Genomic DNA, 71,377 nt, shown 5'->3' with positions numbered 1-71,377 from the left:
ACAAAGCAAATATATGATTCAATTGATTTGTCAAAATTCAGTTCTTATATCAAACCTATGTAACCAATATCCCTATGAACCTGATAGGTAGGGAGTGCGTTAAGTCAAATGGGATGTGTGCTTAGTACAGGAGACAATTTTGTGGTGCGGCCATTGACGGGCGACCATGCCTAAAACTAAAGGGAAAACAGAGGAACCGATTTGGGTAGATCAGTGGCCGCTGACTGAATCTAAGGTCGCCATCCTGAAACAATTAGTACAGGAACAATTGAAACAGGAGCACTTGGTGAATACCACGAGCCCTTGGAATACACCAGTTTTTGTCATTCCAAAAAAATCTGGGAAATGGAGACTGTTACATGATTTAAGAAAAATAAATGAAGTAATGGAAAATATGGGAGCCCTTCAATTAGGGTTACCCACACCCACTATGATTCCACAAGGATGGAACATTTTGATTATTGATTTAAAGGACTGTTTTTTACAATATATCTAGACCCAAAAGATGCAGAAAAATTTGCCTTTTCTATCCCCACCATAAACAAACAGGAACCCATGGAACGTTATCATTGGGTAGTTCTGCCACAAGGAATGAAAAATTCTCCAACCATATGCCAATCCTATGTATCCCAAGCTCTAAAAGAGTTAGACAACAAAATCCAGACTTGATTATTTATCACTATATGGATGATATCTTGATTGCAGGGAAAAGAGAGCTATCTGAAAAGCTCAAAGAATTGACTACACAATTGTCTGATTTTGGTTTAAAAATAGCACCAGAAAAGGTACAAAAAATGCAACCATGGAAATATTTAGGCTGGAAGATTTTAGAAAAAACGATAGTTCCACAAAAACTGCAAATTACAGACAAGATTGAAACATTGAATGATGTGCAAAAATTACTGGGGACAATCAATTGGGTTCGAACGCTGTTGGGAATAGATAATGAGCTTTTGACCCCTTTATTTGAAATGTTACGGGGCGACACTACCTTAATGGCACCTCGACAATTGACCCCTCAAGGTAAACAAGCATTACAACAGATAGCAGATATAATATCCCAGAGTCAGGCTTTTAGGATTAAGAAAATCTTGACATTAATCTTAGCATTTTAAACCGAGAAAAACAACCCCTTGGGATCATATATCAATGGGAGGGGAGTCACAAAGACTTGTTAATAATAGAATGGATCTTTTTTAGCTCATCAGGCCCGAAAAAACCATATTTTCTCGAATTGAAATGATTTCAGAATTAATTATAAAGGGAGACATCGGATTATTGAGATTTGTGGACAAGAACCACACACGATTGTTGTTCCTTTGACTCAAGGATATTTACAATGGTGTCTACAGAATAGTCTAACTTTACAAATTGCTTTTGCAGATTTCAAAGGAAAGATAGATATTCATCTTCCTGCACACAAAATGTTTACCTTGCTACAAAATATACAACTAGAAGAAAAAGAATTGTGTGCAGAGTTACCTACTGATGGTCCTACGGTATTTACGGATGGCAGTGGAAAAACAGGAAAGGCAGTAGTAGTTTGGAAAGAAGGTCAGGTATGGAAAAATCACATTGTCACATGTGAAGGCTCCCCTCAAGTGGTGGAACTTCAAGCTGTAATAGAAGTATTTAAAAAGTGGCAGGATGTTGAGGTCAATATTATTGCTGATTCTTTATATGTGATAGGTGTAGTAAAACGCTTGAGACGGGCTTATTTGAAAGAAATTGATAACATTACATTGTTTGAAAAATTTAAGATGTTGCTATTTCTGTTAAACCAACGGACAAAGTGTTATTATATAATGCATGTGCGAAGTCACACCAGTTTGCCTGGATGGATCACAGAAGGGAATAAACGAGCTGATTTACTAGCTAATCCTGTATGGACTGGGCCACCCCCCAATAAACTTTTACAGCACGTGGAGCTCATAGTTTTTTCCACCAACCATCAAAAGTATTAGCCAAACAGTTTCAAATTTCTATAGCAGATGCCAAGCCATCATTCAATCCTGTGCTGAGTGCCAGAAATTATCTGGACACGGAGATGGCGCTGTAAATCCTAGGGGTCTGCAATCCTTGCAATTATGGCAGACTGATGTGACTCATGTACCAGCTTTTGGAAAATTGCATTTTGTTCATGTCTCTGTTGATACATATTCCTTGATGATATGGGCCACAGCACTTGCGGGGTGAAACAAGTCGACATTTACAAACACACTTACGACAAGCATTTGCAGTAATGGGTGTCCCGGCCCAAATAAAAACAGATAATGGACCATGTTTTATAACACAACGGACTCAGGAATTTTTTCAGCAATGGGGAGTTACTCATATTACCGGCATTCCTCATTCTCCCACAGGTCAAGCTATAATTGAACGTACTCATAAAGTATTAAAAGATTTTTGGAAAAACAAAAAACAGGGGAATTAGGGGAACCTCCTTCAAATAGACTCATGAAAGCAGTATATGTGATGAATTTTTTGACCTTATGTGGAGAATCAGTTGTTCCCCCTGTAGTTCGGCATTTTCAAACAATGAATAGTGGGATTCAAAATATTGATAATGGGTGGAAAGTCTGGGTTAAAAATATTGAGCGCCAGCAATGTGAAGGACCTTTTAAAGTAATAACGTGGGGCCGAGGTTATGCTTGTGTCATTACAGAAAATGGGCCAAAGTGGATTCCAACTAAATGGACGAAACCTTATGCTGAGATTGATATGGAACACACTGACTGTAGTAAGCAGCATGACAGTGACACCGGTGTCTGATCCACATCGTTTAATGCCGTGGGACAGTAAGAATGTTTGGGTGACAGTGGCTAAAGCTATTAATCAAACCTCTTTTTGTGTATCTTTTATTCTTGTGTATTTTATTAGGTATAATGTTGCTTTTACTGTGTTTAATTATTATAACCGCATCGCAAAGCCCATGAACCAATTAGACAGGATGCCTATGACTCGTACAGCACGCCTGGCCAGCGAGTGTATGCGTCATAGGCTGCCCATGTTCAACCGAGGCGAATTTTGGCACCCGCTGGCCACGTGTGCTGAAATCCGTTCCTCTGCAAATGTACAAATACCGGGATTTTCCGAAGAGCATCGGGTTGGTGTACGGCAAGGCCATCGTTGCCTCTGTGGGGACGCCCACATAAAGCTGGCACCTACCGACTGCTGGGCTGAGTTCGCGGAACAAGACAGATTGGTGTAGTCTTAAATCATAGGTTAAGATAGTTCTGATTTATCTCGTAGTGGGTTTTTTGTATTTTAATTTGTGTGCCTTGTGTGTTGCAATGTGTTTAGGAATTAATTGATGGATCAAGTAAGGCTGTGTTGATTAACAAAAAACAAAAAAGGGGGAATTGTGGACACATGTTTAGCTAACATCGGCTGCAAGAGCATTCCAGAGGCCTTTAGAAGACCTTGAACAGAATAAACAAGAAGACTAAAAAAGAAAGATGCCAATTAGAAGAACACAGGTGCACATTCCACGATAAAGGGAACTTGGCACAAAGAACCTCAATTCGGCAGTTTATCTTGACCAATTAGACTGAGACAAGTTTCGCGTTGTTTTAATTGGTATAACCAATTATGTCCTATGTTTATGCGCGTGTACAGAGTTAGTATAACCAATTATATCTTATGTTTATGCGCGTGTACAGTGTTGATATAACCAATCATATTTTATGCTTGTGCGCGTGTACAGTGACTTTGCAGAATTTGTGACTATAAGTATGTGTGTGTTTTAGCAATAAAGTGTCGTCTGTTGTCTGCTCTCAAGATTACAGGCGTCCGTCTACTTCAATCTCCTCAATTTGGCGCTATTAGTCTGGTCACGTTCAACTTGTTGAGCTCTCACGATTATGGATTCACTAATAGCGCACTGCACTTTCCGCTTAGTCGCGCTCCATGGACTCACACGGCCAGACTGAGGAGAGTTGGCGGGGGCCCAGTGAGAAACTTTTTTGGCTAGCTTAATGAATAGTGCAGGTTATTAAAGCAACAGATTTACAGGTTCTTGTGGATTGCCGGTGATAAATGCACTGTCTGCAAAAGGACGTGCAAACATTAAAGACAGTGCATGAAATCAAAAAGAAAAGCGATTCTAGAGAGAGAGAGAGATTACTAAGTAATCCGTATCTCACCCAAAGGCATCCCTATGGGGGGAAGGGAAGCTCAGCCCATCGACTGATCCCAGGAGTCAGAGGTAGTCCGCGATGGTATCTTCCCTGACTTGTCTTTTGATGTTGCCTTCCCTAACATTCCCCCTTCCTTAGGCCATTCTTATACAATTTTTACTTCAAGGTGGAGCTTGAGTGACTCTTGTCATGCATACCTTTATTGTGATTGGTATAAAATTCTCTCACTTCACTTTTAAAGGTATTCAAGATTAACAAAAATTCAGAGCGCAGGCTCAGGGATGAGGTAGTTGCACCTTGGATGCGGGTAGCCTTTGGGATGGAGGTGTGTTTTGGTATTGTAATGACATTAGAATGAGCAAAGTTCGCACAAAGGACAGCATCCTGTCAAAACATGACAGACTGTTGGCCCAGGGTGGCAAATATGCAGTTTATCAGTACCATAGTACTATGAAATTCCCATTTCTGCGGTGATTCACAGAGCCTGTCCACGGAGTCTTCACCCCATTCCACCCTCCATGTCAGTTTGCAGGTAATGTTGTCTAGGGAACCACTGTGGAATGGATTCCTTGCATGCCAGTTGCATTCCACCCTGAAAGCTTCTTTGATGTTATATCTTTCCTTAATGTGTGAACAATGCCGTACCTTTAATACAGGTTTAGTTTCTAAGTCACCTCCAGTAGTTATTCCACACATAGGAAGAGCTCAGCCTTTCTCCTTCTCTTCTCCATCAGCTGTTTTTACTAGGCTTCCACTGAGAATAATGGCATTTACCTCAGGTACATCCCTCCATTGCCTAACCTGATTCAGGGCAGCTGCTCAATACCATGGCCAAATCCAGGCCTATAGTAGTACATGAGATGGCAGGGCTCTCCAGCACAACCGCATTTGTCTGGCAGGGACAGCACAGGACCAACGGGAAAGGCATCGCCACTCAGAGCAGGTGTGTGACAGACATCACCCAGGGCATCTCAGACACACTCAGTTTCTGTGGGCCAGTGACTGGTTGCCACCACTGCGTTGGGACAAGGTCTGTCCCATCTCCATCCATTAGATACAGGCAGAGCATGAATATGAAGCACGTTCCACCAGGGTCTGCAGTTGTGTGTCTCTGCTCCTGAACTCGGCTGGTTCTTCCTCTCTCCTGTCCTTTACACATCCCATTGATGGTACATCAAGGAACAGGCCAATGGTTAGCACAGTGGTGCTGGATCACAGGATGTCCATACCCAAGGACCTTTTCAGGAAGAACAGGAGGGGGATGCCCTCTCTGTGAAGGATCTGCTCAAGTGCATGGAGCTCCTCACTGGGACAGGCAACAGGTTGGATGAGCTCTTGTGAGCGAAGGCCACAGGAGAGGCCAGTGACGGAGACATCATGGTGGGAGATAAAGAACCTGCAATCAGGGTGAGGAAGTGGACAGAGTCTTACTTACGCAGCCCAAGCATGTCTTTGAATTAATGACCTCAGGTCTTACCAGTGACTGACTTTCACCAATAATATGCACCACATTGAGGAGAGTAGATACCCCATCAGAGGGAGCACTGCCATCCCAAGGGGCCAAGAAGGCCAAACCTAAAATCATGCCCTGGGGTGGACGAAGCCCCTGCAGTGACAGAAGGGACTGCCTGGCGGGGTGCCAGCTCTTCAGAAAAGGCTCTGCTCTGCCATCTTAGCTGAAACAAAAGAGCTGACACCCTCCATAGTTGTCACCTTGCATGGAGTTTTGAGGGGACTGCTTTTTTCCTCATTATTAATTTTTTTGCTATAGACCAATGCCTTTTGAATGAGAAGTGTGAGATCTCCATACGTGTGTGTGCACGTGTAGTGTGGACAGTGTGTTGGGACTTGCAGGAGTGGGGGTGTGCGTGTTCGCACCGTGGTTGTATATGCGTGGACTTCATTCCTTCTGCCCCCATGAGCAATTCTGGGATCGCACATGGGGTTTGTATAATCCCTGCAGACAGATCCATCACCAGGAAAAGGTCAGTCTGGCTGGAAACAGCCCCAGTGCTCTTGAGGTTGTGTTTCGAGGTGGACTTTGGCTGCTAGGATCCTCTCAGCCCTTTGCTAACAGCTCCACTGCTACAGCCGCTGCTCCCAGCACCTTCCCTTCTCATGCGGTACCAGCACCAAGTGCTAGGGAGTAAAAAGAAAAGTATCTGATGGTATGGGCAAGGAGGAGGCAGAGAAATCCTGCAGGCTTAGCTGAGGCCACCTGTGATGGGATCTGCTTGTGATGAAGCTTCAAGGTATCTGTGAAGTGAGAGGCTTCTTGTGCCCAACAAAGTATTCAGTTTTATGAGATCAACAAATCAACTGTACAGGGCTCTCCTGTACAGTGTCTGCAGGGAGCAGTAACGGAGGAGCACATGCTAGTGGCACCCTGACTCTGGAAAGCCCGCATGGCTTCTCTACATACACAGGCAGGCATGAACAGCAGACAAAAAACGGATGTCTTCTTCCTTAGGAAGCCAGCTTCCTAGAGCTAGTTTCCCCTCTACAGATTAGGTCACAGCTTAAAGATGTGACAAAATTGTGCTGACCAGCCTCGGAGAGAGCTAGGGAGTTCATCTGTGGTCACAGTGTCCCCACACAGGGGAAACCTCCAAGGAACACTCCCTTCTCCCATCATTAGAGGGGCAGCATCTTGGTGGAAGAAAGGCTGTGGGCTGATTTTCAAGAGAGATACCCAAAATAACAGAATGAACTGAAAGCAGGCTAAAACTAATCAACAGTGTCATGCTCCTCAGCTAAATGAGGAGCTAAAAAGGAGCTAAATGACCCACTGGACCTGCTAATTACCATTTGAATCTCCTTATGGAGTAGTTTCTGTTAGCTGGCAATCAGAAATTTCACTTTTCTCTCTCAGCACTAAATACCCAGGAAGCTTAGCGCGCTCCTCTTCAGAAGCAGATTTAGCCGCATCAGAGAAAAATGTCTCTCACGGCCCATCTCAGATTTAGTTCATTGCCCTTTGTCCATGTTCTTGAAGACCTTCTTCACTTTATTCCGTAGAACAGAGTTCAAGCTCTCAGGGCCACCTCCGCCTTGAGGATAACATGGGACCCGGGGAGGTGGAGGTACAGAGAGGCCTTTTCTGTTGCTGCACAGTGAAGTTAAGCACAGGTTGAATAGGCTTCTTTTCTGCTTGCCTTTTTTGTTTGGTTTGGTTTTCCTTCCACAAGTTTGGCACTTGTCCTTTGAGCAGCTAAACCTCATGCCTCAGTTTTTCTACTGTTTAAAGACCTATAGTTATGCTGGAAGTTGCTAGTCAGGCTAACGCCCATGCTTCTGACAGTCTTTCTCAAATCATTCATGGTGCCATGGGCATCCAGGGAGGAGCAGTGGCAGCACCAGCATCTCCACCTTCTCTCCTGAGGCTGCTTACTAACTGTCTTATAACCAGGTGAGAGTGACAGAGAGGTGTCCGGAGAACCATACCCAGGTGGTTTCCAGGGGAAAGAAGGAGCGAAAAAAGGTAAGCACTGCCTCCTGCAGCATCATGGACTGAGGAGCGTGTTCCTGCCTCTTGGCTCCTGACAACAGTAAGTCCCTTTTGGCATGCCCTGGAATACGGAGATAGTGTGGCAGCACAGACACTACCAGAAGCAGCTGAAGCATCTATCCAGCTTGGCTGAGCTCACTGGAACGAGCTTCCTTCAGCTTTGAGAAATGCTGCCCGTGAGATAGTCACCATGTAAGAAGTACTCTGGCATTTTCCCGTGAGCAAAGCTAGCCTGAACTGTGCTCTACCTGTGATCTTGGGAAGCACTGACACATCCCAGAGTTAAAAAGAATAGGGTGTATGCTTGAGAACATTTTGAAACAAGCAGGAAATGCTGGTATGTGGATAATCTGCATGTAAGTAGTAGCTTTGAGTTAAAGCATTAATTTAAAATAAATGTGGGTAAGTCACAGGGTTTTTTTCAGAAAATAAAAGTATTTCATTTTTCTGTACATGTATATGAATAAGTAGGTAGATTAGGAAACAATCATGGTGACTTTTGCCTCACGCAAACCCTGATGTAAATGTTGAATTGCACCCTTAGGAGATGGATAAAACTCACAGGAAAAAGGCAGGAATACCTTGGGAAAAAAACCAAACTATTAGGACCATGTGTTTTTGTTGAATTCCAATATTTCTTGTGAGAAAACTGCCCTGCAATTTTCACTTGGCTAATCTGAATGCTTTTATCACATGTTTTCTGACCCATTGTTCTCATCATTAATGCATCCGAGTTTAAGAAGACTTCTCAAAGGGTGTTATTGATAGCTGGAGAGACACAGCCAGCATCCTCAGTCCTCTGCTGGGAAGAGGATATTGCTTCCCCATGTCAGACTGAGATTCTTAAACGTCTTTCAGCTGAGTCACTTCTTCCTAAGAAGTGACCCCCCTAGTGCAGTGCTGCTTGCTTGTGGCTCACATCCTTCAGGTGTGTCCAGCAAGAAGTCTTTATGCTCTGAGAAGGTGAGAAACGCAAAGGGAAGGCTCAGTTCCCCAGGCAGCAAGAGCATTGCTCTGCCTCTACGAGGGCTTGCAGGGGACTGGGAAGCATTGCAGGCTTGGGATCAGAGCGAACGGGCCCTCAGCTGGATTTGTAAGCTCTTCAGAAACCCAAGTGACAGAGCAGCAAGTTTAAGAATGCGGAATTATTCAGGACTCATTCAGAAGTTATAAAAGCCTGACCTGTTCAGGAAAATGGGGTACCGTGGGGCCGTCACCCACTTTTGATCACTTTCTTCTCTATATGACTGAAAACTACATGAAGCTATTTGATTGCTTGCATAAAAATGTCTTTTAGCACCCTGAAAACTTGTGATTTATGCAAAAACTGCTGCTGCTCTGTCTTGTTAAAATGTCCCATGCATGCCTCAGGGTCACTGGATTCACTGGCAGATAGCAGCTTGTTTTACTTCTGATGGGATTCACCCTTCACCATGTAAAATTAATGCTTCGGATCTAAGATAGTCTCCCAGATCTTTGTGCGTGGACACAGCATCAGGGGCTGAGCTCTTACATGTGAGAGAGGAGAGCTGGGACTGATCTCTCTCACTAAGGTCTAAGAATCAAGTCATGCCTTGCCTTGCTCTGCCTTCCCCTTTTTCCTCCCTTTCCTCCTTTGCACCCTATTTCTTCTTAATTGTCTTACACTAAAAGCAGCTCTTACAAGATCCGAACAAGGAATGTAAGCAAGACTGTTGCTGAAGTGGCTAGTATTTATCCCTTTTCTGCCTTTTTTCTCAACTGTCACCAGGTATTCTATTCTCTAAAAAAGAAAGTCAAGTTTCTTTTCTGCAGATGACAAACCCCAGTCATTCAGGGTCAAGGATTCTGTTCTCTCCTCGCTTTACAAACCTCCCTGCAGCAAGCAACCCATGTTAGGTTTGCAAACATTCATGCCGATCTTGGTCAAGCTCGCCTAACCCTGCAATCACATGTATGTGGATGTTTGTAGTCTTTCTCTAGGCTTGAAGTGTGTGTGGTGGTGGACAGGCCATCAGCATCCTCTAAGAGCCTGTTGTTTGGATTGCTCTGTATAGGGAAAATGTCCCAAAGAAAAGGCTTGGAGAATCACACTGTCGGATCTGGATTCATTCTTCTGGGATTTTCTGACGACTCCAGCTTGCAGGTCCTGTGCTTCGCAGTATTCCTGGTCATCTACCTTGTGGTCCTCACAGGCAACAGCCTGATTGCTCTCATCACAGTGGTGGACTCAAGCCTGCACAGTCCCATGTATTTCTTCCTGAGGAACTTGTCCTTCCTGGAGGTCTGCTACACGTCAGTCACTCTGCCAAAAATGCTGGTGGGTTTCCTGATGGAAGATGGCCGGATCTCCTTCCTTGGCTGTGCTGCCCAGCTGTATTTCCTGGTTTGTTGGGCAGCATCGAATGCCTTCTCCTGGCTGCCATGGCCTACGACCGCTACACAGCCATATGTCACCGCCTGCACTATACCCTCATCATGAGCAGGGGTCTCTGCATCAGACTGGTGGTGGGGTCGTGGATAGCTGTCGTTCCAGTGCAAGTCGGACAGACCTACCAGGTGTTCACTTTGCCCTTCTGTGCGTCCCATGACCTTCACCACTTTTTCTGTGATGTTCCCCCTCTGCTGGAACTGGCCTGTGCCGACACTTTCTGGCACCAAGTGATGCTGTACGCCATCATCCTGGTATTTGCAATCCTTCCCTTCTCCTTAATAGTGATTTCTTACATTCAAATTATCAGGGCAATTCTGAAAATACCTTCAGCTCTGGGCAGGCACAAAACCTTTTCCACCTGCTCTTCGCACCTCGGGGTGGTGACGCTCTTCTACGGCTCAGCCACAGTCACCTACTTAAAGCGACGGTCAAGGGATTCTGTAGATGCTGACAAATACCTTGCCCTGCTTTACACAGTTGTGACCCCCACGTTTAACCCTGTCATTTATAGCCTGAGGAATAAGGAAGTGAGAATTGCCTTGAAGAGACTCCTACGGACAAAGTGATACTACAGAGTATGTGAAATAGCCCCAAATAGTACCAAATGTCCCACTGGGGTACGTGGTTGCCTGAGCAAAGGCATCCCATATTTGCTCAAACAAAACTACACTGTCCAGCCTGGCTTTCATCCTCCTCAAGAAGGGGAAAGGTGTCCTGAGGCATTCCTGTTAGGTCCTGCCCCACCATGATATCTTTGTACTCTAGAGCATCTTCAGTGCCCCTAAGTATTTTAATGCAAATAGCTACTTCAAGCTGTGTCTGACCTATATAATATTAAAGGGAAATAGTCAAAGCATGGTCTGTAGTCAATGAAGCCCAGAAGGCGACACAACCGAGGAAGAGATGACTACCTTCAGGTTTGAGAAATCACTTGCTAGACCCCATGGACTATCTACAGTGTCCCTGCGTGCAATCAGCTAAAGAAAGTTAAAAGACATGAAGGTCATCTTCCCCTGCTACGATGTCTTGCACTGAGTTGTGTAATGCTTGACTATCTTGACATAAAGAATAATAATAAAAAATCACCAGGGGGACAGTCCAGCACTGGAATCGGGTCCCAGAGAGCTGTGGAGTATCTGTTTGTCATGGTTTAACACCGACAAGCAACTAAGCACTACAGAGTTACTCACTCAGTCCCCAGCGGTGAGGTGGGGGAGAGAATTGGAAGAGGAAAAGTAAGAAAACTGGTGGGTTGAGTTAAAGGCAGTTAAACAGGTAAAGCAAAAGCTGGGCACACAATCAAAGCAAAAGGAGGAATTCATTCACTCTTTCCTATCGGCAGGCAGGTGGTCACCCATCTCCAGGAAAGCAGGGCTTCATCATGCGTAACAGTTACTTGGGAAGACAAACGCCATCACTCCAACACCGCCCACTCCTTACTTCTTCTGCCAGCTTTTATTGCTGAGCACGATGTCATATGGTCTGGGATATCCCTTTAGTCAGTTGGGGTCAGCTGTCCCAGCTGTGTCCCCTCCCAACTTCTTGTGCACCCCCAGCCTACTCGCTGGCAGGGCAGCGTGAGAAGCAGAAAAGGCCTTGACATTGTGCAAGCACTGCTCAGCAGTAACTAAAACATCCCTGTGTTATCAACACTGTTTTCCGCACAAATCCAAAACATAGTCCCACACAAGCCTCTATGGAGAAAATGAACTGTCTCCCAGCCAAAACCAGCACAAGCATTTATGTACGGAATCGGCTTTGCCACTCTGAAACTGTCTCTCTGAAAAACTAGCCTGGTGGGGGGTTTTAGCCCAAATGCCTATGCAGCACTGAAGTGTGTTTCCACATATGGGGCAGCTTTACACAATGTCTGCTCCAAGAGGGGAAATACCTCAGCCTGCAATTGGAAATGGCTGATGCTGGTGGGGGGGTGAATGTGTTTCCTGAGACAATATTTGATACGCAGACAATACAAAAAGACTGCGAAGACGAATGGGTATGACAGAAACAGGAAAACTGCCCACCCAATGGAGCTTTGCAGAAGGAGGAAGGAGCGCTACACAGCATGAGGTGACACCAGTGGGATTAGAACGTAGGAAAGACTTTTGAAGGGAAGGCTTTGCAAGGGCATACCCTGACTTCACCCAGCTGCAAAATAGAGACTGGGCAGTGTATTCAAGTGATGGTGAGAAGTGTCCTGGGGTAAAAGAGTGTGGGTGAGAAAAGGTTGGAGAGATTTGGGCTGCAGAGATTTGAGGTAGTCCTCGGATGTTCTGAGTAGGCTGAGCTTTGGAAATGAGAAAAATAAAGCAGCTCTCAAGGATGTTGTGGAATTAGTAGTACTATCACTAAGAACAGTAACAGCACAGTGCTGTAAGGGAATTCCTTCTTATTCTTCATTATGATTAATTAAAGCACTTTCATTTCATTCCCAACATTCATTTTCATCATGACAAAAGAGCCATAAGTTCTCAGTAGTTAGCCTCTGGCACGAGTTCTTAAAGCAGTGGTTTTTCTCTCACGGCTAGCTCTTTGTTATCATTTACATGTTACACTTCTTAGAGAGCATTGCCCTTTAAATTATCCCTGCTTCATATCTTTTCTCCCTGTTTTGTGGAGGAGAGGGAGATGGAAGAGGGGAGATGTTTCTTTTTTAGCCAAAGGCGGCAGAGGGACGAATCCCAGATTAGTGCAAAGGCACAAAGGAAGCCAACATTGCCCTGTGGTGTACGCTAACACAACACTGTTACCCACATTTCCAGTCTCTGAAGTACGAATTGTGCAGCAGAGACCCTGGAAGCTCTGAGCTCCTTTCATCTGTCCTGCATTTCAACATGTAAATGAAACTAACCTCGTCAAAAAGATTCTTTGGATTCTCTTCACAGCCTGAAGCACCGCATTTGCCAGGAGACTGCCCAGGACACCAAAAGAGGACTCACAATCCTCTGCACATAAAGCTTAGGTGTTCCCAGGAATCTCAGGAGGCACGGCATACCGATTCCTGGGTTCAAGGAGCTGGTCAAATGCCTTGTCTCCATTTCCGTAATGGTGGCTTCGATGCCTGGCCCATGTGCAGACTCTGTACAGGGATGCTGACGTTCATGGAGCAATCTGCTCGGACCTGAGAGCTGGCTGGCCCTGCTTGGAATCAAAGGTAGAACTGGAGACCTCCTGAGTACAGGACCATTCCACCCTGAGTTGTCCTATGACCCTCTGCTGTAGAGAGCCCCCCCCCTCCAGCTGAATCCTTTCTCCTGGGGCACACTGAAAGGCACAGGCTTATGGAAGGGTTGTTGGGAAAGGGAGTGCTGGGATCTCTGGTCCAGCCTCCCAGCAAAGGGTGGGGTATCGCCAATTCCAGGGTCAGGTTGGCTGAAACATCATGGGTTTTATTCCGCTCCCAGTGCAGACCTTGCCCCCTTCCCCTTGAAAAACTTCAGGAGGTTTCTATTGGCCAAAGCCACAAGGGTGTCAAAGTGCCTCTGGACAGAAACTCCAATGTGTCAACTTTTAAGTTTTGTGGGCCAATGCCTCTGGCAAGATAGCAATATGGGGAACTGCAGGACCCTACAGGTAAAGAAAGAGAATAACGTGGTTAACTGAGTGACACCCATGGTCATAAACATTACAGCAACCATCTCAGAAGTACTATAAGAGAGTACAAAACAAGAGGTGCAGGGCCAATGGGAAAGGATTAACATGGCAGGCTATTCTTTTGGAGGGTAGCAGAGAACAGCTTGGGCAGAGGGAAATGAAAAGGGAAGCAAAGGATGTGGTCAGGGCTGTTTGGGGACACCTGTGAAGCAGCCCTGCACCTGATGTGAAGTACTTCTGTGGTCAGGGAGAACCTGAGAGCTTTCTCTCATTTGAAGACATGAAGGGGAAGGAAGGACAGCATCATTCAGGCTGGAAAGGACCTTGGGAGGTTTCTCGACCAACCTCCTGCCCAAGACAGCGTCAGACCAGATTCCTCAGGGCTTCATCCAAACACGGCTTGGTCACTTTCTGGGATAGAGCTGGCACACGTCCTCTGGGTAATGCCTTCCAGCACTTGACTATTGTCATGTTGGAAAGGTTTCTTCCTGTATGTACCCTGACCTTCTCTTGTTTCAGCCCATTGCTTCTTGTCCTTGTGTCTTGTACCATGGACATGAGCCTGACTCAGTCTTCCTGGGAACAGTGCCATGCTGCTGCATGTTCCCCCAAGATCTTCTTTTCTCCCGGCCAAACAAGCCCAGCTCTTTTAGCTTCTTTTCACATTCCAAGTGCTCCTGCCCTGACCACTGTGGTGTCCCTCCACTGAACTGGCTCCAGTTTACCAATGTCTCTCAGGTATTGTGGGGTCAAAACCTTGTCAAGTATTCTGGATCTGTTCTAAAATGTGCTGAGCAGAGAGGGATAATCACTTCCACTGTCTGTGCTCCTTCTCATACACCCAGGGTGCCGTTGGCCACCTTCGCTGATGGCTCATCTTTTGCCTAATGAAACCCAAGAACCACCAGAGCCTTTCCCACAGAGCTGCTACCCAGGCATGCAGCCCCTGGCCTCTGTCATTGCAGGGGCTTAGTTCACCTTGGGGGATGGCCTTTGGATTTGTCTTTATTGGATATCATGAAGTTCCTTTTGGCCCATCCCTCCAGCCTGTCTATGTCCTTTTGGGATGGCAGCCCTGCCCTCCAGTGTAGTGTCTGCTCTCCTCAGTGTGATGGTGTCCTGGTTTTGGCTGGGGTAGAGTTAATTTTCTTTCTAGTAGCCGGTATACTGTTATGTTTTGAATTTAGTATGAGAAGAATGTTGATAACACTGATGTTTTCAGTTGTTGCTAAGTAGCGTTTAGGCTAAAGTCAAGGATTTTTCAGTTTCTAAAGCCCAGCCAGCGAGAAAGCAGGAGGGGCACAAAAAGTTGGCACAGGACACAGCCAGGGCAGCTGACCCTAAGTGGCCAACGGGGTATTCCATACCATGTGATGTCACATCTAGTATATAAACTGGGGGAAGTGGGGGCGGGGGGAATCGCCACTCGGGGACTAACTGGGTGTCGATCGGCGGGTGGTGAGCAATTGCACTGCTGCATCATTTGTACATTCCAATCCTTTTATTATTACTGTTGTCATTTTATTAGGGGTATCATTATCATTATTGGTTTCTTCCTTTTCTGTTCTATTAAACCATTCTTATCTCAACCCACGAGTTTTACTTCTTTTCCCGATTTTCTTCCCCACCACACTGGGTTTGGGGGAGTGAGTGAGCGGCTGCGTGGTGCTTAGTTGCTGGCTGGGCCTAAACCACGACATCATCCCAACCCCAAGAGGAGGATGGGGGATGGTGAAGAGGGGTTAACAGTCACTAAAGAACAACTCTGCCGCTCCTTCCTCCTCACACTTCTCCCCTGCTCCAGCTTGGATCTTCTCCATGGGATCCCACCATATTTGCAGTCAAGGCTATGTGTTGTTAATTCCTTTCTGTCTTACCTTTCTCCTTTATACTCAGAGAATCACAGACATGTTGAGATTGGAAGGGACCTCTGGAGATCATCTAGTTCAACCCTCTCAGCTGAGGAAGGGTCAGCTGGAGTATGTTGCTCAGCACCTTATCTAGGTGGGTATGGAGTACCTCCATGGATGGGGATTCCACAACCTCTCCGGGAAGCCTGTTCCAGTGTTTAACCACCCACACAGTCAAACACAGTTTTCTGGGGTTCAGATGGAATTTTACACACATTAATGAGATCCCCCTCAGCCTTTTCTTCTCCAGGCTGAACAGTCCCACATCTCTCAGCCTTTCCTCCTAGGAAAGATGCTCCAGTCCCTTAAACCAGCTTTGTGGCCCTTTGCTGCACTTGCTTGAGTAGGTCAACAAGTATGATGCACTGGGCAGCGCAGCACTTGACACAGCACTCTGGCTGTGGCCTCAGCAGTGCTGAGTAGAGGGGAAGGATCACCTCCCTCCATCTGCCAGCAAGGCTTCTCCTCATGCAGCCCAGGAGGCTGTTGGCCTTTGCCATGAGGGGGCATTGCTCGCTCATGCTCAGCTGCTTGGGACCTCAAGGTCCTTCTCTGTGGAGCTGCTATCTAGCTGGTTGATCCCCAGCATGATGTCCACAGTGTAGCTGGATCACAGGCTGTCCTCCCCAGGGACTTGTCCTTCTTGAAGATGAGCTTCACCTCTGGCACAGGTCCCACAGTGCTGCAGAGTCACCTGGGACAGCAAAGCCCTCTCCTGCCAGGGCTGCACAGCCCAGGCCTCTTTCTCTCTGGCCTTGGGGACTGCAGCTTTTGTTCTTTGTGGAACCTCATTCATCATGATGTTGCCACCTGCCATCTACTCTGGCATGCCTCTACTGAGAAGCAAAGCCTTTCTAGACAAGGGCTTCCCATCACTTGGCAGAAGGTTTCCTTGTTACATGTCTGCCCTTGGCCCTGGTGCCACATCTGAGGTGCTGCAGTCCTAATGGGACATCAATGCCCACCACCTGGGGCGTGGACAGCGGGAGCCCTGTGTGCCATGAGAGAGCTGTGATATGAGTGGAATAAGAGCTGAGGTGAGGAAGGACAGCTGCCATGGGTTATTTGGTGATTGGAGACACAACATGCTTAGGAGAGACAGACATGGAAGATGAGAAGCGGGAGATGCCTTGTGTGATGTCAGGGCAGCTCAGATATATATGGACGCTCTCTATGGGACAGGCAACTGATTAGGTAGGGAGCTTCTGTGCGAGTCAGCTTCTAAATAGGCGATCCAGTCTGATGCTCACCTGGACCTGGAACTCCCAGAAGAGGAAGAGCTGCTCAGGGATGTGAAGGACCAGTGTCAGCCTTGGCCACAAGTGACCATGAAATTGTGGTCTCCCAGATCCCCAGGGATGGGAAGAAGGAGAGTAGCAGAGAGCAGACCCTGCACATCAGGGAATGAGAATTTGGCCTATTGAGGGCACTGGCAGGTGGGGTCTAAGATGGCAGTGTCAGGGCCCTGGGCAGCATCACCTGCGGCCTCCACCCACACCTCTGTCCATGGGCCCAGGAGATGATTGAAGCCTAGGCCTGAGTTTCAGCCCCAGCTTGATCTCTGCTGTAGGGCTACTGGTCTCCAGACACAGCCATAGACACAGCCTTGCCTGTCCATGGACCTTGTTGATTCGGACTTGCAGGCTCACTTCCCAGCTTGATTCTTTATGCGATGCACAATGGAAGGACTCTGTGGCCCTCCAAGTGCCAGACCCCAGCTGATTCATGGAGGCCTCGGGCCTTTCTGCTTCCTTTCTTCCTGTCATCACTTGGTCAGGTTTTGGGAGGAGAGGAAGGAAAAGCAAGGGGTGGTTTCCAGGTGCCAATGATTGAACTGGGGGAGCAGAGCCATCACATGTGAAGTGATCTAAAGGCTATGCCAGTTCAAAACACTTATCTTCTGCTGCTATCTCAGAGGCCTTAAATCTTCAGCAGGAACCTGGCAGCTCTGAGATCCCTCCATCTCCCTCTCTTGTAGCAATTAAGCTGATAGGACCCCAGTCACAGGCTTGCTTTCAATTCTGTTTGCAGCCTAAAGCACCCCATTGGTCTGCAGATATGCCAGGAAACTTGCATAAGGAACCCACTCCTGTGGAGAAGAAGGTGGATGTTCCCAGGAATCTCAGGAGGCGTGGCATACCCATAGCTGTGCTCAGGGAGCTGGTCAAATGCCTCGTCTCCTTTTCTGTGATGGTGGCCTAGATGCCTGGTTCATGTGTCAACTCTCTCTGTGGCTGCTGACATTTACGTGAGCAACCTGGTCTGACCTCAAGAGCTGGCCCTGCTTGGAGCTGGGCATTGGACTACAGACCATCTGAGCTCCCTTCCACCCTGAATTGTCCGATGAGTGTATGATGTAGAGACCCTCGCCTCCAACTCGATCTCTTCTTGTACAGCGTGTGCCAAGGCACAGGCTCCTGGAAGGGCTGGTTGGGGAGTGTCTAGTCCAGCCTCCAGGCTGGCTGTGACTTTGAGGAGCAAAGAAGAGCTCCAAAGGTGGAGATCACAACAACACTCCTCCTAGTCCATTTTATTTTTCCTAAGGCTCAGCCTAAAGCTCCCAAGAGGCAAGTTGTGGCTGTTGCCTCCGTCATATCATTGGCCACTGCAGAAGAGAGCTTGGCTCCACCATCTCTCCAGGTAGCTGTAGGCTCTTCTTAGGTGGCCCCAGGCCTCCTTCAGCAGGCTGGAGAGGCCCAGTTCCCTCAGACTCTCCTCGCAGCTCGTGCCTTAAGCCCCTCACTCCACCTTGGCAGACCTCCTCCGGACCTTCTCCAGTTTCTCCACTCTCCTTTTGAAATGGGAGGCCCACTGGCTCATATGGCATCATCCTGCTGCCCAGGCCCTTCTCCTCAGAGCACTCCTTAGCCGGCCAGGTCTCTACCCATGCTGCTGCATGGAGTTGTTGGGCAGCTTGTGGGTTGGGATAAAAACAGATAATAGGTGAATGAAAAAAGATTAAAACAAATATAAACCCAACCCAACAGGCAATGCAAAGGCAATCACTTACCACCTCCCACAAGCAGAGTGACACCCAGCCAGTCTCCCTTCAACAGACACCTTGAATGACAGGAAACTCCACCGCCTTCTTCCTCTGCCCGAGCTTTTATTGCTGAGCATGACATCATATGGTATGGAATATCCCTTTGGTCAGATGGGGTCAGCTGGCCTGGCTGTGTCCCATTGCCCCCCAACTTCTCGCCCACCCCCAGCCTACTCACTGGGAGGGAGCAGAGTGAGAAACAGAGAAGGCCTTGACGCTGTGCAAACACTCTTCAGCAACAGCTAAAACGCTGGTGTGTTATCAACACTGTTCTAGGCACCAATGCAAAACAGAACACCATAGGGGCTGCTACGAAGGAAGTGAACCCCACCCCAGCCAGACCCAGGACACTTGAACCAGGGTCCCAAAAAGGGACACAGTAGTGTACAGGTGGCTGACAAGTGATGGGCAGGGGAGACAATAATTTCCCTCATCTTTTGGCGAGGCTCTTCTTTCTACACTCCAGGACACTGCTGGCCACCTCTGCTACCAGGTAGCCCTGGATCATGTGGATCACTGCTGGATCGTGTTTTGCCTTCTGTCCCCCAGCACCACCAGGGCTGTTTCCTCAGAGGTGCTCTCTGGCCAGGCAGTCCCCTTCCCCTGCCACTGCAGGGCTGTTAGTCTATCCCAGGCACAGGATCTGGCCTTTGTCTTTCTTGTATCTCACAACGTTCCTGACAGGACAGTCCTTCTGCCTGTTAGGTTCCCCTGAATGGCATCCCAAGGCACAGGAATGGTCCTCCCAATATAGTGCCACCAACAAACGTGGTGAGAGTTGCCTCCTCCGGGTCATGGATACAGGTGTAAAACTGCACAGCGCCCAGGAGAGTCCCCTGTGCAGCCCCACAATGTGCCAATATGTCCCACTGGCCTCCAGGTACGGGTATGGCCCCTTCACCACTGCTCTCAGCCTCATCATCCAACTGGTGTTTTGCCCATCTCTTTGTCTATCCATCCAGACTGTAATGTCCTAACTTGAGCAGAAGAATATTGAGGGAGACTGTGCCAAAAGTCTTGCTGAAGTGGAGGTAAACAACATCCACCATGCTCCCCTCATGCACAAATGCACTTCCTTCATCATGACGGCAATCAGGTTGGCAAGGCATGATTTACCCTTGGGAAGTCCATGCTGATGTTGTCCTTTTTTACGTGCCCAGAAATGTCACCCATGAGGAGTCATTCAATGGCACGCTCCTCATCAAAGTGACCTTGTACAGCCTGTGGTTCCCTGAGTTGCACTTCTGGCCTCTTTAGGAGACGGGCGCAACTTGGGTTTGTCTTCACTCTCAAGAGACCCCTACCAATTCCATGACCCTTTACAGAGGACATTCCAAAGAAATATCAGTCTTTCCCTGTGACTGCGTTACCACTATTCTGCCTGTTCTTTGGTGTATTTAGTTTCTCTAGTCTTTCATGTAGTTACACCTGTCCTGACAAAATGACCATTTGTGAAAGTCATCTTTTCAGATGCAGGCTGCCTAGGCAAAGGCCCTTTCCATTATGCTCCACTTCTTCCCCTTACTCTTTGTTCATCAAGATACCTCTCCCCTATGCAGCTGCTTTGAGCTTCAGGGAGTTAAAAGCTTGCCTGTCTTCCAGTAGTCTAATAGTCTCTTTAGCCAATTCTTTAATTGTGTTTATATCTAACTTTTTCGTATCTATCACAAACATTTCTCATAACATTATCCCTTGTAGACAGGCAGCCTCATTAGGGGCAGCTGGACTTCGCATATGGTTGAGGAGTGTGACTTATTGTTTATGAAACTTGATTATGATTTTCTTTGCTTTGCTTGCAAAGAGGAAAAATTCTTCTGGGCCTGTGTGCAGCCAGCTCTCTAAGGAGAGCAGGGGGGAGATGATGCAATGGAGCTGTAACATCCAACTGTAGAGATCAGTGGAGGAAACTGAGGCAAGGAACAGAGATGTAAGCCCCAGGTGGCCAAGGTCAGAAGTGGTGAGGTTTGAGAGGTGAGGAGCAAGGTTGTCCATACAGTGTCAGAGCTCAAGGGACTGCTTTTCCTAGCTGTCCAGACCTCCTGAGGAGACACTCTGGATCATTATCACTTGGAGAATGCTTCTATCACCTCTTCTCTAAACTTGAAGAGTAAGAAAAACTATTCTTTAAAAGGAAAAAAATCATGGGTATAGGTGCAGTTTGAAATCTTCCTCCTTAACTACACTATGAAATTTTTCTAATTAGCTGTACAAGTCTTGAAGACTTGGAGAAAATTGCAGGAAGAAACAAGGCTCGTTAGAACTTTCTGTATTTTAATGAGCCCCATGGTGTGTTTGAGGCTGAGTCCATGGACCTCAGCTACTGAGAGCAGACTGAAAGAAACTTCTCAAGAAGCCAAAGTCAGAAGCAAAGTACCTTGAAGCATTAATGGCCCCACTGAGGGCCATTACTGACAAAGCCTCCCCAGGGACTCGTTAGAGCAGATAACTGGAGGCTGTGATTGCAGGTAGGCAAAAGCACTGTGAAGGTGGCTCTAATGCTGAGAAAATATTTGGTTTGTTTTATGCAGCAGAAAGGCCAAGCCCTGATCTCCAGGCCTTGGGCAGACAGATTCTGTCCCTCACAGGTGAGTCAGGGCTCTTCCTGGGGGCAGCAAGATGTGAGGGTGAGCAATGCCAAGAGTAGGAAAACTGTGCAACACCTCTTGGCCTCCCCAAGCAGGGGTGAGGAAGAAACTAAGTCCAGAGCCTCAAAACAAGTTTTACCTGGTAGGCCTCAGTGGCAGAAGCTACTGTCAAATCCAAGATGACAAATCCCTTGGACCTGTTCTGCCTTTCAGCCTTGCCAGAGCACTTGGCCATCTCTACTGCAGGCTGTCATAACCTGTCCCTATGCTTTACCTCCTTCCCTTCAGGCTGTTGATGTCCATCTTGCTTTCCCAGCTAGCTCTCACCCCAGCATTTCTGTTCCTTCACTGATGTCTCTCCAGCCTGGCTGGATTTTCCTTGCAACACAACAGCCATGGGCTGATCCGGGCTCTCTCTGGGTGACCTCTTGCACCACAAGGCTACCCTTTGAGTGACATTTCTTTCTCAACACATCCAGTCTGAACCTTTCAAGCTGCACTTTGCGCAGGTTTCCTTCTCTTCCCACTACCAAGAAAAGCTCCACCATCTCTGAAGCCACCCTTCACGCAGGTGCGCTCTACTGCTATAGCGCCCTGAGCCTCCACTTCACCAGGCTAAAGAAGCCCAAGTCCCTCAGCCTCTCCCAAAGGCTCCATGCTGGCAGATGTCCTCTGGGACCGCTCCAGTTCTTCCCCACTCCTCCAGACCGGGGAACCCCACACCCAGACACACTAGTCCAGATGTGGCCACACCAGTGCCGAGGCCAGAGGGATGAGAACAGCCTTGCCTGGGTGGCCACGCCTCTCCGAATACAGCCCTGTATGCAGTTGGCCTTATTCACTGTTTGTAGTGTTTGCTCTCTCAAATGGCATTTTAAATGATACTGCACCGAGGCTGCGTGCCTTTCTTACTGGGGACGTAACAAACCAGAACCTCCAGGTACAGAACAACCACCAAGTCACGTGCCTGCTGCTGGCTGTCAGATTCTCAGGCAGAAGTGATGTCATAGTCAACAGACCAGCCATGTGTCTGCTGATGGCCAATGACCCAAAGAGACTGGAGATTCCAGTGACCATCACACTTGCCTTCATGGGCATGTGCCTCCTACTGGCCTATGAGCTTCTCAGACATAATTGGTGTCAGAGTGATAGCCCAACCCATCAGCCTTCTTGTGGCATGTCAGCTGACCAGCCAGAAGTAACCTCACCATGATCTTCCAAGCCACGTGCCTGCTGCTGTCCCGTCACGTACTCAGGCAGAAGAGGTGTGAGAACCCATATCCGAGCCCTCATCCTGGACGGGCCTACCAGGTACTTGGGGAAAGGGATTCTCACAATCAAGACACTTTTGCTGGCCTGGCAGACATGGCAGATGTGAGCGTAGAAGCACATATGCCAGCCATGAGTCAAGGGCTGACCTATCAGCTCCTTCAGAAAGAAGTGACCTCACAGTCCCTTTCCCAGCCATGGTCCTGCTGCTGGCCTATCAACTCCAAGGACAGAAGGGACCTCCCAGCCACCTTCCCAGCCTTGTGCCTCCTGCTGTCCCATGAGATCCTGAGGCACAGCTGACCTCACCATAGCATTCCCACCCATCTCCTCCTTGTGGCCTACGAGCTCATCAGGTACAGGTCACCTCACATTCCTGTCGCAATGCCATGCGACCTTTCTGGGACCTCACGATCCCTGCCCCGGTCCCAGGGGGCCAAACAGCTTACGTAAGGTTGAGGAGAGGTGACCAAGATGAGGGCAGTAGAGCGTGGGAAAGAGAGCTTCAGGGATTCGGTGTTGAGGTTGGAGCTTAGGGATTAGAGCTCACCTTTCAGGGTTGGGGATTAGGCAAAGGCTTAGGGAGAGAGTTTGGTTCTCCTGCTGAGGTTCCCTGGCTAGTGTTTAAGGTGTGGGCTAGCATGGTGGGTCAGGGTTTTGTTTAGGGCTGGGGTGAGGGCTAGGATTAAGGCCAACATGTTAATACTAGGGGTAGAGGCTAGGGGCTAGGGTGAGCAACCGGGTAAGTGTAAGGGTAAGGGGTTATGGCTTTGGGATTTGGCTTAGATGTAAGCTTTGAGGTTAGGGATAGCCTAAGCTCAGTTAGGTTAGTAACAGGTGGACTACTGTCAGGGGGAGGAGGAGTATTTAGGGGTAGCAGTTAGGGCTTGAAGCTTACTAGTTAGAGATAGTGTAAGGGCTTAACAGGAATGTTTTCAGAGCAACGTCCCCTTAACCCATTTTACCTCTTCAAAATCTTTTGTGTCTGTTGGTCAAGGCCCTCTTCCCTCCCCCAAATCCCCCATTTCTTTTGCCCAGGCTCCTCCTGACCTCCCCAAATGTGTCACCTTGTTGAGGGTGGCTTCCTGATGACCTTCATGACCTCAGAGTATCTCTCTCCCTGCTGACCAGTGAGAAGTGACCTCACAGCCACCATCCAAGGGGACTATACTGTCTGCTGTGCTTGAGAGGCCTCTTCACAGCCTACCCAGCAGCACTGGAGGAAGGTGATGCCCTGCACCACCCCAGAGGTTCCCTGCCTGCAAACCCACTCGTAGATCCGAAGGGTTCCTGCATCACTTTTCCCACATGGGTGCTTCAGTTACCACAGGGCAGCTTGGATGCCATGGCCACCTCTGTGCGGACAACTGAATCAAGACCAGAATGTAAATTTTAGAAAAATGTGGAAGCCTATGCAGAAAAGGAAATCTATGTAATAGCAGAAAAAGTCTTAATTTCCAGCTTTTAATGATCTTTTATGAAATTTTGCTGATCACGGAGGGATGCTGCTGGGTTCCCAGAGGACTTTGTACCACTGATGGAATTCGTTCCTGATCATCCAGCCAACTTCCCATGCACTGCATCGTCCACGTCTTCAGTCCAGATGTCAACAATGCGCCCTAAGGAGACTATGGGAAACCACATCCAAGGACTTGCAAAAGTCCAGGTACACAGCATGCCCTTCTTTCCCCTCCCACATGGGTTCAGCAATCCTTTTCTTGTCCTTCAAGCGATGGAGATGGCTGCAAGAGCATTTTCCCTGTCCCCTTGCCAGGGACTGAGGTGAAGGTGGCCAACCTGTAACACTCCCAAGGTGAAGGTGGCCAACCTGTCACACTCCCAATCCTCCTTTTTGCCCTTCTTGAAGATGGGTTTGAGATTTGCCTTTTCTGAGGATCTTGGAACCTGCCTGATCTCTCTGCCCCTTCCAAGATGTTTGAGAGAGGCCTCGTGATGACACCAGCCAGCTCCACCAGCACCTCTCTGCTGCATCGCACACCAAAAGCCGTCTTCATATCCCACACTTGCAGGGGAGTGCCCAGGACACCGCACGTGCCAGTCCATGTCCTCTGGGCTGGTTCAAAAGAGAACCAGAAGCGATCTCCTCCTGCAGGCCCACAACTCCCATGGGCTCTCCGTGCAGCTCACAGCTTCCCTGAGCATTTTTCTCAGTGTCCCCCTGCCCCAACCTTTCTAGGCCACAGGCTGTAGATGAGAGGATTGAACAGGGATGTGAGGATGGTGTAGATAAGGGGCTCTGTCAGCCTATCTCAGGAGGGCTCTTCTGGGCATCACACACCCAAGGATGAGGGTGTCGTAGAAAAGAGTGGCACTAGTGAGGCGGGAGGAGCAGGTGGAGAAGTCTTTCTGCCTGCCCGCGCCGGATGGGAGACGTTCCTCAGGGTGGCAGCTCTGATGCACACAGGATGACCATGTGAACAGGAAGGGGAGGATGGGATCTAAAAAGCAGGTCATGACAGCAAAGAGCATGAGTGTCACAGTGCCAGTGTGTGAAAGCTCCAGCAATGGGGTGAAATCACAGAAGAAGTGGTCCACTCCACTGGGGCCACAGAACGGTATCTGGGACATGACTGAAATGATTACTGTAGCTGACAGAAATCCCCCTAGCGAAGGAGACAGACCTGGCAGTTCCTGAGTCTTGTAGAGAGCAGGGGGTGGCACACAGCCCAGTACTGATCGTAGGATGTAGTCACCAGCAGTAAACACTCTGCACATGCAAAAGGACATGAGGTCCTTACAGCTCCAGTGCCTCATTGCCTCCTCACCACCTTCCACAGTGCCTGCTCATGAACCTGGAGACTTCCTGGGGTTGCTGACAAAGACCTTTTTCTGTTTCCTCTACCTGAGCAAGCAGTTTGCTAACTTCAAACACCAGGTCACTCCTGCTGACTCCTGCTCTCATCCTAAATGACAAAAGCTAGTCCAACCTGTTGTCTGTCACATAGAGGACCCCCACAAATCCAAGCTTCCCCTTCATACAGGGGGACATAGTCCTCGTCCTCCCTGCTGCTCCCTGGGCAGAGCCTGTAGCCCTCCATTGCAGCACCACAGCTCAGCAAGCTGTCCCACCACGTCTCATTTCATCCAAAACCATCACAGTTCTGTGACAAGCCACGCGGTCTCCAGCTCCTCCTGGCAGTGCACATTAGGGCCACGGCATCTCAGCTGTGGCAGCGTAGTGGAGCACAGACTTCTCACAGGGAAACCTGAACACTGGTCCTGACCAGAAAAAGATTGAACATCGAGTTCTTAGGGCTGCGCTGCACCCTGCTGCGCGTCCAGCACGGCCATCAAACCTGTGTTATGCTGCACAGATCCCTGGGCCACAGGACAACCTCAGCAGCATATTATCACACAAGAGCCTGCAGGCAGGTCCCACTCTGTACTGGACATCATGCCTCCTGCGTGGCCTTGCCTGTATCTAACCGTGCAGCAAAACATTCTCATGAAAACATCATTTCTGTTTGACTGTTGAGACGATGAGTAGAGTTGTTCCTTGTAAGAAAATCCTATAGTAGCTTGGATGACCAAAAGAGGAGACTGTTTTCTATGGATGGGGTCTGCATGGTTTGCTGCATTCAGGTAGAAGGCCCGTTCAATGCTACACCACCTGGGGTTCTCACCATCTAAAGGGGCCTAAGATGATCTGCATGGTTCTCTCCTTATAGTGTTAACGATGATGAACATAATTTTAAAATGCAGCTCACTGTGTCCGAGTTCCTTTCTTACTGGGGTCATACCAGACCAGCACCTCCTCGAGAAAAAAAATCACTCTCTCAGCACCCTTGGATGCAGCCCCTATGGTTCCCATGGACTGGTAAGGGTGTAGTTTGCTTGAGTAACCCCGCGCTTGATCCCCATCCACTGCTGGTTGGTCTCCTCCAGAGTCCTGCCTCACAGCTCAAAGGCCTGGGAGACCTTGCTGGTATTAACCGAGGCTGTGACGTAGAGTACCTCAGATCTATCTAGAGCTACTCTTCCTCATTTCAGCAGTGGTCCTACCTTATCTCTTTTGCTTCTGTAACAGTTCCTGAAGTACCAAAAGTTCATCTTGGTGCCCTTGAAATCCTTTTTGAGCTTCCACCGAGTTTTGACATGGACCATTGCTGTGCTTGGAGGATGATGTCCTTGAAGACAAGATGTATCCAGGCACACTCTGAAAATTCTTGGTCTTTTCATTGACTGGATCATCAAGGGAGTGAGTAAAAACCCCTGTGTGACATGCTTCCTGTTCATGCAATGCCTGCAGCTCTTGGGTGGAGAAGGAGCAGACCTTGCCTCATGATGGCATCTGACGACTGATGCCTCTGACTGATGCCTTTAGTGTATGGCAAACAGGCACCAAATCGCACTCTCTGTGATGCCGTCTGGGACAGTCTATGACGCACCCACCCTGAATGGGAATTGCTTTCCTGCAGCTCCTGTGAGGTCCCTGCCAGCCTTGGCATCTCGTGTAGCTCTGTGGCCCTGGATTTGGACATGAAACAGAGTACGTGCCCTGAATTCTGTTAGGCAGTGTGGGGACGAACCTGGGACACATGCCATTACTAGTCAGTGGTGGTACAGTAAATTCAGCTGATGGAAAAGAGAGAGACCCAGCTCTCGCTATGGTACATGACTGCAGTCGTTCATATGAATACCTGTGTCAAGTGCCATGAAGATAAGGAGTAGGAAAAGGTTCTTTTGGCCTTTAGTTGGGCATAAGCTGCCATGTCACTTGGCCAAAGGAATTTCCCACCAGGCTCATGCATGATTCCCAAGATGTTGCCCTGTCTCTATGAACTTCTCCGTTACAGTTTGCTGTTACCTACATGTATCTTGGACCACCTCTGGCCGTTCAAATGTCACCAGGGATTTGCATCTGAACACCTGACTCCTGCCTTTGCTCTCCCTTAATTCAGATGGGAGCTGAGACAAGGAGCTCACATGCAGGTGTCTATTTTGCTCACACCTGAACTGAGGCAAGAGGAATCCCACCTCCTGTGGCTTTGTGGTGTGCATGGGAGGCAGCTGAGCCTCCTTCCAATGCCATGAGTAGAAAGGCAGGATGATTTGCCTCCATTGACCCATGGATGCCTTCCCTCAGCAGGGGTAAAGGAGATCCCTGCCTGCCTCTCTCTGGGGATCCTGTCTAACAATATGACCAAAAAATGTGGCATGTAGATGGAAGTTTGTCTCTGAGAGGAGAATTTTATTTCAGGAAAGAAGTGTCTCTCCCTAGCTGAGGGAGGCAACACCAGTGATTGCTTCAGCCTGTTTCCCAGCAGGTTCCCCTGGAGCCCCAGGGACACCAGGAGGGAGCCCAGAGGGGGCAGAGAAAGTGCTGCCTTGGGCTGGTCCTCTGCTGCTGAGCTGGGCTGGGCTCCTGGGCTGGAGGGAGCTCCTGGCAAGCAGGCAGCATTTCAGAGAGACAGCTCTGCCCAGGAGCAGCTCCTCTGCAAAGCGCAGCAGGGCTGAGGGCACTGCCTGCAGGCACCGAGGGGAGAGGAGTGAGGCAGAGAGAGAGGTTAAAGGCAGTCTGGGGTGGGAGAAGAGAGAAGAGCTGACTTGGAGAAAAATCTTCACAGCCCTTCACAGGGTAAGTCTCTGGCTGCAGGGCAATTCCTGGAATGACCTCCTAAAGCTGGCACATCCCACAGCCTATGGGATCTGTCAGGAGGACTCTCACAGTTTGTGCAGTGTAGAGAAAAAGGACGCGCTTTGGAGCAGAGGTTCCCTGCTGCACCCTCAGAGGGACAGGGCATGTCAGCTGCCTTCACCCGGGGATGGCTGCGGAGTGTGAAGCTGGGTGTGCAGCCAGGGGTGCCCAGGGCTGTCCTGCTGAGCAGGGTCCCTGCACCCCAGGGGGCTGTGTGCTGGGGCAGGGGACTCTGCCGCTGGTCAGGGTAAGTACTCAGCCTGCCTGGGGAGCTCCAACAGCAGAGTGGGGAGAAGCTGTGGGTGGAAGAAGCAACTTGCAGCAGGGCAGGGTCCTTCTGCTGACAAGAGGGTGCTGTGTGGATCGGGGCTGCTCACAGCTCCAGATCAGCCCCGGGGCATTTCTGAGGCCACTTTTCAAGGGGAAGCTCAAAGCAGGGATTGCTATAAAGTAAGGAGCTTTCCATGAGCTTGTGTTTTCATCTTTCTAGTCTTGGGGAATTTTCAGGAGAAATGGAAAAGGAGCTGTCATGCTTGAACAGCTCACTGAGACTCGGGAGCTGTAACTCTGAGGGATCAGTCAGTCTGACAGGAGCCTCCTGAAGTAGAGCACAGGGACTGAGAACAACTGCCTGGCTGTGCTGGTGCCTGGGAGGTGGCATGCACAGCTGGGGAAGGGTAACTCTTTCCTGATTTCCCTGCTGCCTCTCCCTTTGCCTCTCTGAGACAGACCATCACTGCTTTTTTCCTTGGTTCTCCACTTGTCTGTGTTACTGTTACCTTGTTTCTGCTGTCAGGCTCTCTGGGGATGGGAGTTTCAGCTGCAGAGTCACACACTGGATCTTGTGGGTCCTCCCATGCAGCTGTGTCCATGGGAAGAAGTGTCCCAGCTTTCCTCTCATCTGAGGGGTTATGCTCAATGCTGTCTGTGGGGCTGGGGAAAGAGCTGATTCTCCCTTACAGAGATGCCAGCACAGTAGGTCACTTGGCTGTCACCTCAGAGCGTCCTTCCAAGCTGTGAGCTGCCCTGCAGGATGCAAACCTGTCTCACAGCAGCTTTCTGTTATCAGAAAGCCCCATGGAGAAGCACAGAGATGCTATGACTGAGGAAATGCTCTTGGGTTGGTGAAATGAGCCCGGTGTGTCCTTGGCTAGAAGCAGGGTGCTGAGACTTTGAGAAAGGGTGAGACATTTGGTGGTCTGCAGTGGATGTCTCTGCTCTCAGCAGTGTCTGGTGGCTTTTCAGGGTAAAATATGGGAGCGTGATCACCCTCCATCTCAGACAGGTGCAAGCACAGTGAAAGTGGGAACTAGACAGAAGGACAGAGCAGCTCCCCCTCTCTCTGCACGAAGCCACAGGCAATCCTCCTGACTTGCCTGGCTCATGCTGTTCTCCCAGACTGCAGCAGAAATGCTGAAGGCTTCCGAGATCTAAGAAAACTCCCCAGGGGCGATATAGGCAGCTGTAAAAAACCCTAGAACTCTAAAACTATTTTTACCTTCCTGGGTCCTTATCATTGGGAGTGCAGGTGCTGACAACCCCTTCTGCGTTAGGAGTGGATTCAGCTGACAAAGTCAAACACCAGACTGGCCCCTGCCCGCACCCATCCCATGAACCCACTGCTGCAGAGCAGGGCTGACTTCTCAAGAGCCCATGGGCAGAGGCCCTGCTCTTCATTGCACGCTCGGCCAGCACCAAGCAGGGCTCCAGCCACAGGCCTGAAGGAAGGTCTCCTAAGAAAAGGAAAAGGGTCTGTGTGTGTGAGAGTGGGAGGGTCTATGGGAAATGGCTTTGATATTGCTCAGAGAATAATGCCCTGACTCTTCCCTGTCTTTTTTCTACTTTGAAAGCACCCCATGCCCAGAGGAAGAAAATGTCCAACGGCAGCTCCATCGCTGAGTTCCTCCTCCTGGCGTTTGCAGACACGCGGGAGCTGCAGCTCTTGCACTTCTGGCTCTTCCTGGGCATCTACCTGGCTGCCCTCCTGGCCAACGGCCTCATCATCACCGCCGTAGCCTGTGACCACCACCTCCACACCCCCATGTACTTCTTCCTCCTCAACCTCTCCCTCCTCGACCTGGGCTCCATCTCCACCACTGTCCCCAAAGCCATGGCCAACTCCCTCTGGGACACCAGGGCCATCTCCTACCCAGGATGTGCTGCACAGGCATTTCTGTTCGTCTTTTTGATCTCAGCAGAGTATTTTCTTCTCACTGTCATGGCCTACGACCGCTACGTTGCCATCTGCAAAGCCCCTGCACTACGGGACCCTCCTGGGCAGCAGAGCTTAGCGTCCACATGGCAGCAGCTGCCTGGGGCAGTGGGTTCTCATGCTGTGCTGCACACAGCCAATACATTTTCAGCTACCCCCTCTGCCAAGGCAATGCTGTGGACCAGTTCTTCTGCGAAATCCCCCAGATCCTCAAGCTCTCCTGCTCAGATGCCTACCTCAGGGAAGTGGGGGTACTTGTAGTTGCTGTCTGTTTAGCTGTTGGGTGTTTTGTTTTCATTGTGCTGTCCTATGGGCAGATCTTCAGGGCTGTGCTGAGGATCCCCTCTGAGCAGGGACAGCACAAAGCCTTTTCCACCTGCCTCCCTCACCTGGCCTGTGGTCTCCTTGTTTATAAGCACTGGCACGTTTTGCCTACCTGAAGCCCCCCTCCATGTCCTCCCCATCCCTGGACCTGCTGGTGGCAGTTCTGTACTCAGTGGTGCCTCCAGCCTTGAACCCCCTCATCTACAGCATGAGAAACCATGAGATCAAGGATGCCCTGAGAAAACTAATCACTGGATGCTTTTCAGTAGGAATAAACTGCCTCTTGTCTTCTGCATAGTACTTATATCTCTTTGCAGACCAAACCTGTCTTCTGCTGGTCTTTTTATGGTGAATTTTGGGTGTGGTTTTTATTTCTTCTATGTCACTTTCTTTTACTTATCTGAAAGATTTCCACAAAGAAATGTCTGTCTTCCTCTGGTTTCTAATTCACAGTCGATCCAGATTTTGTGTCCTGGAGGCTGTGCAAATGAGCTATGCCCTCTGTGAGTTTAAAGAAAATAAAGGGCCCTGCAGTGACTTGTTTTTCTGAGATCCTTCCTCCAAGACCTTCTCTGCAGCTGCAGGGAGCAGTGCCTGTGTGCAGAGGGGAAGACGAAAAGAGTCCTGGCACAGCAGCAGTGCCAGGGAGCACCAGCGCTTGGTCTTTCCTGAGCTGCTCTCTTCCCACTGCCATGCTCTCCTTCTGAACCCTTTGGTTGGTGTAAAGCCTGAGTGCTCTTCAAGCATGGTTACAGTCCTGCTCTGTGGCAGGCCTGTGGCCGCAGGCACTTGTGTGACAGAGCTGGCCTCCATTGCTCCATTTCCATCAGACAAGTGGATCTCCCCATGCCTTGTGCCACAGATGCCCCCCAGCCCTGGGGCTCACCCCTCTCCGCCCCCGAGGAGCTGGTGTGCCCTTCAGAGGGTCTGGGGCTGTGGGGGTGAGTGCCCACAGCTCTGCCGCACCTTGTGGTGGGCACTGGTGTGGGGCCATGCCAGACTGGGCTGTGCTGGGGAGAGGGCAGGGGAGGTGCAGAGAGGTTAAGGGAAGTGGGAAGAGTTTAGGGGGAGCTGGTCTGGGCTGGAAATCGCCCAGGAGAGAACAATATCAGTGTAGAGCTTGCAGTGTGTGACCATGCAGAGCAAGGACTCACACCGGGGGTTTGTGGTGCAGAGGCAGGGCTTGCGGCAAGCATGGAAGACACGCAGGTGCAGAGCACAGAAGAGGCCGGTCGGTGCCCTTGCGGTGTGGTCAGACAGGGAAGGTGGCTCGGGGTCTTCATCACTCCCAACATCTCTTTTTGGCCATGTCCAGCACTTGCCAGTTATTCCAGGTTTACAGGTAAGTTTGGCTGTGAGGCCACCTCCACCTTCCTGCTGGGCCAAGGGCTGGTGTGGGGGAACGGACAGCCCTGCCCAGCCTCGCTCCTTCCCCAGACCCTGGCAGACCCTGGAGCAGAGCTTTCTGCAAAGCTCCACATGGGACAAGGCTGGGGCAGGGCAGGGGTCAGGTGCTGGGGCAGCTGCAAGAGTAGGAGGGTCATGGAAGAACTGTGATCTGAAGGCCGCCACTGGGATCACAAATGGGGAGAACTTTCCCACCCCTGATTCTCCCCTCCCCATGCTGTGCCTGCAGAGTGGGGCTGTAAGACCACCTAGTGGGCAGTGGGGCTGGGCCAGCACAGGGACAGAAGCAGCTGCCAGGAGCTTTCAGCAGGGACAGGTACAAAGCAGGGAATTTCTACTATATTGCCTTTGTTGTGGAGGTATGTGTGTAGGAAAAGAAAAGCTCACCTGGAGATGCTGGTTGCAAGGGAATTCAGAAGCAAACAGAAGAGCTTTGGTCACTTCTGAGAGACCAAGGCTGAACAAGGAAAATGCAGGCCTGCTGCTGAATGGGCAAGGTGATTTAATATCAGCAGACACAGGTGGGGCTGAAGGAATGAATGCCTGCTGTGCCTGAGTCTTTACTGAAATGGTCTCCAGGTCCTGTGCTCAGGGAAAGGCTTCAAGGAAGAGGAGAGCATGCACTGGCAGGAAAGTCAGGAATTCCCGCAAGGACAGATGCCAGTTTCTGCCCCTGCAGGGGACTAATCCGTGGCAATGGCACAGGCTGGGGGGCTGCCTGGCTGGAAGGAGGTGTTTTGGAAAGGTCTTGGTGGACAGCAAGAGGGACAGGACGCAGCCGTGTGCCTTGGAAGCAAGGGAGGACAGGAGCACCCTGGGCTATACGAACAGGAGCACGGCCAGCTGATTGAGGGAAGAGATTATGCAGAACACTGTGTACAGATTTCAGATCCCAATATAGGAAAGGTGTCGGCAAGCTGGAGCCAGTTTAGCAAAGGCCCCCCATAATGGTCCGAGGCAGGAACACTTTAGCTGTGAGGAGAGGCCTGAGGGAGCTGGGCTTGTCCAGCCTGGAGAAAGGAAGATCTTGGGCAAGACATGAAGCAGCATTGCAGAGTTCCCAGGAAGACTGAGTCAGGCTCGTGTCCATGGTACAAGACACAAGCACAAGAGGCAATGGGCTGAAACAAGGGGGTTAGTGCACATATAGAGATATACATTTCCAACATGAGGATAGCCAGATGCTGGAAGCTGTTTCCCAGGGAGTTTGTGCCAGCTCTATCCCAGAAAGTGACTAAAGCATGTTTGGATAAAGCCCTGAGTAATCTGGTCTGGCCCTGCTTTGAGCAGCAGGTTTCTTCGAAAAACCTCCTGAGGTCCCTTCCAGCCTGAATGATGCTTTCCTTCCTTCCCCTTCATGCTTTCAAATTAGCAAGAGCTCTCAGGGTCTCCCTGACCACAGAAATGATTCACATCAGGTGGCAGGGATGATTTATATGTGCCCCCATATATACAGCCCCAACCATGTCAAGAATCCATCAATATGAGTTTATGAGATTTCCCCAGGTGTATCAGTAACTATTAAAAGAAAAAAAAAAAAAAACACTGACATTCCGAAACATAAATATATGCAACACAGCAGTCCACATCTATGGTAGCAGACTTGAAGTAGTGGAAGGTGTAGTGGGGCATCCTGCTGAAGTGAAATAAATTAAATTTCGATTTTGAGGTGGCTGAAGGAGGACATGTGTTTCAGGGCTGGCATACAGAGAGAAATATAAGATTCAAGCAAGTGTGGGGCTGTAATAGCTTGGGTGCGAGAGGAGCATGATCAGGGTATTGGAAGAAGGCAGACAGGTTGTGGGGCACTCACAGGCCTTGACCAATCCTTGCTTAACCACAGCTTTGTGTTTGAAGCAACAGCCAGTAAGGACAAGAGGGCATCAGTATGGCTTGGGAGATCCCAGGGTCCAAGTGTGGTGGGGAAAAGGGGATGTAACTAAAGTCTGCTGGGAAACCAGCACAGGCACAGGACAGTGTAGGACAGCCTGCAATGGGGATGACTGAGAGCATTGCAGCAGCTGGGACCACCACCAGCCAACACAACTGAGATCCTTATCCTCTCCACCCTGGCTGCTGTCTCTTCCACTGAGTTCCATGAGCAGACACCAGGTTCTTATAGTCCCAGGGCATTGTTGCCTCCTCACCCACCCTCTGTCGAGCCTGTCCTGCACTCAGCCTTGCACACCCCCACATCTCACTGCTCCTTAGAAGAGCCCCAAGCATCCCGTGAGGTAATGGGACCCCTTTCCCAGAGGATGGGGGTCAGGGCTTGGCTGTCCTGCTTGGTGAAACACATCAAGGGTTTTCACAGCCACACTCTACATTTGATTTTTCCAACTCTAAGTAGTGCCTCTGACTTCCTGCTTCACCAGCCCCCAGCGACGGTCCCTTTTCTGGTCATGCTCTCCATGGCCTTTTCAGGGATGGCCCTCACTGGAGCCCACTAACAGGCTCAGAAACTTGGAGGCTTGCTGCTGACTTTGAAGTCTCTAGGGGCTTCTTCAATCTTTCAGGATTTGCAGTTCAGGAAGTCAGCACCAGAGGGCTCATTAACATGAAAAACACCCTAACAAGTCCAGTTGCTGTGCATCATTTTCCTTTAAGTCTTCAATTCTGATGTGGTTAATTAGAGCAGGTTCAGGAGTGTAATCAAAGTGAATGATATGAACACTAAACAACACCAAAAAGAAAGAGTTTCTTTTTCTCCATGTTATTTTTCTGCTTATACATAGAATCATAGAATCATAGAATCATTTAGTTTGGAAAAGACCTTCAAGATCATCGAGTCCAACCATCAGCCCATGCCCACTAAACCATGTTATGGAGTACCCTGTCTACACGCTCTTTGAATACCTCCAGGGATGGTAACTCAACCGCTTCCCTGGGCAGCCTATTCCAATGTCTGACAACCCTCTCAGCAAAAAAATTTTCCTAATATCTAACCTAAATCTCCCTTGCTGCAACTTGAGGCCATTTCCTCTCGTCCTATCTCCAGCCACCTGACAGAGAGACCAGCACCCACCTCACTACACCCCCCCTTCAGGTAGTTGTAGAGAACTATAAGGTCTCCCCTCAGCCTCCTCTTCTCCGCACTAAACAGCCCCAGCTCCCTGAGCCGCTCCTCATAAGACTTATGCTCCAGGCCCCTCACCAACTTGGTTGCCCTTCTCTAGACATGTTCCAGCAACTCAATGTCTTTCCTGTAGTGAGGGGCCCAAACTGAACACAGGACTCGAGGTGCGGCCTCACCAGTGCCGAATCCAGGGGAACAATCATCTCCCTGCTCCTGCTGGCCCCAGTATTTCTGATACAGGCCAGGATGCCATTGGCCTTCTTGGCCACCTGGGCACGCTGCTGACTCAGATTCAGCCAGCTGTCAACCAGCACGCCCAGGTCTTTCTCTGCCGGGCAGCTTTCCAGCCGCTCTTCCCCAAGCCTGTAGCCCTGCATGAGGTTGCTGTGACCGAAGTGCGGGACCCGGCACTTGGCCTTGGTGAACTTCATACGATTAGCCTCAGCCCATGGATCCAGCCTGTCCAGATTGCTCTGTAGAGCCTCCCCACCCTCAAGCAGATCGACCCTGCCTCCCAACTTGGTGTCATCTGCAAACTTGCTGAGGGTGCACTCAATCCCCTCATCCAAATCACTGATAAAGATATTAAACAGAACGGGGCCCAACACCGAGCCCTGGGGAACGCCACTTGTGACCTGCCGCCAGCTGGATTTCACCCCATTCACCACAACCCTCTGGGCTCCTCCATCCAGCCAGTTTTTCACCCAGCGAAGCGTACACTTGTCCAAACCATGAGACACCAGCTTCTAAGGAGTATGCCATGAGAGACAGTGTCAAAGACCTTGCTGAAGTCAAGGTAGATAACATCCACAGCCTTTCCCTCATCCACTAGGTGGGTCACCTGGTCATAGAAGGAGATCAGGTTGGTCAAGCAGGACCTGCCTTTCGTAAACCCATGCTGACTGGGCCTGATCCCCTGCTTGTCCCGGACTTGCCATGTGAGTGCTCTCAAGACAAACCGTTCCATAATCTTCCCTGGTACCGAGGTCAGGCTGACAGGCCTGTAGCTCCCCGGATCCTCCCTCTGACCCTTCTTGTAAATGGCAGTCACATTGGCAAGCCTCCAGTCCTCTGGGACCTCCCCTGTTGACCAGGATCGCTGATAGATGATGGAGATTGGCTTGGCAAGGACCTCCACCAGTTCCCTCAGTACTCTTGGATGGATCCCATCAGGTCCCATAGATTTGTGAGTGTCCAGATGGCGTAGTAGGTCACTAACTATTTCCTCCTGGATTAAGGGGGGTATGTTCTGCTCTTCATCCTCACCTTCCAGCTCAGGGGGCGGAGTACCCTGAGGATAACTGGTCTCCTTATTAAAGACTGAGGCAAAGAAGGCATTAAGTACCTCGGCCTTTTCCTCACCTCTGGTGGCTACGTTCCCTTCTGTATCCATTAAAGGATAGATCTTCTTCTTGGGATTCTTGTTACTGTTAACATATTTGTAAAAACACTTTTAGTTGTCCCTTACAGTAGTGGCCAGATTTAGTTCTAGATGAGCTTTTGCCTTTCTAATTTCCTCTCTGTATGATCTAACAAGATCCTGTACTTCTCCCAAGCTGCCCGCCCTGTCTTCCAGAGATGATATACTCTCCTTTTTTCCTTGACGCCTTGCAAAAGCTCCCCATTCAGCCAGTCCAGTCGTTTTCCTCGGCGGTTCGACTTGCGGCACATGGGAATAGCCTGGTCCTGAGCCATTAGGATTCCCTTCTTAAAGACTGTTCATCCCTCCTGGACCCCTTTGCCCTTCAGGACCGTCTCCCAAGGGACTCTTTCAACCAGTGCCTCGAAGAGGCCAAAGTTTGCCCTCCGGAAGTCCATAGTGGTGGTTTTGCTGACCACCCTCCTTGCCTCACCAAGAATTGAGAATTCTATCATTTCATGGTCGCTAAGCCCAAGACGGCCTCCGACCATCACACCTCCCACCACTCCTTCCCTGTTCGTAAACAACAGATCTAGCAAGGCTCCTCCCCTGGTTGGCTCACCTACCAGCTGTGTCACAATGTTATCTTCCACACACTCCAGGAACCTCCTAGATTGTTTACTCACTGCTGTGTTGTATTTCCAGCAGATATCTGGAAAGTTAAAATCCCCCACAAGGACAAGGGCACACGATTCTGAGACTACTGCCAGCCACTTGTAGAATGATTCATCCGTCTCTTCAACCTGGTCAGGTGGTCTGTAACAGTCTTCCAGCACAATATCTGCCTTATTGGCTTTCCCTCTCATCCTCACCCATAAGCACTCCACCTTGTCATCAGAATCGTGTAGCTCTGTCCAGTCCAAACATTCCCTAACATAGCGAGCCACCCCACCACCTCTTCTACCTTGCCTATCCCTTCTGAAGAGCTTGTATCCATCCATTGCAGCACGCCAGTCATGGGAGTCGTCCCACCATGTTTCCTTGATGGCGACTAAGTCTTATCTATCCTGCTGCACGATGTCTTCCAGCTCCTCCTGTTTATTGCCCATGCTGCGTGCATTGGCATAGATGCATTTGAGCTGGCCTATCGAATCCACCCCTAACATCAGCATGCTGCCCCCAGGCTCATCTCTGGTGCACCTAGTTTTATCCCTTATCCCCTTCAAACCTCGTTTAAAGCCCTCTCTATGAGCCCCGCCATCTCATGAGCGAGGATTCTGTTTACCCCTTTGAGTTAGCTGAAAACCATCTGTCACTAGCAAGCCCGGTGCCGTGTAAACCTCCCCATGATCAAAAAACCCCCAAATTCCACTGATGGCACCAGCGTCTGAGCCACGTATTAACCAGGTGTGTTTTTCTGTTCCTTTCAGTGTATTTCCCTGCCCCTGAAGGGATTGAGGAAAACACTACCTGTGCTCCTGGTCCTTCCACTAACCGCCCCAGTGCCCTGAAGTCCGTTTTGATTGCCTTTGGATTTCTCTCTGCAATCTCATCACTGCCAACCTGCACAACCAGCAATGGGTAATAATCAGAGGTCCGAACCAGACCAGGGAGTTTCCTGGTAATGTCTTTTACCCAGGCCCCAGGGAGGCAGCAGACTTCCCTGTGGGATGGGTCAGGTCTGCATATTGGGCCCTCTGTCCCCCTCAGAAGGGAGTTGCCTATGACAATTACCCTCCTTTTTCTTTTTTCATTTTCTTTTGCCTGACTGAGCCTAGGCACCTCCCTAGATAGGGCTTCATCTACACCCTGATCTTCACTGACCTGGTCCTCAAGTGCCAGAGCCCCATACCTGTTGTGTAGGGGCAACTGCGAAGGTGAGGGAGTCCAGGAGGGGATTCGCCTGCCTCCCCGAGCAGGGACCTCTATCCATTCCCCTCCATCTCTTAGGTCCCCTCCTGCCTGGTGGCAAGATGGCAGGGGAACCTCCACTTCTTGCGGAGCCTCCATCTGCTGCCTCTGCCTCAGGGATGGTAGGGTGTGGGCCCACCAATCTATCTCCCTCTCACACTCCCTGATACTCCTCAACCTTTCCACTTCTCCTTCAGCTCTACTGCCAGGCTGAGCAGTTCATTCACCTGGTCACACCTCACACGAGAGGTGCCCCCGCTGCCCTCCGTCATCAGTGATAGACTCAGGCACTCCCTGCAGCCAGAGACCTGGACAGCTGCACGTTTCCATGGGAGCTCTGTCTGCGTCGCCACATTTTTCCTAGCAATGGCTTGCATCTGAGTGGCAACCATCCCTGGGTCTCCCTCTGGGCCGATGCCCACCGCTTGAGTAGCCTTCTTGAGCTGGGAAGAGGGGGGGGCTGCGCCCTACCTGCGCGCCCTACCTGCGCGCCCTGCCTGCGCGAACAGATGCACAAAACTGCCGTGCCACGCCCTTTGTAATGCGCCACACCCTGTTTGCCCGCCTGTGGAGGACCTTGGCTGGACCGAGGGGCCTGGGGAGGATATTGACCATGACAAGACTGCAGTGCTCCCGTGAGAGAACAAGAAAGGAGGAGAAGAATGCCTGGGAAACTAAGTTTAAGGAATGTGTTGACCGTTTGCAGTTGTGATAAGGAACCTGAAAAAAGCCACCCAATGAGGGGTGAGAAAAACAACTTCTGACAACTTTCTGACCAATAAGGGACAGACATATGTACAAGGTAACAAGTATAATAGGTATAAATTTGCTGGCTTTTGGTATTAAAAATACCCTTCTTTGCTTGTACTATAAGAATGCTTACTTGTCGTTTGTCCGTCTCGACCACGACACCCGGTACCTGGGGGTAGTACCGATACCCCTACTGGTACTCCGGGGTACAACTGCTGTCCCTGCTGGCGCCCGGCGGTAGACCTGCCCTCCCTACCTGACCCTCTGGGGTACGCATTCTATCCCTACCTGATGCTCCGGGGTAGAACCTGGCCACCATTCCCACAATGTCGGGGTAGACCTGGCCTCCCTACCGGCAAGCGCGTTGTTGACCTGGCCTCCCTACCCATGCGGGTGGGGTAGACCTGGTGTCCCCTATGTGATCCTCCGGCATACCACTGGTACCCTTACTGGTACTCCAGGGTAGTACCGATACCCCCACTAGTACTCTGTGGAAGCACCAGTACCCCTCCCCCCGGGTACTTGGGGGTAGTACCGATACCCCTACTGGTACTCCGGGGTACAACTGCTGTCCCTGCTGTCGCCTGGCGGTAGACCTGCCCTCCCTACCTGACCCTCTGTGGTAGGCCTCGTATCCCTACCTGATGGTCCGGGGTAGACATGGCCACCCTACCGGCGCTGGCGAGGTAGACTTGGCCTCTCTACGGGCACAGGCGTGGTAGACTGGGCCTCCCTGCTGGCGCCGCTGGGGTAGACCTGGCCTCCCTGTCCGCAAGCTTGGGGTAGACCTGGCCTCCCTACTGGTGCTTGCGGGGTAGACCTGGCCTCCCTACAAACAAGCACGGGGTTGACCTGGGCTTCCCAACCATGGGGGTGGGGTAGACCTGGCGTCCCGATCTCATCCTCCTGGGTAGTACCAGTACCCCTACTGGTACTCCAGGGTAGTAGCGGTACCCCTGCTGGTACCCCAGGGTACACCTGCTGTCCCTACTGGCGCACTGGGTTAGACCTCACACCCGTACCGGCAAGCGCAGGGTTGACGTGGCCTCGCTAACCATGGGGGTGGGGTAGACCTGCCGTCCCAACCTCATCCTCCCAGGTAGCACCGTTACCCCCACTGGAACTCCAGGGTGGTACCAGTACCCCTACTGGTAACCCGGGGTACACGTGCTGTCCCTACTGGCGCTGTGGTCTAGACCTGGCCACCCTACCTGAAGCTCCGGAGTAGTACCAGTACCCCTACTGGTATTCAGGGGTACACCTGGCGTCACAATGGGAGCGCGGGGGTAGACCCACCCTCCCTACCTGACCCTCTGGCTTCGGCCTGCTACCCCCTACCTGATGCTCCAGGTAGGCCTGGTGTCCCTACCCGCATGGACAGGGTAGACCAGGCCTCCCTACCTGACCATCAGAGGTAGGCCTGGCGTCCCTTCCAGACGCTCTGGGGTAGTACCAGTGCCCTTACTGGTGCTTCAGGGTACTAGCAGTACCCCTACTGGTACCCCAGGGTACACCTGCTGTCCCTACTGGTGCTCCGGGCTAGACCTGGCCTCCCTACCCATGCGGGTGGGGTAGACCTGGCGTCCCCTACGTGATCCTCCGGCATACCACCGGTACCCTTACTGGTACTCCAAGGTAGTCCCGATACCCCCACTAGTACTCCGGCGTAGCACTGGTACCCCCCCCTGGATACTCCAGGGTAGTACCGATACCCCTACTGAAATTCCAGGGTACAACTGCTGTCCCTGCTGTCGCCCGGCGGAAGACCCCGCCCTCCCTACCTGACCCTCTGGCGTCAGCCTGGTACCCCTACCTGATGCTCCAAGTCGGTCTGGCGTCCCTACCCGCACAGACAGGGTAGAACATGCCTCCCAGCCTGACCATCGGGGGTAGGCCTGGCGTCCCTTTCTTACGCTCCGGAGTAGTACCGGTACCCTTACTGGTACTCCAGGGTAGTAGCGGTACCCCTGCTCGTACCCCGGGGTACACATGCTGTCCCTACTGGCGCACTGGGTTAGACATGGGCCCCCTACCAGCAAGCGCAGGGTTGACCTGGCCTCCCTACCCATGCGGGTGGGGTAGACCTGGCGTCCCCTACCTGATCCTCCAGGGTACTACCTGGACCCTTACTGGTACTCCAGGGTAGTACCGATACCCCCACTAGTACTCCAGGGTAGCACCGGTAGGCCCCCCCCCGGTACTTGGGGGTAGTACCGATACCCCTACTGGTACTCCGGGGTACAACTGCTGTCCCTGCTGGCGCCCAGAAGTAGACCCGCCCTCCCTACCTGACCCTCTGTGGTAGGCCTTGTATCCCTACCTGATGCTCCAGGGTAGACCTGGCCACCCTACCGGTGCTGGCGAGGTAGACCTGGCCTCCCTGCTGGCACCGGTGGGGTAGACTTGGCCTCCCTGCCCGCAAGGTAAGGGTAGACCTGGCCTCCCTAGCAGCAAGCACGGGGTTGACCTGGCCTCCCTAACCATGGGGGTGGCGTAGACCTGGCGTCCCGACCTCATCCTCCTGGGTAGCACCGGTACCCCTACTGGTACTCCAGGGTAGTAGCGGTACCCTTACTGGTAACCCGGGGTACACCTGCTGTCTCTACTGGCGCTCGGGGCTAGACCTGGCCTCCCTACCAGCATGGGTGTGGTAGACCTGGCATCCCTGCTGGCTCCGGTGGGGTAGACCTGGCCTCCCTGCCAGCAATGTCTGGGTAGACCTGGCCCTCCCTACCAGCGTGGGCGTGGTAGACCTGGCATCCCTTCCCTGTGCTAGGGCTCTCATGGCCTTTTCTATCCTAGCCAAATCCTCGTTGACTGCTACCCTTAAGGATTGAAATTTTTGATTTTGTTGTACGAGGGAGGTTATTCCTCTACCAGCTCCAGCAGCTCCGACTGCCGTGAGGGTTGCCACCGTGAGGGCTGTAAAGGGCTCACGTTTTTGTATGTGATGGGCTTGAGTAGTTTGATAGTCATAAACAAAATCTTCGGGATGGTAAATAAGCCTAGGTATCACAGCTACTTGTATACGATATTCAGTTGTCTAATTAAAGACCTTTAGGTATATACAAGGTGTAACGCCAGTTTGGGAACAAATCCACTTAGTATTATCTGCAGGAATCAACCACTCAGCTCTTATTTCTCCTGATTTGCGAGTTGTGTTACACAGGTGTCGTTTGCCTTTCGGGACATTTCCTATTGTCGTGGTTTAACCCCAGCCAGCAGCTAAGCACCACGCAGCCGCTCACTCACTCCCCCCCCACCCAGTGGGATGGGGGAGAAAATCGGGAAAAGAAGCAAAACCCACGGGTTGAGATAAGAACAGTTTAATAGAACAGAAAAGAAGAAACGAATAATGATAATGATGACACTAATAAAATGACAACAGCAAAAATGAAAGGATTGGAATGTACAAATGATGCGCAGTGCAATTGCTCACCACCTGCCGACCGGCACCCAGCTAGTCCCCGAGCGGCGATTCCCCGCCCCCCACTTCCCAGTTCCTATACTAGATGGGATGTCACATGGTATGGAATACCCTGTTGGCCAGTTTGGGTCAGGTGCCCTGGCTGTGTCCTGTGCCAACTTCTTGTGCCCCTCCAGCTTTCTCGCTGGCTGGGCATGAGAAGCTGAAAAATCCTTGACATTAGTCTAAACACTACTAGCAGCAACTGAAAACATTGGTGTTATCAACATTCTTCTCATACTGAACTCAAAACATAGCACCGTACCAGCTACTAGGAAGACAGTTAACTCTATTCCAGCTGAAACTAGGACACCTATACACTTTCCTTTTCCCGATACTTGGGACATTGTTATCCCTTGCTTACATCCAGATTCCTTATTCCACAAGCACTGAGCTGGATTTGTTCCGTTGGCCTTTTTAAATCTACTGTCCACCCCAATAGCTTCATAAAAGGGTGGCCGAATGTTGTAACATAACCAACAATGCTCAGTTATATTAGGGTAGGTGGCATTCAGTACTTGATAGCTGGCTTGAAGCATATCCCACAATGGGCTGACTTCGTGTGCAAGAGTCGAGGGTTTGATTTTTGTTGATACGCCCGGGGTGTTATTTTCAGTGACGTTTATGTTAGGAAAGATTGTAACAGTATGTACAATACTGTTACTATCATCTTCCTCTGCTATGACTGGATTTGGTCCCACACCGGAGGGTTCATTGGGCACTGGCTCCTTCCGTATTAAAATTATTCCCCCTGTATCAGTGCCTGGTTCCCAAAACCTGATTCCCCATGTTCTCCCTATAGTCCATCCTAGATCCTCAGGTTTCGAAATGTTAAGATAAATATGCCAACAGGTGCCTCCTCGAACCGTACCTTGAGGCCCATAGGTGGGTTTTTGACATCCTGGCGGTCCCCATCCTACAGTTAAAATTGGTCTTTTCCTGCCCCTGGTGCCCGTTCTGATGCTATTGATTCACAGCCCCAATATGCACAGTAATATTCAGCTGGGTGATTGCAGTATTCTTTTCCTGGATTATTAGCTGGACACATATAAAAGGCTTTATGCTGAACTGTATACTTGCGAGTATTCTCATCAATGGGGGCCCATCCATGGTATGACCTTACTAGGGAACTTAAGTGGGCCGTGAAAGAGGGAGCGCCCAGGGTAATTCTATTTTGTATGACAACTGAGTGTTCTAATTGTATTAGTGACCATTTGAAGGGTTGATGGCTGACCTTGCCAGATACCGTATGCCCAACAAGCAAATACCACAGTAACATCATCCAAACACGGATTGCTGGTGGGGTTCCCCAAGGAACACCAATAGGTGTCGATGTCAATTCCCGATTATCTCTTTGCCAGGGCATACCTGGTCGGGCTCTCAGAGTCCATTTTTCCTCTCGAAGTGTCTGTTTCTCGCTATTACCCGCCGATGATCTCACGGTGTACTCACACGTCCTTTTCCGTACGCCTCTGCCTACTTCGCCTACTCCGGTGCCTGGAGCAGCGAGGTTTCTCATCTTCTCGGCAGCAGTCGTACTTCTTAAGGGCGTGTTTTCCACTTGCAAAGCCCTTACGGGATTCATCTCCTCTCCAGGAACTGTGCAGAATATTTTATGTTACCTGGGAAATGACAAGACACTCGCAGGATTCAGGGTTATAGGAGCTTCAGGTTGGTTAGGGATTTCCCGCAGCTACCCCCCCCCCGTAAGGCAAACGTGTTTAGTCCCCTTCTCCTTTGGGTACACTGTGTACAGCCGTCCCTAAATGGGTGGTTGTTCCTACAGTGTGTCCACCAGCATTCCTTACACAAATTTTATTTAAGAGCAGAATCCATTTTAGTGATACGTCTAGCTCACTTTCACGCGAATCTGATAGCACACCGCCTTATAGTTTCAGGCCAATCGTTCTCATATACTTCCCAGGCTTCAGGTACTAATAATTCCCACCCACAAATTAGTCTATTAATTCCCACTCTATTCAATTGGTCTCCACGGGGGAATTGGTACTCTCGACACTTCATACAATAATAATGTCTCCTTCTAGAACTACAATACCATTTCTGACCGTACTTTACACAGTTACAAAACACCCAACTCCAATGGTTGTGGTTACGATGCTTTAAATACGGAATCTCGCTAAAATATTCCGGTGGTCTAGGGACTTCAGTCTCCACTTCACAACAAAAAGGTAAGTACTTAGGAGTTCCTGTTAATTTATATATATATACCAGCTCCGCTGGTTTGATGAGCTATCCGTTCTGTACGCCGAGGAGTAAAGTTCACCACCTGTAAATTATTTCCAGGTGATACCTGGAGCCACTGGTATAAAGTAGGTTTTACCGTTCTTCCAAAAGGATTCATTCATACATGCAGTTCCTTTTTTTTTTTTTTTTATCACTAGTTTTACGTCTTCTGAAGTCTTTGCTACTTCCCACTGGTCTCTTGGCTAAAGGTCCTTTAATTCGCGAGGCGTGCGTCCATCCTCGTTCTGCAGTCCGGACAGCAGTTTCTGTGGTAAGTAAAACAAGAAAGGGCCCCTCCCACCTAGGAGTGAGAGAGGATTCTTTCCAGGCTCTGATTAATACCATATCGCCTGGCTTCACTGAATGTATGGATATATCTAAGGGTGGCCTCTGTACCACCATTCCCTTCTTTCGCAATTGCTCTCTCCTTTTCATCAGCAGAACAATATAAGGGTTAATACTATCTTCATCTAAAGTAGGGTAATTGGCTGGGCATTCCATATCATAGGGCATGCCATATAACATTTCAAATGGGGAAATTCCAGTATCTGCTCGGGGCTGAGTCCGAATATTTAGTAAAGCAATTGACAAACATCTTACCCATGACGTTTTGGTTTCTATCATTAACTTAGTTAATTGTTTCTTTATTTCTCCATTCATTCGTTCTACTTTCCCGGAGCTTTGGGGATGCCAAGGGGTATGGAACTCCCATTTAGTTCCAAAGGGGGCTAGAGCTTCTTTTACTACTTTGGAAACGAAATGTGGGCCTCTATCTGAATCAATAGTTTCAATATTTCCATATCGCGGTATGATATGCTCTAAAAGTACTTTTACCACTGTATTAGCAGTTGCCCTAGCAGTAGGGAACGCCTCGACATAATGAGTGAGGTGGTCTACCAATACAAGTAAGTGTTTATATCGCCCTATTTTAGGGAGATCAGTAAAATCAATCTGTATTTTGGCAAATGGTCGGTGTGCCAATTCCCGTCCCCCTTGTACTTTTTCTCTAAGATGCTGCTTATTGATCCTCTGGCATGTTAGGCACCCTTGTACGATTCCCTTGGCTACATTATAAATCCCAATACACATGTACTTTATTGCGAATTGATCAACCAGCGCTTGGACACCCCAATGAGTCTTTGAGTGCATACCTCTCATTATTTTCCATGTTAGTGCTTTTGGTAACACCTGTCTCCCATCGGGTAGTTCCCAATTACCCTCTTTTTCCACTACTCCCATTTCCTTCAATTTATCCATTTCTGGTTTCCTAAACTGTGGGCTTAGGATTCTTGCCGGCGTTTCACCTGCCGGCGGGGGTGGTGGTCACAGCAAGTAGTGCTGCCGCCTTGGCTTCTTGGTCAGCAAGATTATTCTCTCGAATTTCAGGGGTCGTTCCTCTTTGGTGTCCCTTAACATGTACCACAGCTATTCGCTTGGGCCCTCTTATTGCTTGTAGAATTTTGACAATCAGTTCCTCATGAACCAAACCTTTTCCTTGAGAATTAATAAGTCCCCGTTCCTCCCAAATTTTTCCAAAAGTGTGTATCACTCCATACACATATGTTGAATCAGTGTACACGGTTCCTTCTTTGTCCTTTAGAAGTTCCAATGCCCTAAGTACTGCGTATAACTCACATGCCTGCGCCGACCAACTAGGACTGAGGGGTCCGGATTCCTTTACTTCTAGGCTTCCCCCGTCCACAACTGCATATCCTGACTTCCTTTTCCCTGCTATTACTCGAGATGACCCATCAGCGAATAACTTTTCTCCCTCTCCCAATTCTACCTCTTCTAGATCTGGCCTAATTTTCGTTTGTTCTTCAATGGTTTGGAGGCAATTATGTGTTAGCTCTTCTTCAGGACCTCCATACAAAAATTGTGCCGGGTTCTGCAAGCTTGTTGTTCCAATCTCCAATTTAGGGGAATGGATTAGGATCCCCTCATATTTTAAAAGCCTAGCATCGGTGATCCATTTTTTCAGCCTTTTGTTGGAAAACTTCCCGAATATTATGGGGGGAGAACACCCTTAATTCACTTCCAAATGTTACCTTATTTGCTTCTTCCACTATCAGGGCTACAGCAACGACTGCCTGTAAACAGGTGGGCCACCCTCTACTGACGGGGTCTAATAATTTGGAAATATACCCTACGGGTTTCTTTTTCCCTGCCCACTCCTGGGTCAAAACCCCGTATGCTGTCCCCTCCTCAGTGGCCACAAATAAATAAAAGCGTCTCTTCACATCAGGCAGACTCAAGACAGGGGCATTAACTAGATCGGCCTTGAGACTCTCTAATCTCTCTTCATCCTCTTGGGTCCATTTAAGCAATCCATCCATAGTTAACTTTTGATACAAAAATCGTGCTTTCGCACTAAAGTTCTCGATCCACTGCCTACAATACCCAAATAGCCCTAACAATTGTCTAATCTGTCATTTACTCCTCGGGGCTTTCAGTGATAAAATCCCATTCACTCGTTCGGGGTCTAACTTCTTAGTCCCCTTGCTTGTCCAGTGTCCTACATATTTTACCTCCTCTTCCACAAACTGTAGTTTTGACCGTGATACCTTGAGGCCTTGAAGGCTCAAGAAATTTAACAACCGTATGCTTTCTTTTCTGACTATCTCTTGATTCTCTCCTGCCAACAATAAGTCATCCACATACTGTACTAGCACGACCCCATCTTGCAACCGGTATTCCCGTAGAATCCGTTCTAGGGCTTGTCCAAATAAGTTTGGGGATTCCGTAAACCCTTGGGGAAGTACAGTCCACCTTAACTGCTGTCTCCTATGAGTGTCTGGGTCTTCCCACTCGAAGGCAAAATAATCTCTACATTCCTCCTTTAGAGGGCATGACCAGAATGCATTCTTAAGATCTATTACACTATACCATTGGTTCTCGGGCCCCAATTGACTCAACAGGGTGTGTGGGTTTGCCACTACCGGGAACCGGCTGACAGTCCGTTTATTGATTTCTCTTAGGTCATGCACCAGCCGATAGCTACTATTAGATTTTTTTACTGGTAAAATCGGGGTATTAAAAGGGGACACGCAGGGTTCAAGTACCCCCTTTCCCAATAGTCTCTCGATCTCAGGTTTTAGTCCCCTTCTCCCTTCATTAGATAAGGGATATTGTTTAATTCTCACTGGAATCTCGGGGTTCTTAATAACCACCCTCAAACGGTTCAATATCCAGTTTTCCAACTGTTTTCGGGAGTATACCACACTTCGGGGTTAATTTGCTTCTCGTCCACCTCTGTAAGGGGACAAAGCCTGATTTTTAAACTCTTCCTTTTCCACATCCACCCGAATCCCCATTTCTACGATTAAATCCCTACCCAATAGGTTATATTCCGCTTCAGGTACTAACAACAGCGTTCCGATTCCGTATCTGCAACTTGATTCCACCGCTACATCGTTTATAACAGGGACCCTAAAAGGTTCCCCTTTTGCTCCAATTACATTAGCTTTATCCCCGGATATTTTACATCCCGGAGGTAATGATTGTACCGTAGACCTCTCGGCTCCAGTATCTGCAAGAAAGGTCACCTCCTGGCGCTGAGGACACACTTCTAAAGTTATCAAGGGCTCTTTCTTACCAGGGGTCCTCAGCACATAGAGCCCCTGACCCCACTAATCCTCCCGGAACGCTTTTTCATCCTGAATCCTTTTTCTACATTCTCTCTTCATGTGTCCTTTTTTCCCGCAGTAGAAACATTCTACAGCTTTATCTCCTCTCCTCTCGATTCTTTCCTTATCTTCCCCACCAGGCCTACCGGGTCTCCTTATCACACCTTTCCGTCCTTCTCTTACCGCTGCAATCAGCAGCCTAGTCTGCCGCTTTTCCGTTTCCTCTTCTTGCCTCACATACACATTCTGGGCTTCTCTAAGTAATTCATCCAACCCCCACTCCTGCCAGTCTCAATTTTCTCCAACTTCTTCCTAATATCTCCCCACGATTTGGCCACGAACTGAGTTTTCAGCAACGCTTGTCCCACAGGAGTGGCAGGATCTACCCCAGAATATAACTGGAAGTTTCTCCTTAACCTTTCAAGCCATTCTGTCGGGGTCTCATCTTTTTTCTGTTGTTCACTAAAGGCTTTATTACTATTCTGTCCTCGTGGAACAGATTCCCGTATCCCCTGAATTATAATTGTTCTCAAGTCTGACATATTATTCCTGTGAGCCGGATCCTGATTATTCCAGTTTGGCCGATTTAAGGGCCATTTTTGATCCGCCGCTGGGCCAGCCTGATGTTGCTGGTCCCACGCTCTCATCCCAGCCCCTCTAATCATGTCCCTTTCTTCTACGGTAAATAATATGCCCAGGATAGACTGTAATTCATCCCATGTGTACAAATTCGGTCCCAAGAATTGATCCAGCCTCTCGGCTACCCCCAGGGGATCATCTAACAAACTCCCCCATTTCCTTCTTAAATTCCCTTACATCCCCTGTATTAAGGGGAACTGCCACATACCCCGGTCCCGGTCCCCCTGTGCATCCCCCCAGGCACTAACATTTCCCGAAGAGGAAACAATCTTTCCTCTCCTCGCCTTATTCTATTACGTGCAGACCTTCTGGGAGGGGGTGCCGGGGTCAGGGAATCAGGTTCCAAATCTGATCCTTCCTGGGCCTGGGCTATTTCCTGGCCTTGGGGTGGGTCCTGAGGCAGAGGGGCCTGAGGGGCATAGGGAGGGGGCCAAAGGGGGGTCCTTATCCTCTTTTCGAGGTTTATCTCGTCTGTTTTCCCTTAAGGCAAAGAGGAATGACGGCTCCCAGGATTGGGGAATCCATAAGGCAGCATATTCACTCTCCTCTGGGCTGGCTGGTGGTCTTTTATTGTTTACCCATATATTTAATGTTGACACAACCCAATCCTCAGAGGACCCGAACATGGGCCAGAGTACGTGAGGATTGCTGAGAGGTTTCCCACCCCAAATCTCAATACAATAATTAATCATCTTTTCCTTAGACTTATCCTTTTTCTTTGGAGAACTGTCCCAATGCCTTATCATCAGGCCTAAGGGACTATCTGGGGGTATGTCTGGTAACTTATCTTTCTTCCCCGTCCCAATGGGTCCAGAGGGCTTGCTTTTCCTCTGTCCCATCTTCCGAGGTGCCCTTATCCACACACACACTCACATCCCCTCGGTCGTGACTGGCTCCCTCGCGGGCTACGAGAACTGCACTACTGGAGGGTCCGCACTTGCGTGATCTCAGAGAGACCTCTCACACACTCACACCTCGGGATAACCACCCCAACCAAACGGCTCACAATTTACATACTCACCTGCTCCTGAGGTCTTCGTTTGGTCTTCGTGCACAAAATTTAAGGGGTCCTGCAGGTTCTTTTGCTCAATTATCGTAATTTAAAGGGGTTCGTGGGTCCAGGGTGTGGCGGCGGCACCTCCTCAAGACGGGGCTATCCGGGGATAGGGTGTCTCCCTGCTTGCGAGGGTCCGCACCAGAGAACCTGGATCCGAGTCACGGCACCAAGTTTGTTATAGAGGCTCGTGACAAATTGGAGGAGCCAATTTGTATTAAATAAAAAGATTGAATTTATTAGCAAGCGATAAGAGAGCAAAACAGCGCTGGGCGGCCGGGGAGTCTGCGCTCTACCAACGGCTCGCACTTTATGCTATAGTTACATTCCTTATATACAGTTTATGCACCCCTTTCTTGTAAGTCTCTGCCTTGTCCTGCTTCTTCTTTCTTCACTCGTGCAGGCAGATTCGGTCGATCTTCTCAAGGATGAGTGTCTTTTGATGTAGAATGTCCTTTGATGTGGAGAAGTACAATCGTGGCAGAATTAATCCCCTTATCTGGTAAATTGCAGCTGTTGTCTTTTCCCTCCTTATCTAGTAAGTTATAGCTGTTGTTCTTTTCCCGTGATCTTTACGCAACATTTAAGCAAGCTTTGTTATTTGCACGGGGCATCTGTTAAATCTCAATATGTCTCCTCCTCCTCCTTCCCGATTGGTATGCAAGATCCAAGTTGTTATATTGTAGTCTTATTATCATTACTTCGATTGATTCTATCTTGCTTTGAACAAGGGCTATAACTTTATTTAAAACACCTGGACTAAAAGTTAAGGTTAGCAGTAATATTCTGCAATTGTAACACAGTTCCAAAAAGTACAATAATATTGGTTAGGTGCGTTGTAATACCCGTTCCCTGGATTAAAACTAGGACAAAAATAGAAGGGCTTTCCATTCAAGCATGGACTTATGGGAGCCAGAGTACAAAGTGGGGCGGTAATGTCCCTACCCCCCACGTGAGATTTTATGAACAAAGTTAACCCATTTATTACAGACCTGGCCTCCCTCCCGGTGCTTGCGGGGTAGACATGGCCTCCCTACCAGCAAGCACCGGATTGACATGGCCTCCCCAACCATGGGGGTGGGGTAGACCTGGCGCCCCCTACCTGATCCTCCGGGGTACTACAGGTACCCTTACTGGTACTCCAGGGCAGTACCGATACCCCCACTAGTACTCCGGGGTAGCACCGATAACCCTCCCCCGGGTACTTGGGGGTAGTACCGATACCCCTACTGGTACTCCGGGGTACAACTGCTGTCCCTGCTTGCGCCCGGCGGTAGACCCACCCTCCCTACCTGACCCTCTGGGGTAGGCCTTGTGTCCCTACCTGATGCTCCGGGGTTACCTGGCCTCCCTACCAGCGCGGGCGTGGTAGACCTGGCCTCCCTGCTGGCGCCGGTGGGGTAGACCTGGCCTCCCTGCCCGCAAGGTCGGGGTAGACATGGCCTCCCTACCGGTGCTGCGGGTTAGACCTGGCCTCCCTAAACACGGGGGTGGGGTAGACCTGGCGTCCCGACCTCATCCTCCCGGGTAATACCGTTACCCCAATTGGTACTCCAGGGTAGTAGCGGTACCCCCTGATGGTACCCCGGGGTACACCTGCTGTTCCTACTGGTGCTCCGGTCTACACCTGGCTGCCCTACCTGAAAGCGCCGGGCTCAGCCCAGCGTCCCTACCTGATGCTCCGGGGTAGTACCGGTACCCCTACTGGTATTCAGGGGTACACCTGGCGTCACAATGGGTGCGCGGGGGTAGACCCGCCCTCCCTACCTGACCCTCTGGCTTCGGCCTGCTACCCCTACCTGATGTTCCAGGAAGGCCTGGCGTCCCCACCCGCATGGACGGGGTAGACCAGGCCTGCCTACCTCACCATCGGGGGTAGGCCTGGCGTCCCTTCCAGACCCTCTGGGGTAGTACCGGTACCCCTACTGGTACTCCAGGGTAGTAGCGGTACCCCTGCTGGTACCCCAGGGTACACTTGCTGTCCCTACTGGTGTTTCGGTCTAGACCAGGCCTCCCTACCGGCAAACACGTTGTTGACCTGGCCTCCCTAACCATGTGTGTGGAGTAGACCTGGCGTCCCCTATCTGATCCTCCGGGGTACTACCAGTACACTTACTGGTACTGCAGGGTAGTAAAGATACCCCCACTAGTACTCTGGGGTAGCACCGGTAACACCCACCCCCCCCCCCCCCCCCGTGGGTACTTGGGAGTAGTACCAATACCCCTACTGGTACTCCGGGGTACAACTGCTGTCCCTGCTGTCACCCGGCGGTAGACTTGCCCTCCCTACCTGACCATCTCGGGTAGGCCTCGTATCCCTACCTGATGCTCCGGGGTAGACCTGGCCACTCTACCGGCACTGGCGAGGTAGACATGGCCTCGCTGCCCGCAAGGTCGGGGTAGACCTGGCCTCCCTACCGGTGCTTGTGGGGTACTCCAGGCCTCCCTGCTGGCACCGTTGGTGTAGACCTGGCCTCCCTAACCATGGGGGTGGGGTAGACCTGGCGTCCTGACATCATCCTCCCGGGTAGTACCGTTACCCCTATTGGTACTCCAGGGTAGTAGCGGTACCCCTGATGGTACCCCGGGGTACAACTGCTCTCCCTGCTGGTGCTCCAGGCTAGACCTGGCCTCCCTACCTGAAGCGCCAGGCTCGGTCTGGTGTCCCTTCCGGACACTCCAGGGCAGTACCGGTACCCTACTTGTACTCTGGGGTACACCTGGCATCACAATGGGTGCGCGGGGGTAGACCCGCCCTCCCTACCTGACCCTCTGGTGTTGCCTTCGTTGGCGTGGCGACCTGGTTCAGGAACGGCACGGTGACCAACCCCAGGCCACTCAGGCCATCAGCTCACGGACACCAATGTGGTGGACGGCAAATGGCATTTATTTGTGAGTGACACGGCATTATATAGCTTGGGTTTATGACGTCACTTCCGTCCGCTTACCTCATACACTAAGCGCCATTGGCTACCTGGAGAGGGGCCCTATCTTTCCGTACAGCGCGACATCTTCCGGCTGCCAGACCCTAACTACCCACACTCTGGGGTAGGCCTGCTACCCCTACCTGATGCTCCAGGTAGGCCTGGCGTCCCTACCTGCGCAGACAGGGTAGACCAGGCCTCCCTACCTGACTGTCAGGGGTAGGCCTGGCGTCCCTTCCAGACGCTCGGGGTACTACCGGTACCCCTACTGGTACTCCAGGGTAGTAGCGGTACCCCTGCTGGTACCCCGGGGTACACCTGCTGTCCCTACTACTGTTCCATTCATTTCTTTCTGTCTTACCTTTCTCCTCTATACTCACAGAATCAGAGACATGTTTAAGACTGGAAGGGACCAGTTCAACCTCCTCAGCTGTGGAAGGGTCAGCTAGAGTATGTTGCTCAGCACCTTATCTAAGTGGGTATGGAGTACCCCCATGGATGGGGACTCCACAACCTCTCCGGGAAGCCTGTTCCAGTGTTTAACCACTCTCACAGTCAAACACTTTCTTCTGGGGTTCAGATGGAATTTTATACATTAATGGGATGCCCCTCAGCCTTTTCTTCTCCAGGCTGAACAATCCCACATCTCTCAGCCTTTCCTCCTAGGAAAGATGCTCCAGTCCCTTAAACCAGCTTTGTGGCCCTTTGCTGCACTTGCTTGAGTAGGTCAACAAGTATGATGCACTGGGCAGCGCAGCACTTGACACAGCACTCCAGCTGTGTGGCCTCAGCAGTGCTGAGTAGAGGGGAAGGAACACCTTCCTCCATCTGCCAGCAATGCTTCTCCTCATGCAGCCCAGGAGGCTGTTGGCCTTTGCCATGAAGGTGCATTGCTCGCTCATGCTCAGCTCCTTGTCCTCTGGGACCTCAAGGTCCTTCTCTGTGCAGCTGCTATCTAGCTGGTCGACCCCCAGCATGACGTCCACAGTGGGGTTGGATCACAGGCTGTCCTCCCCCAGGGACTTGTCCTTCTTGAAGATGAGCTTCACCTCTGGCACAGGTCCCACAGTGCTGCAGAGTCACCTGGGACAGCAAAGCCCTCTCCTGCCAGGGCTGCACAGCCCAGGCCTCTTTCTCTCTGGCCTTGGGGACTGCAGCTTTTGCTCTCACTGTGAGAACCTCATTCATCAGGATGTTGTCACCTAGCTTCCACTCCAGCATGCATAGGCTGTGAAGCCTTTCCAAGCAAGGAGTCCAGTCTTTTAGTACTAGGTTTCCATGTGACAAATCTGCCCGTGGCCTTGGTGCCACATCTGAGGTGCTGCAGCCCAAGTGCACACCAAAGGCCACAGCCTGGAGCACAGGCAGCAGGAGGCCTGTGTGCCATCCCAGAGCTGTGACATGAGTGGAATAAGAGCTGAGATGCAGAAGGACAGCTCCCACAGCTTTTGTGGTCAATGGAGATGCACCGTCCTTAGGAGACACTGATGACAGGGAAGACGAGAAGTGCAGGATGCCTTGTGTGATGTCAGGGCAGCTCAGATATATGGATGTTCTCTATGGGACACACAACAGGTTAGGTGGGAGCTTGTGTGTGGGTCAGCTTCTGAATAAAAAAAAGGCCATCCAGTGGGATGCTCACCTGGACCTGGAACTCCCAGAAGAGGAAGAGCTGCTCAGGGATGTGAAGACTGGTGTCAGCCTTGGCCATAGTGACCATGACATTGGAGTCTCCCAGATCCCCAGAGATGGGAAGAAGGAGAGTAGCAGAGAGCAGACCCTGCACATCAGGGAATGAGAATTTGGCCGATTGAGGGAACTGGCAGGTGGGGTCTAAGATGGCAGTGTCAGGGCACTGAGCAGCATCACCTGCGGCCTCCACCCACACCTCTGTCCATGGGCCCAGGAGACCATTGAAGCCTAGGCCTGAGTTTCAGCCCCAGCTTGATCCTTGCTGTAGGGCTACTGGTCTCCAGACACAGCCATAGACACAGCCTTGCCTGTCCATGGACCTTGTTGATTCGGACTTGCAGGCTCACTTCCCAGCTTGATTCTTTATGCGATGCACAATGGAAGGACTCTGTGGCGCTCCAAGTGCCAGACCCCAGCTGATTCATGGAGGCCTCGGGCCTTTCTGCTTCCTTTCTTCCTGTCATCACTTGGTCAGGTTTTGGGAGGAGAGGAAGGAAAAGCAAGGGTGGTTTCCAGGTGCCAATGACTGAAATGGGGGAGCAGAGCCATCACATGTGAAGTGATCTAAAGGCTATGCCAGTTCAAAACACTTATCTTCTGCTGCTATCTCAGAGGCCTTAAATCTTCAGCAGGAACCCAGCAGCTCTGAGATCCCTCCATCTCCCTCTCTTTTAGCAATTAAGCTGATAGGACCCCAGTCACAGGCTTGCTTTCAATTCTGTGTGCAGCCTAAAGCACCCCATTGGTCTGCAGATATGCCAGGAAACTTGCATAAGGAACCCACTCCTGTGGACAAGAAGGTGGATGTTCCCAGGAATCTCAGGAGGCGTGGCATACCCATAGCTGTGCTCAGGGAGCTGGTCAAATGCCTCGTCTCCATTGCTGTAATGGTGGCCTAGATGTCTGGTTCATGTGTCAACTCTCTCTGTGGCTGCTGACATTTAGTGAGCAACCTGGTCTGACCTCAGAGCTGGCCCTGCTTGGAGCTGGGCATTGGACTATAGACCACCTGAGCTCCCTTCCACCCTGAATTGTCCGATGAGATTATGATGTAGAGACCCTCGCCTCCAACTCGATCTCTTCTTGTACAGCGTGTGCCAAGGCACAGGCTCCTGGAAGGGCTGGTGGGAGAGAGACTGTTGGGGAGTGTCTAGTCCAGCCTCCAGGCTGGCTGTGACTTTGAGGAGCAAAGAAGAGCTCCAAAGGTGGAAATCACAACACCACTCCTCCTAGTCCATTTTATTTTTCCTCAGGCTCAGCCTAAAGCTCCCAAGAGGCAAGTTGTGGCTGTTGCCTCCGTCATATCATTGGCCACTGCAGAAGAGAGCTTGGCTCCACCATCTCTCCAGGTAGCTGTAGGCTCTTCTTAGGTGGCCCCAGGCCTCCTTCAGCAGGCTGGAGAGGCCCAGTTCCCTCAGACTCTCCTCGCAGCTCGTGCCTTAAGCCCCTCACTCCACCTTGGCAGACCTCCTCCGGACCTTCTCCAGTTTCTCCCCTCTCCTTTTGAAATGGGAGGCCCACTGGCTCATATGGCATCATCCTGCTGCCCAGGCCCTTCTCCTCAGAGCACTCCTTAGCCGGCCAGGTCTCTACCCATGCTGCTGCATGGAGTTGTTGGGCAGCTTGTGGGTTGGGATAAAAACAGATAATAGGTGAATGAAAAAAGTTTAAAACAAATATAAACCCAACCCAACAGGCAATGCAAAGGCAATGACTTACCACCTCCCACAAGCAGAGTGACACCCAGCCAGTCTCCCTTCAACAGACACCTTGAATGACAGGAAACTCCACCGCCTTCTTCCTCTGCCCGAGCTTTTATTGCTGAGCATGACATCATATGGTATGGAATATCCCTCTGGTCAGATGGGGTCAGCTGGCCTGGCTGTGTCCCATTGCCCCTCAACTTCTCACCCACCCCCAGCCTACTCACTGGGAGGGAGCAGAGTGAGAAACAGAGAAGGCCTTGATACTGTGCAAACACTCTTCAGCAACAGCTAAAACGCTGATGTGTTATCAACACTGTTCTAGGCACCAATGCAAAACAAAACACCATAGGGGCTGCTACGAAGGAAGTGAACCCCACCCCAGCCAGACCTTGGACACTTGAACCAGGGTCCCAAAAATGGACACAGTAAAGTACAGGTGGTTTGACAAGTGATGGGCAGGGGAGACAATAATTTCCCTCAGTCTTTTGGTGAGGCTCTTCTCTCTACACTCCAGGACACTGCTGGCCACCTCTGCTACCAGGTAGCCCTGGATCATGTGGATCACTGCTGGATCGTGTTTTGCCTTCTGTCCCCCAGCACCACCAGGGCTGTTTCCTCAGAGGTGCTCTCTGGCCAGGCAGCCCCCTTCCCCAGCCACTGCAGGGTGTTAGTCTATCCCAGGCACAGGACCTGGCCTTTGTCTTTCTTGTATCTCACAACGTTCCTGACAGGACAGTCCTTCTGCCTGTTAGGTTCCCCTGAATGGCATACCAAGGCACAGGAATGGTCCTCCCAATATACTGCCTCCAACAAACGTGGTGAGAGTTGCCTCCTCCGGGTCATGGATACAGGTGTAAAACTGCACAGCGCCCAGGAGAGTCCCCTGTGCAGCCCCACAATGTGCCAATATGTCCCACTGGCCTCCAGGTACGGTATGGCCCCTTCACCACTGCTCTCAGCCTCATCATCCAACTGGTGTTTTGCCCATCTCTTTGTCTATCCATCCAGACTGTAATGTCCTAACTTGAGCAGAAGAATATTGAGGGAGACTGTGCCAAAAGTCTTGCTGAAGTGGAGGTAAATAACATCCACCATGCTCCCCTCATGCACAAATGCACTTCCCTCATCATGACAGCAATCAGGTTGGCAAGGCATGATTTACCCTTGGGAAGTCCATGCTGATGTTGTCCTTTTTTACGTGCCCAGAAATGTCACCCATGAGGAGTCATTCAATGGCACGCTCCTCATCAAAGTGACCTTGTACAGCCTGTGGTTCCCTGGGTTGCATTCTTGGCCTCTTTAGGAGACGGGCGCAACTTGGGTTTGTCTTCACTCTCAAGAGACCCCTACCAATTCCATGACCCTTTACAGAGGACATTCCAAAGAAATATCAGTCTTTCCCTGTGACTGCGTTACCACTATTCTGCCTGTTCTTTGGTGTATTTAGTTTCTCTAGTCTTTCATGTAGTTACACCTGTCCTGACAAAATGACCATTTGTGAAAGTCATCTTTTCAGATGCAGGCTGCCTAGGCAAAGGCCCTTTCCATTATGCTCCACTTCTCCCCTTGCTCTTTGTTCATTCAGATACCTCTCCCCTATGCAGCTGCTTTGAGCTTCAGGGAGTTAAAAGCTTGCCTGTCTTCCAGTAGTCTAATAGTCTCTTTAGCCAATTCTTTAATTGTGTTTGTATCTAACTTTTTCGTATTCATGAGAAACATTTCTCGTAAGATTATCCCTTGTAGACAGGCAGCCTCATTAGGGGCAGCTGGACTTTGCATATGGTTGAGGAGTGTGACGTTGTTTATGAAACTTGATTATGATTTTCTTTGCTTTGCTTGCAAACAGGAAAAATTCTTCTGGGCCTGTGTGCAGCCAGTTCTCTAAGGAGAGCAGGGGGGAGATGATGCAATGGAGCTGTAACATCCAGCTGTAGAGATCAGTGGAGAAGTCTGAGGCAAGGAACAGAGATGTAAGCCCCAGGTGGCCAAGGTCAGAAGTGGTGAGGTTTGAGAGGTGAGGAGCAAGGTTGTCCATACAGTATCAGAGCTCAAGGGACTGCTTTTCCTAGCTGTCCAGACCTCCTGAGGAGACACTCTGGATCATTATCACTTGGAGAATGCTTCTATCACCTCTTCTCTAAACTGAAAAGTAAGAAAAACTATTCTTTAAAAGAAAAAAACCATGGGTATAGGTGCAGTTTGAAATCTTCCTCCTTAACTACACTATGAAATTTTTCTAATTAGCTGTACAAGTCTTGAAGACTTGGAGAAAATTGCAGGAAGAAAGAAGGCTCGTTAGAACTTTCTGTATTTTAATGAGCCCCATGGTGTGTTTGAGGCTGAGTCCATGGACCTCAGCTACTGAGAGCAGACTGAAAGAAACTTCTCAAGAAGCCAAAGTCAGAAGCAAAGTACCTTGAAGCATTAATGGGCCCCACTGAGGGCCATTACTGACAAAGCCTCCCCAGGGACTCGTTAGAGCAGATAACTGGAGGCTGTGATTGCAGGTAGGCAAAAGCACTGTGAAGGTGGCTCTAATGCTGAGAAAATATTTGGTTTGTTTTATGCAGCAGAAAGGCCAAGCCCTGATCCCCAGGCCCGGGGAAGGCAGATCCTGTGCCTCATGCATGGCTCAGGGCTCTTCCTGGGGGCAGCGAGATGTGAGGGTGAGCAATGCCAAGTGTAGGAAAACTGTACAGTGTATCCTGGTTTCCCCAAGCAGGGGTGAGGAAGAAACCAAGTCAAGAGCCTCAAAACAAGTTTTACCTGGTAGGCCTCAGTGGCAGAAGCTACTGTCAAATCCAAGATGACAAATCCCTTGGACCTGTTCTGCCTTTCAGCCTTGCCAGAGCACTTGGCCATCTCTACTGCAGGCTGTCATAACCTGTCCCATGCTTTACCTCTAAGCAGTGCCTCTGATTTCCTGCTTCACCAGCCCCCAGGGATGGTCCCTTTTCTGGTCATTCCCTCCATGGCCTTTTCAGGGATGGCCCTCACTGGAGCCCACTAACACGCTCGGAAACTTGGAGGCTTGCTGCTGACTTTGAAGTCTCTAGGGGCTTCTTCAATCTTTCAGGATCTGCAGTTCAGGATGTCAGCACTAGAGGGCTCATTAACATGCAAAACACCCTAACAAGTCCAGTCGCTGTGCATCATTTTCCTTTAACTCTTCAATTCTGATGTGGTTAATTAGTGCAGTTTCAGGAGTGTAATCAACGGGAAGTGATATGAACACTAAACACCAAAAGAAAGGGTTTATTTTTCTCAACGTTATTTTTCTGCTTATACCTGAATTGATATTATCAGTCTCTAATTGATATTGATCCTGTGCATCTCCTAATGCAGTCTAAATAGATATGAAAATCCAGAGCCTTCATGTTCCACAGCCTATGGTCAGTTTTCATCCCTACCCCCAACCTACCATGTCTCTCATCAGCCACCTGGGACTTGGAGCAGCCCTGTTCCAATCTGACCTTTCACCACCGAAGGCTGTAGCTGCATGTTTCAGCCTGTTGGCACCAATTCCCAGCTGTTTTACTTGGAGACTGAGAGGCACACAGACACAAAAGGGTGTTTCTTAATTGCCAACAAGCAAAAACAAAGGCAGGCATAGTTCAGTAAAAAATAGAAGACATTCCTCAGCTAGGTATTAAGTCCACATTACATCCACTGAAACCTGCTTCCTACAGTGGATAACCTTAGGCCAACAGAAAACACATTTTTGGTTTAGTCACAGATGCCAGGACCTCCCCAAAAGTTCCCTGTCCTTGACTTTGTTTGTTTGTCCATACTCGCTCTTTTGCAGACAGCGTGTCACACACTGAAGTCACGAGCTCCCTCAACTCACAGAGAGAAGCAAAGAGACAAAGGGAAGGAAATGCTCCCTTCTGAAGAGCCAAATCTGCACCAACCAACCCCAACATATCTGGGTTACAGGAACGTCTTCAAGCAGACTCTACATCATCTAGACACACTTGGTTTTCATTCGCTGCTTGGTAAATTACAGGTACCCTCCCTTGTAGGTGAAGGGTGGGATGAGAGCGATCACCTCTCACACTAGACATTATTTCTTTGCTATCAAGCAATGTCCAAAACTGGTAGCACTTCCCACCTATCATCCCTTTTTTGAGGTGGCCAAATCTTTATGGGCTATACAATGGCATAACATCGTGGCCCTCCAAGTGCCAGACCCCAACCGATACACCACAGAGGCACAGAGCACAGCTGATGAAAGGAAATGCCATTCCTATCTGATAACCTGATAAACTTCTCCAATGCAATGGCTGCCTTGGTAGATGAGTAAGGCTTTTGACACTGTCTCCCATAAAATCCTCGTAGAGAAGCTGCTGAAGCACAGGCTGGATGAACAGACAGTGAGGTGGATTGAAAACTGGCTGAGTGGCCGGCCCACACAATGGTGGTCAGTGGCACGAGGTCTCCCTGGAGGCCGGTCACCAGTGGTGCACTGCAGGGGTCAATACTGGGTCCAGTCCTGTCCCTTCAAACCTCAACTCTACTGTAGTTTTGTGGTCCTGTGATACCCTTTCAGGAAAATCAGTGCTGCTGGGCACCTCTCTGAAGTGTCAGCACCCATGAATCAGCAGGCATTCTCCATCTCCTAGGCATGCACACAGCATGGAAAAAAAAAATCTCTTTCATCCCTGACTTGCAGAAGAGGGGTCTTGCTTCCTGACATCTTCCCAGGACACACCTCCTCCTCTTCCCAACCACAGACATCCACTGCTTTCCTTTTCTGGCCTCAGAGAGGGTTTCAGGATTTGCTAAAGCCATCGGCCACATCCTTGTTTCTCGCTGACATCCCTCGACCCTCTCTCTGAGCCCTACACACGGCCAATCAATGAGTGCTGCTCAGAGCTGCTCGCTCTTCAGAAGAGGCCTTGAGATTCCTGCATATTCCTGGTGCTTATTAACGATCTTCCTGACTCCCTCCAGAGCTCATGGCAAACATAGTTGTCTACAACAGGGCCTTTATGACCATCTTTTATGAAATCATTGTCTTTTTAAGATCTCTGCAGAAAGAGTAGCTACAGAAAAACACCTAATACAGAAAAACAGAGGCTGAATGAAGTGCCAGGAAGAACCAAGTGAGCAACACCCAAGGCTGCGGCTTCCTGGCAAGGAGTCTTTCCTGTTTGTCACCTTTTCTCGTGAAAGAAACAGGAAAACTGTCCATCCCATGGAGCTCTGCAGAAGGAAGTTGGAGCTGTACGTTGTGTGAGGGGATACAAGCAGGATCAGCAGGTAGAAAAGACTTTGGTAGGGAAGGCTTTACGAGGGAGCACCCTGACTTCACCCAGATAAAAAAGAGACCAAGTAGTGTGCTGACATGATGGTTAGAAGTGTTCCAGGATAAAAGAGTGTGGATGAGAGCAGGTGGGAGAGATTTGGTTTGCAGAGGTTTGAGGTAGCACTTTCCGTGTCTGAGCAGCCTGAGGTTTGGAGCCAGGGGAAAATACAGAAGCTCTCAAGGACCTTTTGGAATTAGTGGAACTATCACTACTAGCAGTAACAGGAAAGCGCTGAAAGGGAACTCCTTAGTATTCTCGATGATGAACTAGAGCTTTTTAATTTTCTTGCTACTTGAGAAAATAGCTATGAGTTCTCAGTGATGAGCCTCTGGTATGCAATTCTGAGAACAAGCGTCCATGATGGCACCTCCTGGCAGCTGCTTCATGGCCCCTGTCAGCGCCCTGTCCCTGTGCTGGCCCAGCCCCACTGCCCATACACGGTCCCACAGCCCCACTCTGCAGGCACAGCACGGGAAAGGGGAGAGTCGGGGTGGGAAAGCTTCCCCCATTTGTGATTTATGACCCTCCTATTTTTGCAGCTGCCCCAGCGCCCGACCCCTGCCCTGCCCCAGCCTTGTCCCATGTGGAGCTTTGCAGACAGCTCTGCGCCAGGGTCTGCCAGGGTCTGGGGAAGGAGCGAGGCTGGGCAGGGCTGTCCGTTCCCCCACACCAGCCCTTGGGCCACCAAGAGGGTGGAGGTGGCCTCACAGCCAAACTTACCTGTAAACCTGGAATAACTGGCAAGTGCTGGACATGGCCAAAAAGAGATGTTGGGAGTGATGAAGACCCCGAGCCACCTTCCCTGTCTGACCACACCGCAAGGGCACCGACCGGCCTCTTCTGTGCTCTGCACCTGCGTGTCTTCCATGCTTGCCGCAAGCCCTGCCTCTGCACCACAAACCCCCGGTGTGAGTCCTTGCTCTGCATGGTCACACACTGCAAGCTACACACTGATATTTTTCTCTCCTGGGTGCTTTCCAACCCAGACCAGCTCCCCCTAAACTCTTCCCACTTCCCTTAACCTCTCTGCACCTCCCCTGCCCTCTCCCCAGCACAGCCCAGTCTGGCATGGCCCCACACCAGTGCCCACCACAGGGTGCAGCAGAGCTCTGGGCACTCACCCCACAGCCCCAGACCCTCTGAAGGGCACACCAGCTCCTCGGGGGCGGAGAGTGGTGAGCCGCAGGGCTGGGGGGCATCTGTGGCACAAGGCATGGGGAGATCCACTTGTATGATGGAAATGCTGCAATGGAAGCCAGCTCTGTCACACAAGTGCCCACTGCCCGTCCTTGCCTGCGGCCACAGGCCTGCCACACAGCAGGACTGTGTTCCACCAACCAAAGGGTTCAGAAGGAAAGCATGCAAGTGGGAAGAGAGCAGCTCGGGAAAGACCAAGCACTGGTGCTCCCTGGCACTGCTGCTGTGCCGGGACTCTTTTCTTCTTCCCCTCTGCACACAGGCACTGCTCCCTGCAGCTGCAGAGAAGGTCTTGGAGGAAGGATCTCAGAAGAACAAGTCACTGCAGGGCCCTTTATTTTGTTTAAACACACAGAGGGCATAGCTCATTTGCCCAGCCTCCAGGACACAAAATCTGGATCGACTGTGAATTAGAAACCAGAGGAAGACAGACATTTCTTTGTGGAAATCTTTCAGATAAGTAAAAGAAAGTGAAATAGAAGAAATAAAAACCACACCCAAAATTCACCATAAAAAGACCAGCAGAAGACAGGTTTGGTCTGCAAAGAGATATAAGTACTATGCAGAAGACAAGAGGCAGTTTATTCCTACTGAAAAGCATCCAGTGATTAGTTTTCTCAGGGCATCCTTGATCTCATGGTTTCTCATGCTGTAGATGAGGGGGTTCAAGGCTGGAGGCACCACTGAGTACAGAACTGCCACCAGCAGGTCCAGGGATGGGGAGGAGATGGAGGGGGGCTTCAGGTAGGCAAAAGTGCCAGTGCTTATAAACAAGGAGACCACAGCCAGGTGAGGGAGGCAGGTGGAAAAGGCTTTGTGTTGTCCCTGCTCAGAGGGGACCCTCAGCACAGCCCTGAAGATCTGCCCATAGGACAGCACAATGAAAACAAAACACCCAACAGCTAAAAAGAAAGAAACTACAAGTACCCCAACTTCCCTGAGGTAGGCATCTGAGCAGGAGAGCTTGAGGATCTGGGGGATTTCACAGAAGAACTGGTCCACAGCATTGCCTTGGCAGAGGGGGTACTGAAAATGTACTGGCAGTGTGCAGCACAGCATAGAGGAACCGACAGCCCCAGGCAGCTGCTGCCATGTGGACACAAGCTCTGCTGCCCAGGAGGGTCCCGTAGTGCAGGGGTTTGCAGATGGCAACGTAGCGGTCGTAGGCCATGACAGTGAGAAGAAAATACTCTGCTGAGATCAAAAAGAATAACAGAAAGACCTGGGCAGCACATCCTGGGTAGGTGATGGCCCTGGTGTCCCAGAGGGAGTTGGCCATGGCTTTGGGGACAGTGGTGGAGATGGAGCCTAGGTCAAGCAGGGAGAGGTTGAGGAGGAAGAAGTACATGGGGGTGTGGAGGCGGTGGTCACAGGCTATGGCGGTGATGATGAGGCCGTTGGCCAGGAGGGCAGCCAGGTAGATGCCCAGGAAGAGCCAGAAGTGCAAGAGCTGCAGCTCCCGCATGTCTGCAAACGCCAGGAGAATGAACTCAGCGATGGAGCTGCCGTTGGACATTTTCTTCCTCTGGGCATGGGGTGCTTTCAAAGTAGAAAAAAGACAGTGAAGAGTCAGGGCATTATTCTCTGAGCAATATCAAAGCCATTTCCCATAGACCCTCCCACTCTCACACAGGCAGACCCTTTTACTTTTCTTAGGAGACCTTCCTTCAGGCCTGTGGCTGGAGCCCTGCTTGGTGCTGGCCGAGCGTGCAATGAAGAGCAGGGCCTCTGCCCATGGGCTCTTGAGAAGTCAGCCCTGCTCTGCAGCAGTGGGTTCATGGGATCGGTGCAGGCAGGGGCCAGTCTGGTGTTTGACTTTGTCAGCTGAATCCACTCCTAACGCAGAAGGGGTTGTCAGCACCTGCACTCCCAATGATAAGGACCCAGGAAGGTAAAAATAGTTTTAGAGTTCTAGGGTTTTTTACAGCTGCCTATATCGCCCCTGGGGAGTTTTCTTAGATCTCGGAAGCCTTCAGCATTTCTGCTGCAGTCTGGGAGAACAGCATGAGCCAGGCAAGTCAGGAGGATTGCCTGTGGCTTAGTGCAGAGAGAGGGGGAGCTGCTCTGTCCTTCTGTCTAGTTCCCACTTCACTGTGCTTGCACCTGTCTGAGGTGGAGGGTGATCACGCTCCCATATTTTACTCTGAAAAGCCACCAGACACTGCTGAGAGCAGAGACATCCACTGCAGACCACCAAATGTCTCACCCTTTCTCAAAGTCACAGCACCCTGCTTCTAGCCAAGGACACACTGGGCTCATTTCACCAGCCCAAGAGCATTTCCTCAGTCATAGCATCTCTGTGCTTCTCCATGGGGCTTTCCGATAACAGAAAGCTGCTGTGAGACAGGTTTGCATCCTGCAGGGCAGCTCACAGCTTGAAGGACGCTCTGAGGTGACAGCCAAGTGACCTACTGTGCTGGCATCTCTGTGAGGGAGAATCAGCTCTTTCCCCAGCCCCACAGACAGCATTGAGCATAACCCCTCAGATGAGAGGAAAGCTGGGACACTTCTTCCTATGGACACAGCTGCATGGGAGGACCCACAAGACCAGTGTGTGTCTCTGCAGCTGAAACTCCCATCCCCAGAGAGCCTGACAGCAGAAACAAGGTAACAGTAACACAGACAAGTGGAGAACCAAGGAAAAAAGCAGTGATGGTCTGTCTCAGAGAGGTAAAGGGAGAGGCAGCAGGGAAATCAGGAAAGAGTTACCCTTCCCCAGCTGTGCATGCCACCTCCCAGGCACCAGCACAGCCAGGCAGTTGTTCTCAGTCCCTGTGCTCTACTTCAGGAGTCTCCTATCAGACTGACAGATCCCTCAGAGTTACAGCTCCCGAGTCTCAGTGAGCTGTTCAAGCATGACAGCTCCTTTTCCATTTCTCCCAAAAACTCCCCAAGAGTAGAAAACAGAAAACACAAACTCAGGAAAGGTCCTTAACTTTATAGCAATCCCTGCTTTGAGCTTCCCCTTGAAAAGTGGCCTCAGAAATGCCCCGGGGCTGATCTGGAGCTGTGAGCAGCCCCGATCCACACAGCACCCTCTTGTCAGCTGCAGGACCCTGCCCTGCTGCGAGTTGCTTCTTCCACCCACAGCTTCTCCCCACTCTGCTGTTGGAGCTCCCCAGGCAGGCTGAGTACTTACCCTGACCAGCGGTAGAGCCCCTGCCCCAGCACACAGCCCCCTGGGGTGCAGGGACCCTGCTCAGCAGGACAGCCCTGGGCACCCCTGGCTGCACACCCAGCTTCACACTCCGCAGCCATCCCCGGGTGAAGGCAGCTGACATGCCCTGTCCCTCTGAGGGTGCAGCAGGGAACCTCTGCTCCAAAGCGCGTCCTTTTTCTCTGCACTGCACAAACTGTGAGAGTCCTCCTGACAGATCCCATAGGCTGTGGGATGTGCCAGCTGTAGGAGGTCATTCCAGGAACCATAGCTGCATTGCCCTGCAGCCAGAGACTTACCCTGTGAAGGGCTGTGAAGATTTTTCTCCAGGTCAGCTCTTCTCTCTCCTCCCGCCCCAGACTGCCTTTAACGTCTCTCTCTGCCTCACTCCTCTCCCCTCGGTGCCTGCAGGCAGTGCCCTCAGCCCTGCTGCGCTTTGCAGAGGAGCTGCTCCTGGGCAGAGCTGTCTCTCTGAAATGCTGCCTGCTTGCCAGGAGCTCCCTCCAGCCCAGGAGCCCAGCCCAGCTCAGCAGCAGAGGACCAGCCCAAGGCAGCACTTTCTCTGCCCCCTCTGGGCTCCCTCCTGGTGTCCCTGGGGCTCAGGGGAACCTGCTGGGAAACAGGCTGAAGCAATCACTGATGTTGCCTCCCTCAGCTAGGGAGAGACACTTCTTTCCTGAAATAAAATTCTCCTCTCAGAGACAAACTTCCATCTACATGCCACGTTTTTTGGTCATATTGTTAGACAGGATCCCCAGAGAGAGGCAGCAGGGATCTCCTTTACCCTGCTGAGGGAAGGGATCCATGGGTCAATGGAGGCAAATCATCCTGCCTTTCTACTCATGGCATTGGAAGGAGGCTCAGCTCCCTCCCATGCACACCACAAAGCCACAGGAGGTGGGATTCCTCTTGCCTCAGTTCAGGTGTGAGCAAAATAGACACCTGCATGTGAGCTCCTTGTCTCAGCTCCCATCTGAATTAAGGGAGAGCAAAGGCAGGAGTCAGGTGTTCAGATGCAAATCCCTGGTGACATTTGAACGGCCAGAGGTGGTCCAAGATACATGTAGGTAACAGCAAACTGTAACGGAGAAGTTCATAGAGACAGGGCAACATCTTGGGAATCATGTATGAGCCTGGAGGGAAATTCCTTTGGCCAAGTGACATGGCAGCTTATGCCCAACTAAAGGCCAAAAGAACCTTTTCCTACTATTTATCTTCTTGGCACTTGACACAGGTATTCATATGAACGCTTGCAGTCATGTACCATAGCGAGAGCTGGGTCTCTCTCTTTTCCATCAGCTGAATTTACTGTACCACCACTGACTGTAATAGCATGTGTCCCAGGTTCGTCCTCACGCTGCCTAACAGAATTCAGGGCAGGTACTCTGTTTCATGTCCAAATCCAGGGCCACAGAGCTACACGAGATGCCAAGGCTGGCAGGGACCTCACAGGAGCTGCAGGAAAGCAATTCCCATTCAGGGTGGGTGCGTCATTGACGTCCCGGACGGCATCACAGAGAGTGCGATTTGGTGCCTGTTTGCCATACACTAAAGCCATCAGTCAGAGGCATCAGTCATCAGAGAGGCAAGGTCTGCTCCTTCACCACCTGAGAGCTTCAGGCATTGCATGAACATGAAGCGTGTCACAAAGGGGTTTTTACTCACTCCCTTGATGATCCAGTCAATGAAAAGACCAAGAATTTTCAGAGTGTGCCTGGATACATCTTGTCTTCAAGGACATCATCCTCCAAGCACAGCAATGGTCCATGTCAAAACTCAGTGGAAGCTCAAAAAGGGTTTCAAGGGCACCAAGATGAACTTTTGATACTTCAGGAACTGTTACAGAAGAAAAAGAGGTAAGGTAGGACGACTGCTGAAATGAGGAAGAGTAGGTCTAGATAGACCTGAGGTACTCTACGTCACAGCCTCGGATAATACCAGCAAGGTCTCCCAGGCCTTTGAGCTGTGAGGCAGGACTCTGGAGGAGAACAACCAGCAGTGCATGGGGATCAAGCGCGGGGTTACTCAAGCAAACTACACCCTTACCAGTCCATGGGAACCATAGGGGCTGCATCCGAGGGTGCTGAGAAAGTGTCTTTTTCTCGAGGAGGTGCTGGTCTGGTATGACCCCAGTAAGAAAGGAACTCGGACACAGTGAGCTGCATTTGAAAATTATGTTCATCATCGTTAACACTATAAGGGGAGAATCATGCAGATCATCTTAGGCCCCTTTAGATGGTGGGAACCCCAGGTGGTGTAGCATTGAACGGGCCTTCTACCTGAATGCAGCAAAGCATGCAGACCCCATCCATAGAAAACAGTCTCCTCTTTTGGTCATCCAAGCTACTATAGGATTTTCTTACAAGGAACATCTCTACTCATCGTCTCAACAGTCAAACAGAAATGATGTTTTCATGAGAATGTTTTGCTGTACTGTTAGATACAGGCAAGGCCACGCAGGAGGCAGATGTCCAGTACAGAGTGGGACCTGCCTGCACGCTTGTGTGTGATAATATGCTGCTGAGGTTGTCCTGTGGCCCAGGGATCTGTGCAGCATTACACAGGTTTGATGGCCGTGCTGGACGTGCAGCAGGGTGCAGCGCAGCCCTAAGAACTCGATGTTCAGTCTTTTTGTGGTCAGGACCAGGGCTCAGGTTTCCCTGTGAGAATTCTGTGCTCCACTACGCTGCCACAGCTGAGATGCCGTGGCCCTAATGTGCACTGCCAGGAGGAGCTGGAGACGCGTGGCTTGTCACAGAACTGTGATGGTTTTGGATGAAATGAGACGTGGTGGGACAGCTTGCTGAGCTGTGGTGCTGCAATGGAGGGCTACAGGCTCTGCCCAGGGAGCAGCAGGGAGGACGAGGACTATGTCCCCTGTATGAAGGGGAAGCTTGGATTTGTGGGGGTCCTCTATGTGACAGACAACAGGTTGGGTTAGCTTTTGTCATTTAGGATGAGAGCAGGAGTCAGCAGGAGTGACCTCGTGTTTGCAGTTACAAACTGCTTGCTCAGGGAGAGGAAACAGAAAAGGTCTTTTGTCAGCAGCCCCAGGAAGTCTCCAGGTTCATGAGCAGGTTCCTGTGGTGAACAACTTTAAGTGCCCTGGCATTCCCTGGCAAGGCAAAGCAACAGGGTGCCAACAGCCTGAAGTTGGCTATTGGGACAACTTCTTCAGCCAGCTGCCAGGTGGGCCACCAAGGGTGATTCTCACCTGGACCTGATCCTGGCCAACAAGGAACAGCTGGTTAGGGATGTGATGATATTCAGTGTCAGTCTTGGCTGTCATGGCCATGAATGAGGGGTTATCACTCACTGAAGGGCAGTGAGTAAGGCCAGCAGGAGAGCACAGACCTGGGACTCCAGAGGAGAAGACTTGGACAAACTCAGGAGGCTGAGACAAGTGGTGCCATGGGAAGGAGCTCTGAAGAGTGAAGGAGCATGGGAAATCTGATAGGCCTTACAGGACAGCCTCTACCAAGCACAGGAATGATCTCCCCAAATACCCTTGAAGAGAAGCAACCATCTCCGAGGCTGCTTGTGTGAACTGACTGAGCTCCAGGGCAAAAAGGCAGCAGGCAGGAGGTGGAAGCAGGGAAAGCTGCAGACAGAATGTCGAAACCTTGTCCCAGGATGTAGGGATGATGCCAAAGCCAAAGGTCCCATTGTCTTGAGAGATGCAGGGCAGGATAGAGGCAGCAAGATGAGCTGATACTGGTTCATTAACAGTAAAAGAATAGACAGGGGTCATGTGGGCCTGCTGCTGAGCTCCCTAAGTGTAGGAGCAGGTAAGGCTGAGGAACTTAATGACTTCTTTGGCTGTGACTTCTGCCAGGCCTTTGTGACTGGCGACAGGACCCTGGAGGAAAGCAACCAGCAGTAAGTGGGGATCAAGTCAGAGGTTACTTGAGCAATGTCAGCCTTGAACAGCCCCTGGGAGCAGAGGGGAATCATCCAAGGCTGGAGAGGGAGCAAGCCAATTTTGTAGCGAGGCTCACTCTGCATCACTTTTGACAGATCATGGAGATCAGGACAAGTGCTTGATGGCTTCCAAAAAAGTTGACAGCTCTCTTCCAACACAGGCCAGAGGATTACCAGGGGAACAAAAGGCTGTTTGACCTCATATTGCAGAGCAGTGTGTCCCTCAGCATGTCCTCCTGGATGATATTTCTGGGAAGATGTAGGGTGACTGGGCATGGCCAGCATGGATTTATCCAGGGTGGACCATGAGAGACCAACCTCATGGCTTTCGAGGATGAAAGGACTGGATTTCTGGATGAGGGTGGATGATCAGTGGGTGTCTTTTATTATATTATTGCATACGGGACATCTGGAAGGATGGAGGGAGGAAGGAGGGATCGATGGATGGATGGAGGAAGAGATGGGCGGAACTGAGATTGATGGTTCAGCCTCAGAGGGTCATGAAATATTGGTCCCGCTCTGCCTGGAGGCCTGTAAGAAGTGGGCACTGCAGACGTTTGCATCTTGACTGCGTGCCTCAGCCTGGGAGATGGGGCTTCCCCCTGCTGCGGGTGGCTCTGCCAGGCCAGCCACATGGGTGTAGGTGGTGCAGACTCTACTTGAAGACATTCCTGTAACCCAAATACATTGGGATGAATGCAGAATTGGCTATTCAAAATCAAGCGTTTCATTCACTTGGTCTCTTTGCTTTGACATCTTCGCACTTTGACCACACTCCTGAAATGTCTCTAATTCACCACAGAAAAATTGAAGCCTTGTATTGGGTCTGGCTGAGATGGAGTTAATTCTCCCCATAGCAGCCCTCGTAGTGCTGTGCTCTGCACTGGTAGCTAGAAAGGTGTTGATAACATGCCAGTGTTTTGGCTACTGCTGAGCAGCGCTGGCACAGCATCAAGGCTGTCTCCCCAACATTTTTGCCCCCCTCCACGGCAGGCTGGGGCTGGGCAAGATCTTAGGAGGGGACATAGCCAGGACAGCTGACCCAAACTAACCAAACAGATTCCATACCATATGTCTCAGCTATAAAAGCTGAGTAAAGGGAGATGGAAGGGGAGCATTTTCGTCTTCTGGAGCAACCACTACACGTACTGAAGCCCTGCTTCCCAGGAAGTGGCTAGACATTGCCTGCTGATGGGAAGTAGAGAATAACATCATTTGTTTTTCTTTGCTTTCGCACGTGACCTTCGCTGTCACTTTATTAAACTGTCCTTATCTTGACCCA

At 50.4% G+C, this 71,377-nt stretch overlaps 1 protein-coding gene, 1 long non-coding RNA gene and 1 pseudogene across 2 annotated transcripts; 1 reads left to right on the top strand and 2 right to left on the bottom strand.

Annotated features, from left to right (window-relative positions):
- The first annotated feature begins 9,688 nt into the window (after positions 1-9,688).
- Positions 9,689-10,626, top strand: LOC115337759 (olfactory receptor 10AG1-like). Its single transcript, XM_030006166.1, is given in 2 exon segments — positions 9,689-10,015; positions 10,018-10,626. Coding segments are annotated over 2 exon segments (936 nt in total).
- A 33,080-nt stretch (positions 10,627-43,706) lies between these two features.
- LOC121233067 lies at positions 43,707-44,941 on the bottom strand. The gene is made up of 2 exons (XR_005931851.1): positions 44,698-44,941; positions 43,707-44,248 (listed from the first exon to the last, which is right to left on the bottom strand). It is a non-coding gene; the product is annotated as an uncharacterized LOC121233067 (long non-coding RNA).
- Positions 44,942-63,575: 18,634 nt separating this feature from the next.
- LOC115337758 lies at positions 63,576-64,533 on the bottom strand (annotated as a pseudogene).
- Between the last annotated feature and the right edge of the window lie 6,844 nt (positions 64,534-71,377).

The sequence above is a fragment of the Aquila chrysaetos genome, assembly GCF_900496995.4.
Source record: "Aquila chrysaetos chrysaetos chromosome W unlocalized genomic scaffold, bAquChr1.4 W_unloc_6, whole genome shotgun sequence".
Taxonomy (NCBI): Eukaryota; Metazoa; Chordata; class Aves; order Accipitriformes; family Accipitridae; genus Aquila; species Aquila chrysaetos.
The sequence above is the reverse complement of the archived record's forward strand: the minus strand, read 5'-3'. Positions and strand labels throughout refer to the sequence as shown.